The 72,089-nt window shown below is 27.8% G+C and overlaps 2 protein-coding genes and 1 long non-coding RNA gene across 4 annotated transcripts; 2 read left to right on the forward strand and 1 right to left on the reverse strand.

Annotated features, from left to right (window-relative positions):
- Nucleotides 1–19,548: 19,548 nt before the first annotated feature.
- Nucleotides 19,549–20,031, forward strand: LOC136981398 (general transcription factor II-I repeat domain-containing protein 2-like). Its single transcript, XM_067277712.1, has one exon. The coding sequence runs from the start codon at nt 19,549–19,551 to the stop codon at nt 20,029–20,031; it is 483 nt and encodes a 160-aa protein (XP_067133813.1).
- Nucleotides 20,032–34,003: 13,972 nt separating this feature from the next.
- On the reverse strand, nt 34,004–35,075 carry LOC136981399 (ATP-dependent DNA helicase PIF1-like). Its single transcript, XM_067277713.1, has 2 exons — nt 34,177–35,075; nt 34,004–34,070 (listed from the first exon to the last, which is right to left on the reverse strand). Exons 1-2 carry the CDS (start codon nt 35,073–35,075, stop codon nt 34,004–34,006), a joined length of 966 nt encoding a protein of 321 aa, XP_067133814.1.
- A 3,922-nt stretch (nt 35,076–38,997) lies between these two features.
- Nucleotides 38,998–39,918, forward strand: LOC136981375 (uncharacterized). Of its 2 annotated transcripts, XR_010881700.1 has the most exons (3): nt 38,998–39,042; nt 39,126–39,208; nt 39,835–39,918. It is a non-coding gene; the product is annotated as an uncharacterized lncRNA (long non-coding RNA). The 2 variants fall into 2 exon arrangements; XR_010881699.1 differs by lacking the exon at nt 39,835–39,918 and having other exon boundaries at nt 39,126–39,475.
- Nucleotides 39,919–72,089: the final 32,171 nt, after the last annotated feature.

Genomic DNA, 72,089 nt, shown 5'->3' on the forward strand with positions numbered 1-72,089 from the left:
CATGGGAAAACTTTCGTACAGCAATTTAATGAGGAGAGTTGAAGATGATAAATTTACATACAACAAAACATAACTTTATTCTTTAATTTATAGTACATATTAATAAATAATAACTCAAATTAATAATTACTACATATTAGTTTTTACTTTTAAATGATCTAGCGAATCAATCAATAAACACTTGTTTAAACACTTTTATATTTTAAAATAATTTACTATTAAACTATCACAGATTAAAATAATTAATATTAAAAGTAATCTTAAAAATAATCACTTAAATAAATAATACTTCTGTATATTATAAAATAGTAAATTTTAAATTATTCTATAAGCAGGAAATAAATTACGACATAATATAACAATTAAAAGTAAATAACTTCCTGTATTAATAGATTAATAAATTAATTAATTTATTTTTAATGTAGTAAATATATATCCTAAAGAGTACCCCTATATATGTATATCATTAACAAGAGAAGTAAATGCTAGGTTAATTATTATATTTATTTTTTCAACTTTTTAACACGACAGATATTATTTTAATAGTAAACTTATCTGTTTAATTATTTAATTGTTTTATTTTAAAATGTCGTATGTTTATTGTCCAAAACATTTGATTTTACTTCCTGTGAAGAATGTCGTAATTTTGATGATTATGGAAGAACGTTTAATATTATTTTGCAAGTTACTACCAAACGAGGAATTTAATATCCGCCGATAAAATCTTTGTTGTGGTTTTTTTCCGTTTCTTTGCAGAATCGAATATCAACGAATTGTGAAATTACGGTAATTACGTTAAAATTTACAATGAATTACTATTTTTTATTTATTTATTTTTTCATTCAGTTTTTGATCGATTTAATGAATAATATTTTTCTCGCAATTCATTGACTTTCTTTGAATTTATTGCGTCAAACCTTAGGAGATAAATGATCGTTTAATTCATTTCAATTCGATAAACTTTATTGCATTAAAGAAAGAACTTGTTAGAAGTGTCTTTGTTTACCAAGGGAGTGACAAAATTTCTCTATAGAGCAACATTAAAAGATATATCAATTATGTTTTTAGTATTGAACAAATAAATGTAATTCAACTTTTATCTAATTAATGTTTTTTTCTTAAATCTTTTATATAAATATTTTGATATTTATCCAAAATGTGAATTATAGACATAAATTATCCTTTAATAAATAGTTTATGTATAAGAGTTAAACTCTTATATTTAAAAAAAAGGTGGTTTATTTATTAAATATAAGCGTCTAAATTTTTACAGAAAATCTTAAATAAGTGCTGTATATTTTTAAAAATTATATAGTTATTCGTGAAATTTTAGATCCTTAATTCTAAATTATTTATCATACTTTAGTATAATTAATAAAGAATATAAATATAAATTTTTTTATTTCGATTTTCTTATAAATTATGCCGAATTTATTAAATAATAAATTATAATATTGTTAACATTAATATTTAATTTTAAAAAATTTATACCAGGTCAAGTATAGTTAGATGGTCCTTATATTCATTTAAATATTAGATCTGGTTATTAAAAAATAATCGAAAAACTTTATTAATAAAAAATTAAATTTAAAATGTTTCTTCAAGTTCAAAACTTTATCAAAACTATTTATATTTAACACATTTAATCTTCTTCATTTACTTACTTATTTTCATTAAGAACTTCTAAATTTATAAAGGAAATTTGATGAGCTTAAACACTTCTTTTTCGTAAATAAAAAGTATTAAAGGATAACAATTAAAATTTTTGTTAGACTTCTTATAATAGTTTATTTTATGATATTTAATTTAAGATATTAGTAATTAAGCATTAGTATTTTATTAAATAAAAATGACATTTTTTGAATTACAATATATAGTCACGTAACAAAACGACTTTTGCAATCAAATAACATAAAAATATAGTGGAAATTTCTAAACTCAGCTCTTTAAATCATTTACATTAGTAATTAAATCATTACTAATGACATAATTACTTATTATCCAAGAAATAGTCCATGCTTCCAGTCACGATTCATATCTAGTTAAACATCGTAGATTAACTATTTTTCCCAGAAGTCATTAAGGATATGACGCCACGATGTGATGTCACAGTCTGATGTGGGAGTATCCTCTTTTCTCCAATAGAATATCAGATCTTGGTAGATAAATACAACCCATAACATAGACATGCTTCAATTATCAAGCGATATCTTCCAATATTTTCATACTAAGTCACACTGACATTAGTCTGAGATACAAGGTAAGTTCAATTCATGTATTAGTTCAGATCTCACGCTTTCTATCGTCAATAGCATAAATTATTTTCCTAATTCTTTTGTTAATTTTCTATAAATTAGTAAAGTATTTACTTGTTTTTGCTGCAAAGTTAATTAATTTCATAAATTCTGAGAAACTTTATAATCTAAACGTTTAATTTACTAATTATTAAGTGCAATCTTTATAATTACTTGAAAGTGTGGATCTATATTTTTAATTAACTAATTATTAGAGTTTATTAAAAGTTTAAATATATTGTAAAATAAATTATATTTTATTCATTTCTAAATAATTATTTCTATTGTATTAACATATAAATATTTTTATTTCCTGTAGGTAACTATGGCTCGATGTGCACTTTGTTTGTTCTTTATTTTCTGTTGTTTGATCATAATTCAAGGGAGAGAAGTAAAAAGACAGACTAATTTTGTAACATTGGGTTGCATGGGTACTTTCGACAAACATAAATTTAATGTAGTTAGCAGAATATGTGAAGATTGCTTCAAACTATACAGAGAACCGGAAGTATTAAGAGGATGCAAGTAAGTGATAAATCGATACTTTTTTTTATAGAAAATATAACTAGAAAAAGTTTTTCTATGTTTTTTTAATTAAAAATGTAAATACAATTTTTTTAAATGATTTATTTTAAAAAGTTATTTTAAAATTCTTAAATATTAATAAATGCTTATAAAGTATAAGTTAAAAAAAATACATTTAATTAGAAATTTTCCAAGTGATTTTAAACTATATAAATCACGGCAGGAAACTTAATTTAATGTAATTAAGTTTAATATAATGTCATCAGGAAATTTTAATTAATGTTAAAATGATTTAACAGGTCCAACTGTTTCAAGAACTCTTATTTTCCTCGATGTGTTGAGGCCTTATTAAGAACTGAAGAACTCGAAAATCTTCAAATATTCGTAGATCAACTTTATGAATGAAAAGAAACCTAAAATTTTTCCAAATGACATTTGTAATACTTAATGATCAACGTGATTTATTTATTTACAAAACGTTTATTTATTTATTTATTATTTATTTATTTATTCTTCTGTGAACAATAATTAATAAATTTAAAAAATTTGAAACAATATCTGTGGTTTTTTTCCTAAATATTTTAACGTACTGTACATTTTCTGAATTTTATTAATTAAAATTAACATTATTTTACTACTTAAGTGATTTTTTTATTAAGTAATTTATAAATAAATTTTAGTTAATTTTTTATCTTAAATCTTAAAAATTAAAATAAATTTTAACGTGTCGAAAACACGATCTCGCCAATTAATAATAATTAAAAAATGATTAATAAATTGATCTAAATTTCTATAAAAGAAATTATTATTAAAATTCGATTAATTCGCCTTTAATTACAATTCGTGCTTGTACTCTAAGAAAATGAATACGAATAAATGGAGTAAAAACAGATAGAACCTTTACTAGAATATATATATATATATATATTTTTCTTTAATCGGAAATATGTTTGTTTCTATTTTCATTTCAAAATTCAATTTTTTGAGAAAAGAAAACAGCAATTCAGAAGAAAAATGTGTATATAATTCCTAATGTCATTTTAACAGACTAAAATTTCTCTTTTAAACTTTCATTCAACAGAATTGAAAACTAGGAAACTCCATTCTAGCTTTTCGACAATATCTTGAGAGTTCTGTATCTGTGACTTTTTCCCCAGGCTTTCTTAACCATGTCACTCCATTCTGGTCTTCTCCTTAGACACTTTTCGTCTTTTCTTCGCTCAGAAATTCTTTCTGAAACTTTCATCATTCATCCTTTTCAGATGCCAAACCACCATTTTATCGATTCTGTACTGTGTTTTTATTTATAATCATTTATCTTCAATTCTATCTTCATTTAATCAATGCTTCGATTCGTCTCATTTTTACAAGTCTTCTCTCAAATTCTTTTTGTATTACTAGTTTTCTTTTCTGTACATTGCATTAATAAATTAAATTTACTATTATTGAATGATGAAAATTAAATTTCATTAACTTCTAAGAATTTAATGTAATACCACTTATTCAATATTTTGCAAAATTTTTTCATGTTTAATAATAATTTTAATGCATTAGGAATAATTTACATAAACTTTACATTCAAATATTTGCATATTCATTCTTATTTTATAGAACAATGATTATACGCTTTTTATTATAAAGATCCTTCAATTTCTTATTAAATTTCTTCAATTGTTTTTATATTTCAAATTTTTATCATTTTTATTAGAAATACATTAAGCTTATCACTTATCTGTCTAGTTGTGTGAATAAATCAGTTATTCTCGTGTTCATTGTGTAAAATGATAGAAAAATAAAGAACAATTAAATTTATTAATACAACTATTTCATATTTATAATAAAATAAAACGTTTATTCACAAAAAGGAAAGTTTCTCTGTTAAGGGGGTGTTACATTTAATAGGGAAAATTACAAAAAAGGTTGAGCAGTTTACATGTATAAATAATAATCATTATAACATTAATTACAAGTATATTTTTATTGGATAATAACAATCAAGACCTTAAAGTTATTAATACAGATAAAATTACAGTTATTTAGTAGCAATGAACAATGAACTATTAAGTTAGGTTTTTTAACATTTCTGTAATTTTGATAAAGTAATTATATAGTTTATATAAAACGTTTTTATTATCTTTGTTGATACTCATTCTAAGTTCAAGGAGTGATTTACATTGAATTGTTCGTTTGATATCAAGTGAGTCGCGCACATTTGTTAAGCCTTGACAATCCTGTACCAGATGGTAGAGTAGAGATTTTCGGAATTGCACCAAATACAATAATTATTTGCAAAATTAATATAACTGTTGTTGATGTAAATATAATATTTATTAAGGCGTATTTGTGATATTAATCTTTTCACACTTAAATTAATTGATTTAGATATATATGGTTGTGAAGATGGAATATTGAGCAGATTGGTGTACCAAGGATGATATTTACTCTGATTTAAACTTGTTTGGTCTTTGTTAATAGACTGAGATATTGCAGATTCGAGTAGAGTATAGCCATATTTCCAGTCGTGCAAATTATCTTTGAATAGCAGATCAGATACACTGAATGAGTTTAAAATTTTTTGAAACTCAGTTTGCCATAGTTGATTTGAACTTATGTTTTAGCTTTTTTTTGAGAATTTCCTGATGTAGAACAATTAAATTATTATCACTTTTAAATTTTCTACGGTAGTAGAATTTTATTATACGTTTGAGAAAAAAAAGGAATGAGCATATACGGTTGGTTTCATTACGTACAGCATAACCAGGAATAGACCTTTGTAGTTGGAGCAGTTTACGAAGAGAATAAATTTGAAAAGATTCCAGTTTATACAGTATAAGTAATCGAGACCCCAAATTGGACTGGCATAGTATATAATGGGATTAATTATTGAATTACATAACTTCATATGAATATTAAAGTTTGACGTTTTTAGAGTAGAACATAGATACAAGAGATTGTCAATTGTCAGCTTTCCTTTGTTATTAATAGTAGTTAGATGTGCTTTGAAAGTAATATTCCAATCAAATATGTCTCCCAAAAAATTAACTTCTTTAACTATTTGTAGGGGAGTATTATTTAGATACAACTTCGATTCTGTTTGTGAAATTTTACAATTATTACGGAATATTATAATCTTTGTTTTAGCAGGATTTATTGTTAGGTGCAACGAATTGAGATATGAGTTTAATTGATTAATTTTCCTCTGTAAAGAAATTTTAGTAGGTGCAAGTAAAACCAAATCGTCAGCAAATTGAATATAGTGAAAAACTGTGTCAGCGGTCTCAATCCCATCACTGGATTGGAGAAAAAGATGATCTAGATCAGATAAATAAAAGTTGAATAGATACGGTTGAATAGATACCCTGAAGTATACCACGTGATAAATTTAATGATGGAGATATGAAGCTTCCCTGTTTAATTTTTATACAACGATTTGAAAATAATTTAAATACTGTTGTTGAAAATCGGTCACCTGCACCCTTAATTCTTAATTTATGAACCAGTAGAGGAACGTAGACAGAGTCAAAAGCCTTTTTGATATCTATAAATGCTGCGTATACTTTTCTGTTTTATTATTAATTGAAGTTGTATTACAGACAGTAGTAGAAAAATTGCGAATTCGGTTCCTTTATTCTTGATGTAAGCATATTGAAATTTTGCATCAAGATCCGTATATTTGGTCCAGTGACAAAATTTAGAGGCTAGCATTGACGTAAAGCATTTCCTTAATACTGAAAGCAAAGCAATGGGTCTATAATTACTCGGAGAAAGATGGTCGCCTTTTTTATATATCATTGTAATCGTATCTGATTTTCAAAAGTCAGGGTATGTAATTTCTTTGTACATACAATTAAATATTTTTAGTAGTTTTCTGTAAGCCTGATGAGGAAGCATCTTTAGAAAGCTAGTTGGGATGTTGTCGCTACCTGGGGTAGATTTGATTTTGGGTTTTATTAATAGCATCTTCTAAGTCATTAATTGTAAAGTAAGTATCTAATATTTATTCTAATTAGCCTATTAATTACAATTTAATCAAATAAATTATTTTTAAAACTCATCCCAAATAACTCACCTGTTTTGCTGAAATCAATAAACAGTTTTCAATTAAAAAAGTTATTAATATTTCAATAAGCAGGAAAAAATATTAAATTATCATTTATTTATTTAATATTTGTCTTATAATTTTTCAACACCTAAATTATATTAAATAAATTTATTTCATAACATTCAAATAAATATGCTGTTATTCTCTTCATATTCAACATAATATTTATTCAAAAAAATAAATATTTTTATCTTAAAAAACCAAATAATAAAATATATTTGTCTTCAGATTCAGGTTTATATTATATATTTATATACGTTATTAAATTAATTATATATTTAATATTAAGCTTATATTTTTAAAAACTTAATAAAATAATTAATATATTTAATTAGAGGAATAAGTATTTTTAATTAATCATTTACTTTAATATTAAAGCTATTACGTGCTGAAATAAGAATATTAAAATAGTCTATTATTAATGATATAATATATAAAACAATTACAAATAAAATAACTTTCATATTTCAGCCCGAAATATATATTATCTTCATTCTAGTAAATTATTATCGAAATTTATTTCGGATATTCATCATGCGAATAAAATCTTATTAATATCTTCTGACAAAAGAAAAAAAAATTAATAAAATTTTCTAATAAATTATATTGCCTTAGTCATAATAAGGCGTTAATTGAATCTAATTCATTACAATTTTTAATAAATTATTTCCAATTTTGATTGTTGTGATCATTAACTCAAGAAAGACTTGTTCATTAATAAATACTAAATATGAATTTATTTTAATTTTAAATTTCTCTCACAAGAATTTAATGTATTCCAAAATCATTTATTATTTTTATTAGCTAACATCGTGAAAACCTTTTACTTGTTAATAAAATTCGCCGAAGTTAATTGAAAATTAACAATTCCTTTCAAATATCTGACTTTCAAACTTTCTAAATAATGTCATTGATCAATGATTTATGAATGGCTATAAAATTTTAACCTCTGTGATTGCCCACAAATTAAAATATTCACAAATTAAATTAAGTTTTTGAGCAATTTACTTGATTTATGAATAATTTCTACACTTTACTCGGTGATTAATATATTCGATAACATTAAAGTACTATAAATTAAATTTAAATGGTGAAATAAAGTTAATAAACTACTTTTTTTTCATAAATTATTTCAATATTTATATCAAATCTTGTTCTTTATATTAATTCCCTTAATGTTTATCAATCGTGTTTATAAAGTAATACATTTTTCTTTTTATATTAAAACACTTAAATTATATAAAATTTACGGTTAGTTTGCTTATTTGCAAATTTTCTTTAAATACAGAAAGAAGAAAAAGGAATGATTTACTTATCATTTTGTTACATTTGTCGAGATAAAATTTATATATTTTTCATAACATTAAACAAAACTTAATTATTTTCTTTATAAAATTTATTAAATAAAATAGAAAATTTATAAAATTTATTCTATGCAGGAGTTTTAAAAATCACGCAAAACTAGATACACTTATTTGAATATATGGTAAATAAAAAATTTTATAAAAGAAAACTTTATGAAAATATTTACAATAAAATTTCATTTTCAAAAAAAAATAATAATAATAATTTAAGATATTTTCAAATTTTTATTAAAAATTTTTTTCTCAAAAACGTTTTTTTTTATGTATACTTCTTAAAACTTTTCTCAAAGCTGCTTCAGTGTAGTCATTCTAATAAATATTTTTGTTAAGGCTTTGGAATGTCAAGAGAAGTTTTTAAATATCACATGAAATATTATATTAAATTCCTAAAATATAAAACTAATTCTAATTATATAAACTCTAAACTTAAATAAGATAAACATTGAAACAGTTTTAATTTTTCTATGTATTAGATACAGATATAAATTTTGTACAATATAATAATTTTTACTAGAATTATTATCTAAACTAAATAACAATAATAAAAATTATAAAAATATTTAATATTAATTTTATCAATTAAACTTACTTTAAAATATTTATTTAAAGAAAACAAAACTGATTTGTTAAATACAAACAAAATAATTAGAATAAAAATGAAAAGATCTGAAGAATCAAAATATATTTAATTAAAAATTATAAATAAAATGTTTATTTTAAATGATTATGCATTTTTATTGTTATTTTTATTTTTAGAAATTACTGATTACAAACTTAACAATGCCTTTCTAGAAATTCAACCAGCTGCTACATTCTGCTTTGTTACTTAATAAAATAAAGACGTATTAAGAAGATTTTGTTTGTATTAAAGAGAAACTTTACATACAGATTTTAATAAATTAATTTTTCATTCACTATAAACTTACGCTTTATATTTTCATATTTAGTATAAAGAAGGTCAAGAATTTTAATAAACAAAATTAATATCAAATATTTATTATATAAAATGATATTTTTTTTTCTTTAAGAATTAAATTTTAAAAAAATGTTCATTACTTTTAATCTGTAAAGTTCATTATTTATAATTTTGATAAATAATTTTAAAAATTTCTTTAAATAGTTTGTCACGCGATAACATTTGAAAAAAAAAAAAAAACTCGTTATTTAGGAAAAATATTTTTGCTTTGGTAAATAGACTTTAAAAAGATAACATAATATTTGTTTCTAAAATATTAATATTTTATTTCCAATAAAATGGCCAATTAGTCGTTTAGCAATCTAAAAATTAATTTATTTTTACATATTTATAAGGGTACCTAAATATAACTTTTTATCATTTGGACAATAGAAATTTAAGTATAAGACGATATTTTGCAAGTTCATATCGTTATAATTTTGATATCAAAATGTATATTTTTGTAATGTAGTCCAGATATCCGACTGTATGACGTTACACATTACATCTTTCAAGCTCAGTTTAGATTGAAAACATTGTACAGTACGTTATATATTTTTAAATTCAAATTTATAAAGTATTAACACTGAATACATTTAATTCACAAAGAAAGTGTCAGCTACTTAGCTATATGCAAAAAATATATCTAATATTTAGTTTAATACAGTATAGCTAAATATTGGTATGTCATCAACATCAGCAATTAGGTAAATAACCACGGTACCTTTATCTAGTCCGGAAGCTTTATTTCTCTATAAAAACCTTTAAAAATATCCAGGGCTTCCAATTCTCTGAGTTGTTTTGTAGAAATAGCACAATGAGGTGGCAGATGTACCAATAATTGGCATTCTTTATAATTTAGGAATGGTTCACGTAAATTTCATCTAAAAGCACGTTTACAACTTTTCCGTATTCTTCTAAAAAGATTACTTTTCTTTTCAAATATGTTATTTGGCTATTGATATCTGCGGTTAGAGTCTAACCGCAGTTATCAATAGCCAAATAACATATTTGTCTAACCGTTAGACAAATGAATGATTTCGAAAGTTTTCTCAAATAAGCAAACAAGATATGGTAATATCAATCCACCAGCGTTCCTTATCATCTCATATGAATTTAATTAATGATTAATAGAAAAATAATTTGAAGTACACAAGAAAAGATTAAGACTATTACGAATTAGTTTAGTAGATATTTATTTAATCTGTTCAATAAGAAAGTTAAACTTCAATACAACATGTAGTAATTGCAAGTGGGAAGTACTGGTGGGCACGGTCAAACACACGATGATCCTTGAAGAAAGGCTCTTTTAAGGAAGAAAAAGGAAAAAGTCATAAACTCTGTAGGGTTTGGAATCGCTAGGCGAGCGATTTCCGCCCTGTTTTGTTATAACGAACTTTCATAACGGAAAAGTCGTTAGGATCGGCGGTAGAAACGACCGTTAGGAACTTCCGTGGGAAGAACCGTTAAGTTTCAAATCGTCGACCGACGGACGATTGGCCGGCGGGAAGTGACCGTTGGCGGCCGTTGCGGGAACATTCAAATTTGATTGGAGCAGGGTTCGAACGCCGTCGACTATTTAAGTTCGGATCAGATCGGACCAAAGGGATCGTCGTTATCGAAGTGCTAACTAACTCTCTCGTTGGACGTTACGTGGTTTAGTACGGACTTGTTCCTGACTCGGAGGTTTTGTAATTACCGGTCTGTTTGTTCGTAAGGAGTTCTTTCGACGAATTGTACGGGAATAGTCGGTTGTTGTTCAGACTAGTGTTTGTGCATAATTAATTGTAACTCTAATTTGGATTATTTTGTACATTTACTAATATAAAATTTGTGTTTTTCGTCAAACCGACTGAGTGGTTAATTTTGAACATTACTAACTCGTTCTCGGTTTCTTATTATTTACAGTATTTTTAAAAAAATTAACAGAAACGCCCACCAATTGCCATGTAGGCATTTCCGTAAAAATCACTGAACACTGGTAAATTTATCGTGGGCTCGTGTCTCTCCAACGGACTGTCCGCTTGAAGTTTTCTTTCACGTCTGTACGAGTAACACCTAAATAAGGGCCAGTTCCCATAGAAAGTATTTCTGGAAGGCATCGCCCACGTGTTGCGTTGCTTTATACAAACAAAACAAAATTAAATAGAAACATTAAAATATATATATTTTATTAAAAACTTATTGAGTTTTTAGTAATTTACGTTTAATCTTCAATTTTCTAGAGATATTTTTCATACCATTGAATTTTAAATTTCTTACACTTTAGCTTTTAATTTGTACAACAAAAGTTGTAATATTTTACACTTTTCAATTCAATTCGAAAATCTTTATAATCATTATCATGAAAATAATCATTATTTAATGTTAACATATTTTATGTTCACCTTATAGTATACAGTAGAGCGTCGATAAGTGGAACCAATTGGGGACTGGGGTCCTTCCAGTTAATGATTTGTTCCAGTTTCCGACTTTGTATGAAAAAATACATTAACCTGTCCGATGTTCAAATTTTTCTCCGTTGCGTATCGCTTCCTGTTGAATTTTTCTCCGTTGCGTGTCGCTTCGTGTTGAATTTTCGTCGATTTTAAGCCTAACGAAAATTTTTATAATAATCATCGAGGCTATCGTATCGTTAAAAATTATTTCTGCATTTTGTACAAACAAAATAAATATATTAAAGAATATAAAAAACATGAAAATTATACTTTAGAAGTAAATTTAGTATCAAAAACATTCGATTCAGCACGACACAATCCGACTGAAAATCGTTCCACTTTCCGGCCATTCCACTTACCGACGTTCCACTTATCGACGCCATACTGTATTTCCTAATTACTACTAGTTCTACAATGTAAAAATTGTCTACGTATCAAATTAAATTTATATTTTAAATGTAGGTATTGAAAATATACGTAGAATGTTTTATATATAAAAATATACAGATATAGGTGCATATTTATTTATTTATTTATTTATTTATCATACAATTAAGGAAATGTCCGTGGACAGTTGATTTCTACCCCCTTTTAACAATTATACCCATTAAAAATTACACAAACAATTCAACAATAATTATGATAAAACAAAGTGAAATGTATGCAAGATAATAAAAAATAATAATTATATATACATAAATGGTTACAGCTAACATTTTGTTTACTAATATTCATTATATTTTTACAATTAAAGAATAAGAAATACCACACAAAAGAAAACATTTGAGAGAATTAAAATTACATGAATAAAAGTTTAAAAATAAAAGTGATAATAATAAAAAAATTTAAAAAATGGATGAAAGTTATTGATGCTAATGTAAAATAATTAATTATTGATTTGTATATAGTATTTGTTTGCAGATATTTTTAAAAGTAGTGTAATCTGTGTGCAGGTATTGGTTCTATTAGTCTTGAGTTATCGGCTATTCGATAAAACATTGATCTTTGGGAAATGGATAGACGATAATATAATGTACTGTACTGTACATTACAAACATCATTACTGGTTGTTTTATTGGGTATTCTCAGACTAAGCCAATAGTTATCATTATAATTCCACTTCTGATTGACAAGGATTTTACTGTCTTTTGAATGTGTTCCTGAAAAGTTATTTTATCATTAAAAACTATTCCCAGATTACTATAGGTTTTAATGCAACTTAATTTATAGTTTTTGATATTTATGGAAGGAAGATGAGATTTCGAATTAATGAATAGCACATTATAACGGTTTTTGAATATCAATATTTAAATTATGTTTTGTAAAGACTGAAAGTATTGTATTTAAGCCTGTTTGTAGAGATAATGGATCATGATTTTGAATTTTAATATCGTCGACGTATACAATTACGTTTCAAGATATATTGTTAAATAGGTTGTTAATACATGCTGAAAAGAATAAACCGCTAAGTACTTGAGATATTCCACATATATCGGTGTAAAATTAAGGAATTCAAAATCGCCAAGACTTATTTTACATAATCTTGATAAGAAATAATTATTTAACTAACTATGAAACACTAGATTTAAGTCAAAATATTCACGAAGTAAGTTTAACAAGGTTAAGGAAGACGGAAGAAGTTTATATCTAATCTACTTTTAAAAATATTATTGTTACGTGTTAATTTGTGAATTAGTTTACACTGATTTTAAATTCGTGAGGCAGGAATTTAATTCTTACATTATAAACTACGATATTATGCAATTAAAAAGGATATTTGGTTTCCAATTACTTGAATAAAAAGGAACAAAATTATGCTATAAATGTAACAGTAACATGCATTTTCATATTATTAGAAACTAGAATTATCCCACGGGAATTTTAGACTAATTTTCTTTAACTTATATCCATTTCATTGGTTTATTGATTAGTTCCTTGATGGAAATATCATGATTTATGTCAGAAATATTATAATGATTCATTAATATAATAACATCAGATCTTTCAGACTAGCGAACGAATTGCTAAAATTAATATTTGCTTATAAGAAGATAAATATATACGTTATATACATATATGTTTATCATAATAAATCAAGAAGCATAAATCAAGTAAAGAAAACTATAAGATGAATATATTCTAGAAAAACAAATTCTTGACATATGTTTCTGAATCTAATCAATTCAAAGAAAATGCCGCAAGAAAAAAAATATTAAGAAAAAACGTAAAGATTTTAAATTGTAAAAAATTTATCATAAATCAAATATTAAAATTTACGTGAACCGTAATAACAATATAACATACTCTACATTAATATAGCATTTAGATACGGATATAATCTATACACATTAATAAACTTTCATTTAAATAAAATAGATTTTTATTTATATCTATAAAAGATATAAATAGAGATAAAGAGCCGCAGTTTTGATCACCGTGGATTTATACAAATATATTATTGAAAATTATATTAATTACATGAAAATTATTTTATATGTAAATTTTAAATTAAAAGAAAAATCTCTGTAATTTCTTTTAATTTAAAATTTACATATAAAATAATTTTCATGTAATTAATATAATTTTCAATAATATATTTGTATAAATCCACGGTGATCAAAACTGCGGCTCTTCTAGACCCTTAGTGCGACTCCCATATACTCATAAAATCTTTTAAAACTTCTTATATACACATATGCAATACTTTTATAAGTGTTTGACTATTATGTAGCGTGATACACACGGATTACGAGCGTAACTCGAAACTTAACCTCAAACAGGAACTAAAAGTTAACGAATTTTAATCAGTTAGCTTCCCAACTACAAACGTACAAATCTACTAGTAAGTAATGAAAGAGAAACATTAATAACTATGTAGATAAAAAGAAAAACAATTTATAATAAAACTGTTTTCAAAGCTTTCTAGATACTCTTTCTTACGAACTTGTCCAAGCATAAGGATTCTCAACCTGTGATTTAGTATTTTGACTATTTATTATGTATATAAAATATCGTTCCAATATTACATATTTCTGATAGGCGACATATGGCTCCTGTCAATGACAAAGTTTAACCACCTGTTATATAATATATGTTACCGGCAATATCCGAAGGATCGACAATCCTAGGATTGTCTAGGCAAAGTTAAAATTGCCTAAAGAGGTTTGGGAAATCTCCGAATATCGATATATTTGTTCACATGTTGCCAATACGATCTTAAGTTTACCCAACTAAGATCCGATTTGAGCACGTCTCAAGTCTAAAAACAATTTAGGCAACGTTAATATTGCATAAACAGGCCTAGGCAACGTACGAATTTGCTATTTTTTCCTCACGTTGCTTACTTTTCCGAGCTTACTGAAAACATGAACGGCTTATTTTAAGTGTTACTTATTAGCGTAAGAGTTTCAATCATGGCATTGAGAATTACATAATAGCTTTGCCTCTTTATATTTGCATGCATTTCTGTGCTATTTTTTATGCAATGACACTTGACAAAGATTTTAAAAAATGGCGATTGCATGATCGACATCCGGTTCGATATGAACGTATCGACCAAAAAAGTATATGTAAAAACATGAAGATTTGGAATTATAAACATCGAAACTATTATAAGATTAAGAGAGAGCTGCACATGAATACTCTTTGAGAAATTTGGTAAATTAATTTAAAAGTAACGGAATCTTGATGAAAATAGGGTGTAAATGATCAGTTGGCTTCGATTTTATTAAAAATTCCATTTTATTTATGTAGTGAAGCAAATAAAGTTAATATTAAAATATCTCAGAGATAACTTTTGGGGAAATTTGTTTATTTTAAATAAACCTCTCACTAGATATATAAAAATATACATATTTGCAAGTTTTAGCGGTTACTTTTGTACGACGAATGGTAAAGTTAGAGCACACTTCGTGTAAATGCGACAATGCGAGTTTGCGCGTGACATGAGGCCAACTACTTACGTTTCGTGTAAATCGGACTTTACTCTTTGTCAGGGATGTCTTCCACTTTTTAAAAGTTTTCGCGGCATTCTTGGATCTGATTTCTCAAGAAAAGAGAAAAGATTTTTTTCTTTTTGTCCTAACTTTGTAGAAGCCATCATCAGTCGACTCCAGAACCAGTTATAAGATATTTCTAAGTTCCCGTTTTGATCGATCAATACTTGGTGCCAGCATAATTACAGATTTACCCACTTCGATCTTTATTTCGGAAATTTGCGGAAATTTCTTATCAGAAACTGATTTAATATTTTTCTGCCTGTTTTTACGCTGTAAGCTTATTGTTTTGTTGACATTGTATCCGGGAATATAAAAGGGATAAAACTGTTTCTATACTCTTCTTCAAAAGTGCTGGTGGTTTGACTACAAATGACATAAACATTGAGTCTGTAAGTAAAATATTTATGGGTTCCAGTCGATTTCTTCTTGTGGACACAGCAAAAACATTGGCAGATAGGATTGATTCTTCTTCAAGAACGTTGCCGGGAGGGATTGGATCATCTCCTGAAGCGTGTTTTCCTTTTTTCTTTTGGTTCTTCTTGTAAACCGTCACTCATTTCACTAGACGCGTCTTCTAATTCTTTTGTTTTCAGAATCTTTTTGATAGAATCAGAAGAGATTGAATAACAACATGTGCTACCTGTAATAAACGAGAAACATTTGAAATCTCATTAGCTTAGTGGTTAAAATGTTCGCTTTACTTGCTTGGCTAATAAGAACTAATGAATAGTTCTTACCAAATATTGACCCAAGTGGCATTTGACGAATTCCAGATGACAGGGAACAGACCCTGTCATTCTGGAAATTGAAAAACTTTGTAGATCTTCACTCCACTGCTTAGAGCCATTGCCTTATATACAAACGAAAATCATATTCTTCATGTTTTGGTTTGCACGCTCCACATCACCTTAACTTTGTGATGCTGCGGACAACTCCGGCCATACTGTCGTCATATCTTCTATTATGCAATTAGTAAATTCATGATCGTTCTCAGACTGAAGAACAGGTGTTCCAATGAGACAAAAAATATCCATGAAGTAGTACATGCAACCTCATCGTCAGTCTTCTTTTCTAAAAGTCGCAATAAAACGAACTTAATGCTCTTGGTAATTTAAAATATATGAAATCCCTAACACTGCAGGTCTGCATATCAACTAAATGGACCTGTCCCCTCAAATTAATTTCTTTGAAGATAAGAGATTTGTCAGTCGGTCCTTTTTTAGATGTTTTTCTTCTTATGATACACTTTATAAAGTGCAAATACAATTTGCCTCTACCTCCGTGCCAAATTCACGATGAGAATTATGAATGACAGCAAAAAGTTCTTCCTTAGTTATGTAATATTTCCCATTTGTTGATTCTTGGGTTGAGTTAATTTTTCGCCATTCCCAACTCAAATGCTGTCATGCCTTTTAAGCCGTCGATACTACAAACTTGTTCTATGTTGTCGGAGGACGGCGATTGTGAGATTCACTTGTTGGACGGCAGAAACGGCCGGTTTTCGTTTCTGCGAAGCATCTCACGACGAATTGTTATTTATATTACGGAAGGCAACAGTTTTCAAAATTACACACGTAGATGAATACTCTTGATGTCATTTTATGGTAACTCTTCGAGCCACCGAGGCAAAGTGGAGTGTATTGCAAATGGTTCTGAAAGTAGAAGACAAAACTTTAAACATTATACAGTTAGAAGTATTTCATCTGCCGAGAGAAATGACGAAAAAATTCAATATATGATGCGTTACGACAATACGGGAACATTAAGCAGTTTGCCGCGATGGGATATCCGAGAACTCCGATAATTCACCCGAAAGTTAATCAAGTTATTTGGTATGCCAAAAGCTATACTAAACTCGTTGCAGATTAGCGGTGCGATCAACTATCGCAGTGTTCAAGGGTAATCTATCGTCGTCATTGCCCGGCAGTCACGTGTTTTCTCAATGGAAAGGAAGGGCATAAGAAAAGAGATTGTTCTGAAAGTAGCCTAAAGTGGAGAGAGGTCGCTTGGGATAGGGTGATACGAGGAGTGGAAGATTATGGAAACACGCACGAACGAGTAATCATTCAACCTTGAAAATCGAGTCGAGGCTACAGAAAAGAGAGTAGTAGATGAGCGCCAACCTCAAACGAGAAAGAGAGGTATAACTCGTGAGAACGGCACTCAAATAAAGAAACTAAGAGCTCGGGGCCAAAAGCAAAATCGAGAGGAGACCGTCGGTATTATGGATGATATTGAGATGGCAGAGAACTTAGAACAACTGGGAACGGAAAACGGCAGGAGATGGGACAGCGATCAGACTTTTGTCGACCTATTCCAGGATTACCAGCGGCTCGGATAGCAGATGACAAGTCGCAAGAGGAGAGTGATTAATTAAGACAGCAAAATGAAGGAGGTTACACATATTTGGACGGAGAGAATGGAGGAAACGCATCGGCGCGACAGAGACTGTGAAGAACGAGCTTGAACGGCGGAACAGAGGAGGAAAATCCTCGATGACACAACAGATATAACAGATTAATCTAAGGAAGAACGGCAGTTGCTGCGAGATTAATAAGATATAACGAGATTAATCTAAGGAAGAACGGCAGTTTCTGCGGAAATCCTTGAGGAAATTAACTGGAAGACCGAATAAATCCCTGTTGTTTTTCATTAACTTCGTAATAGAATGAATCACTTCCGGGTTCTCTGACACTCAACTTCCTCCTCCGTTTGCTTAACTTCCTAGTTTCCCATATGCGACTGCTCGCGCTAAAACGGAATTTTCCGTATTCCTTATAAAATACAGGTGGTGTCAGTCCTGACCCGGGGCGCTGCAGTCGACCTTTCATACCAAGGTCTATATAAATAAGTCTGTACACAATCCCATAATCCTTTGTGGCAGCGGCCATTTTGGGACTTATCGATAGAGTAGGCCAGGCATGGCCAACATACGGCCCGCTTAATGAATTTATACGGCCCGCGATTAACCTTTCGATAATAGCTATTTAACTTCCAATCGTGTCTTAACCAACGGTCCTTATTTAACTTCCAATCGGTCGAATGGATTCGCGATACTTCTTTATTAAAAAAAAATTCCATTCTATTAGAGATTTACAACTTTTGTGCTCGTCTGTGCGATAGTGCCAGAATAAAAAAAGAAATGATAAATTTAAAATATTAATATTTATCATAAAATAATGTATGTTAGACAGTAATTCAAGATATACAGGTGATACTCAATTTAACTTTCGTGTGCTTTGCTAGAAACATAATACTAATATATTTAAACATATATATATATATATTTAATTTTTAATTTTTAAAGATATAGTGGTTAATAATTATTTTAAAGATTTAATTATATTATTATTTTAAAAAATTACAATTATTTCAAGATTCACAATCATTTTAAATTTAAAGTAGGCCTAATGTTAATAAACGCCTAATTTTATAAACCATAAAAATTATTATTATTCAAAAACATCCCACAACATCTTTAGTCGATATGAACTGTTTGACGTTTAGCGGCAATGTGAAACAGTATATTTAATGATGAATGGCAGTGGAAATATTTTTTTTATTATGTACAATAATAAAGCGGTTTGTCTTATTTTCAATTCGAGTGTAGCCGTTTTAAAAGAATACAACTTGAGAAGACATTTTAAAACGAAACATGTAACTTACGCACAAAATTTAAATGAAGAAAGCCGAAAAAAACAAGCTGTAGATCTCGTAGTAAAATTCACTCGGTAGCAAAATGTATTCACACAGCAAAATCGACTATAAGAATCTGCTACTAAAGCAAGTTTGCTAGTATCGAAACGGATTGCTCAATGTGGAAAACCTTTTGCTGAAGGAGAATTTGAAAAAAAAGTGATGTTTGTGATGTAATGTGTCCAGATGCTAAACATATATTTGAAAATATGTCTCGGCAAATTATTGCCCGAAGAATAGAAGATATGAATGCTAATTTAAATGTGCAGTTACTGAATAATTTAGAATCGGCTCATTTTTATGCAATAGCTCTTGACGAAAGTTGCGATGTAAAGGATACAACTCAGTTATTAATTTTTATCAGAGTTATCACTGAAGATTTTCAAATTTCGGAAGAACTTTTGTCAATTGTTCCTATGGAAGACACAACAAAGGGAGAAGATTTTTTCCGAGAGGTTGAAAAGTGTATTTTGAAATACAATATTGACAGGAAGAAATTGGTGAATGTAACAACAGATGGATCACCAAATATGATTGGAAAAAATATTGGTCTCATAAAACGAATTGAAGACAAAATTTCTGAAATTGATCCAAATCATAAAATTATACCCATACACTGTATGGGTATAATTTACACGCATTATGCAAAAATGTTTTAAAAATCTATCATGTTATAAACGTAGTTGCGAAATTAGTGAATTTCCTTCGATCTAAAGGATTAAAACACAAGCAACTTATTGCACTCATTGAAGAACTAAATACCAGTCATTTAGATATACTATATTACAATAAAATCCGTTGGTTAAGCTTGGGAAAAGTTTTAAGACGTGTGTGGGATCTTCAAGAGGAAATAAAAATATTTTTAACGCTTGAGGATTTTCCAGAATTATCAGACCCAAATTGGATTTGTGATTTAGCATTTTCTTTGGATATTTTCACACATTTTAACGAATTTAACATATGTTTACAGGGAAAAAATTTATATGCTCATGATTTAATACAAAGGTTAAAATCTTTTCAAATGAAGCTTAGCCTCTTTTCTAGAAACCTGGTTAAATGCAAATTTGATCATTTTCCAACGTTAGAGACCGTATCTTTAAATATTTCAAGAGAAAAGGTTAAAGAATTTAATAACAGTATCCTTGCACTAATGACAGATTTCGAGCAGCGATTCGTTCGATTGCTTTAAGAAAATTGATAAAATTTTATCTATTATCCGAAATCCAGTTTGTATACATGTAGATGACGTTCCTGTTGATGTACAATTAGAAATAATTAATTTACAATGTGATGAATTATTACATGAGAAATATCGAGAAGAGCAAGAAAATTTGTGCAATTTTTATAAGCAATTGAATTATGGAAAATACTGAAATTTTAAAAAACTTGCCGAGAAATATTTAGTAATCTTCAGTTCAACTTATATTCGTGAACAAACTTTTTCTTTTCTTTCTAAACAAAAGTACAAGATCAAGATTGAATGATTTACATTTGGAGGCTGTGTTAAGAATAGCTACTACAAGTATAAAGCCAGATATTAAGAAAATAATAGGCGATGCAAAGCGCCTCAACATGTCACATTAGTTTTTTTTTTTTTTTTTTTTTTAATTTGTTGTACTAAATCACTTACATTTATTCATTAACAAATTCCGTAATAAAAGTTTGTTTACTTAAATGAATCGTTTTTGTATTTAACATTTTTTAATTTTAATATTTCGTTCGGCCCGTGAATAAAGTTTTCTCTCCAATTCGGCCCGGGGGCAAAAACTGTTGGCCACGCCTGGAGTAGGCTATACCCTACATGAGTTCCTGTGTGAGTTGTCTATATTTTTACTCTCAAAAAGTAAAAGAATGGGATTTAACAGAGCCGTAAAGCATGCCACATGAGCAAAAAAGTCAAAAGAACCATACCTCTACATGTGACCGTTCGCAAGATAAAGCCTCCGAAATCAGCCGAATGCGATCGGGAGTCGCGACGCACACAGCGCGCTCCGCTAAGCTTATCGCGTTTAACCATTTAGTCCATGCGACTACGCCGGCTTTGAGTAGTCCATTTGACTGTTTATGGAGCACTTGATGAAATAGTTTTTGGGATGTGGGGGGTCGCCCCCATGCGGGAGCTGAGGTGAGAACGACAGCTTCGCGTCGGTCAAGGCTCGTTATCGCCTGCTTTAACTGAAGCGAAGCGTGAAGAATAGGCAGTAGTACTGGTTCAAGGTTCAAGTATTACTTTTGGTCAGGAGACGTTAATGTATTTATTTGTTACAGGCGCTAATCATCGTGCCTATCTATAACTTAACTTGCTTGTGAGCATGACGTCTGCAAGCAAGATGGCGACCGGAACTGTTGCCGTTGGGTTTTCACATTTGGAGACGAATATCTGGCAAAGGGTCTCATGTCGGACTTTTCTTTATTCTTTACCAATAAATATCGTTAACTTGTCTGATTACTGTGCTAGTCTATCTGATAAACACGCGATAGGCCTAGCGGAGCACGCAGCGTGACTCCATATAGCGCATCCGTATATGCTATAATCTGATTTCGAGGGACTATATCTGGCGAAGTGTCACATATAGAGGTATGGTTCCTTTGACTTTTCTTTAATATTATTAAGCCACTTTAGGAAATGCCTACGTAGGTGATAAAACTAATGCAACTATTAATTTGATTAGTTTCAATCAAGGGAGCAAATGATAAGAATGATCTTTATTTTAAATCATTTTGATCAAGTTACATAAAATTACGATTGCATAATCATCCGAAATTATTATTAGACTGGAATCTCACTAGTTTTATATAATTTTAGTTTAATATCTTTATCTTGTAGGAGAGTTAGTTTAGTAAACTAACTCTCCTACAAGTTTATTTAAAACCTGCACGATTCAAAAACGTCTGCTCCATAAGTAAGATAACGGTCGTGTCCAGATGTATTTATGTAGACCTTGTTTCATACTATTTTTAACAATATGATCACTCATTTTTATTATAAAGGAAACAATTAAAAAACCGCTAAACTGAAAACGACATGATGCACTTGACGTTTAAATGATTACGAACTACAATCGTAGTTGCCAGATTGTTGTAAAAACATCTGGTAATAATAATCCATAATAATAATCCATTAGTCACGAAAACAATAAAATTATATTTAATTTCAGTTATAAAAAGGGGTCCATTTAAGCAATCAGCATCAAAATATTTTGAAATATAGCGATGTCCCAGAATAGCACAACAAATAGGATGATTTTACTTTTTCTGTCCTGTAAACACTAAAACGGCCTATTCTCAAGCTGATCATGAGTTAGGCCAAGCCTATAATGGGGCTACTGGCGAGGGATGGAACTCGACGTATCTGGAACAGATCATTTCCAAAAAATTCTTGGGTTTTCGACCTCCCGGATTAGATGTCTGATGTCCTGGAACGATAGGCTAACTCCTCAACCACCTCAGCCATTCTAACGGCAAATTTTACATTTATATTTAACAATACACGTGATTTTTTAGCAAAAATTGTTAAGAATCATTTGTTTTTTTAATGTGTTCTATCATTCATATTCTTTTGTAAGTTAATCTCTGTAATAAAGTCCAATTTAGTACAAAAAATGAGTTTGCAAAAATATTTCTAAAAATTAATATTTTTAGCTTCTGTTTCTCTAATCTCGAAATTTGAAACCATCATATTATCAATTCAGACATAGCTCTTAAACTGTAATTTACTATCCAAATTGAATAAATTCGAATTCGGATAATATGAAACTTTGGGAAGTGGGTAACGTGTTAGTGAACATGTTTCCGCTCAGAGAGTACTTAGAGGTCAACGCTTTGAAAAACAATAAATAAGCAAAAATTAAATTTATTTGTTTAAACTAGATTAATATTGAAAAATTTCTTTATTTTTATTTTATGTATTTTATGCAAAATTTTGATATATCTTCTTTAAGACGATGTCTTATATAATCACCCAATAATCTATGGCAACAAACAATGAGATATAATGGTCAAATTAATACTGATACAATAAACGTTCGCGCAAAAAATTATTTGTTTATTTTATAAAAATAATTGAACATAACTAAATAAATTCTATAAAAATAAGACTTTGAGAGTGCGATAATTTAACCTCCTGCATATTTAAATTTATAAAATATAACAACAATAAAAAATAATATTTTTAATTACAGGTATACCTCGAGTTACGTCGTTCTCGATTATACGTCGTTTGTCAAAAAAGTATATGGAAAAATAAAAATCAAGTTTAAGTCATTTTATTCGACTTTACATCCGTCCGCCACAAATATTGAAGTCGTAATATCACTAGAAAAGCGTTAAAAGCACATAAAATCATATTAAAATATGTACATTTACAGTAAATGTTAATTTAATTATCATAAATTCTAGAGAACGAAACATGAAAACTGTGTTTCTGTATTGTCGTCTTATTTAGCGGTCTTTAATTGCTCATTACTGGCGTTTTCCACCGTAGTTTCGACTTATGTCGTAACTACACAAGTAAATTCGACTTGCATCGCCTCTCCTGGAACCAATTACCGACGTAAGGCGAGGTGTACCTTATGAGTAAATATGATTGATAACACTTAAGATTATTAAGGAATTCAAAAATATCTGAAACGAGTGCTTGAAACCCAGATGTGTTTACATATATAATCAATTTCTCCTTTATTAACAATTTCAATCGTAATGCTATGAATAGTTAATGAATAATTGCAATGATAGTTTAATTATATATATAATAATAAACAACTTGGCGATAAATATAACGGATGCAATAAACTATTATTATTATTTTACACAAATCATAAAATTATTGTATTTATTAATAAGTTTATCATTAAGCTGTATTAATAATTTTTATAAAATTAATATAGGTAAATATATACTTATATGTACAGTATATTTATATTAAATTAGTTCTTCAATTTAAATTTTTATTTTAAGTACGTTTCTTGAATTGAAACAAGATTAAGGAAACAACAATAAGTGATCTTTTCAAAATATCAAAAAGTTGTTAGGGCTAGATTTTTAGAACATTGTAAATTATCTAGATATTTAATGAATATAAACTAATTCACAAGTGATTTATCATTTTTTGAATATATTATAGTGGAAAAAATGTTGTAATGAGTTTGCAACCAACAAACTGTGGCAATTAGCCCCGTATCTAGGTGTTAGACGTGTGAAGAATACAGCTTGGTGAGACTTGAAACCACAAACAACTGTTCAGTGATTTTATCCACTTTTCTTGATTGTATAAATGAAGAAATTTGCATGTAATGTCATCTGAAATTCAAGTGCCATTCAATTGAAGTGTAGTCTTGTGATTACGTAATTCAATTACTTAAATATTTTTTATTATATCTTTATGTAGAATTAATTACTCATGTACAACAATAAGCAATAAAAGAAAAATAATATCCGACAATGTGAAATTAATTACATTTCGTCAGGATAATGACAGACAAATATATGCGAGTTATGGACTTTAATTAACATATGTATTGGTAATATCTATAAAAAAATTTTTAAATATCAAATGGTATATTTTTCTTAATTTTCATTCCTAAATGAAGAATTTGATAAATGCTAATAAGATCATTTGAATTGAGTAATAACTGTATTGAAGGCATTTCTCTACGATCTACATGTTGTAATTCATTTATTTTTAATCAACTATAATTTGCTCATAATTCGTTATTTAACTATTTATTTAATGGATTAGATATTTATAGCTCTATATAATAATAAATGATATATATTTTAATAATGTATAATAATAAATTATATATTTCATTATTACGTTATATATATTAGCCTATAATTTTGATTTGCATAATGAAAACTTATAATATTCAGACGTATTAAATATAAATCTTCATAATGATTATTTAATGTAAAATTTATTTTGATAAACATATAGTTAACGTTGACATATTGTATTCAAGATTTTAAAAAATATTTTAGAATAATTACGTCAGAAATCATTTTCTAAAAATTGTAAATATAGTGAAGCTTGGACAAAGCACCGAAAAAGAAATTCGACAAAATATACTGAAAAACTGAAATCTTTATTTTATGTAATGAAAAAAATTAATTCATAGAAAGAATTATCGAAAGTTATTTGATATAAAAATATCTCTTCCTACAAACACTATATAAATTATATAATAATATTTATTCTCTTAATATTGAAACGTTTTTGTCGTAGCATTTCATGTTACTTTATAAAAGTAACTCTTGATTTTTATTGTGATTAAATCAGTTTCTTACTTTTTCTAAATTCAATATTGGTGTTGGATTAAAAAAAGAACTTTTTCAGTATATTGCTTGCTTTTGTAACGTCGAATCAAATAACTTGTTCGACAAAAGAGGAGTATAAAGTTTGAATTGCATATCCTTTACAAATTATAGTAAATAAACCTGCTTTTTCCATCAAAAAGAAGTGTTCCTGTGTGATTTATTTTCAATAGCATCTTTCTGCTAATTCTGAAGGATATTGAACAAATCTCATTTATTGTATGTAGTTCAAATCACTGGAATTGAAAAGAGTTTCATTTATAATAATTAGAATTGCGTGATTTAATCTACAAATGAAAACACGCTATTTTACACTTATCTAGTTTTAATTAGATTCGCAATTTGCGATAGATAGTCATTTTCGACTTTTGGTCGAAATGCCGCTTTTAATCGATTAACATATAATGTTCAATACTCTAAATATATAATCTTCTAGTGTTATGCAAATTAAATGCCGTAATATAACTATAATTTTTTCGAAAATGTCTAACTTTGTAAGTGGTAAACCACTTGTATGCATTTTATATAAAAACGAACAATTATATCGATGATATAACTGTTTGCTTATAAGAAGTGCTCGTCGTGATAAATCATAAAAAAAGCCTTTTTTAGTGCCCTATCATGGATTTTACCAGGTCCACAACGAAAGCAAATGGATGATGAAAAATAAGGCTTAGCATATCGGATAGATTTACCTGTAAACATTTCTGAGCTGACAATCGAACTTGGTTCCCCAAATCATAGATTGATATTTTTACCGAATTGGTAAAGGTATAATCCACCGCCGCTCCGTAATACTGTTCAATTCTAAAAGATTTTCTATCTTCATAAAAGAAAATCAGATTTGGATATTCATAGACAGTTTAAATTTAGAATTATGTAATTTGGCATTGTGTAATATACCATCGTGTTAGCCGATGCATTCAAATCTTATTTATTAAATCTTATTTATAATAAACAAAATTGTGGCTTATCAAATAGTCCATATATAATCATACAATGTCCATTTAAAAGATCATTACTTTAGTACATGGCTATTTATATATACACTATATATAAAGGAATAAGTATGAAATAATGTCACATTAAGAATCAGAGATTCGTGTTTGTCACGCGATGTATATTCTGCCAATCAAACAAGTCTAACATCGCACTCAAGAAAACCGGAAGTGCCTCCATTATCTCTCACGTTTCGAAGATTTAATCGAGATTTTATTAACCCTATTTACCTCACATGTTGATAAAAATTCGTTGTAGTGTGCATATATTTTGATATTGGTTATATATTTATTAAATACTCCTAATAGCAATTACTTTCGTGTTTATAGTTGCTTGAGATGAAAATAATTCCTATACCGGACAATAATAATGACGGTTTCGTTATAATGAGATTTTAATTTACATTTTATAATTTTTTTAAATCTAAATATCCGTCTCATGCATAGCAAATCAATGCGATTAATCTAAAACATTTCTTTGTTTTATTAAATTTGTTTTTATTATTTATAAATACCCTTACAAATATTTAATTGTATGAAAACAAAAGCAAAACAAATTTTTTGTTCTTGTACTCTTTTCACCCGGTGAGCACAAAGAATTTTATCAAACCATCCAGTGACCATCTACTCGAAAAATTCCCGGAAATTTTCGACCCGCTCAGATTCTGTCCCAGGTCCCAAGAGCGGAAGACTAACACTTTAACCATTCGGCCATCTGGCCTTCGTACAATCCACATTATAACAAAAGAAATTTAATATGGACAATATCATGTAGCCTATATATTAGCGATGTGATTGCGCCGCTTGCTTTCAATTATTGATACCTATAAATGATAATCTAAATGTCTCTTGGTTGCGAATCTTTTCGGTCAACTTTAAAGGATACTTTCAACCGGCAACAAGTAACAAGAAAGCGGAACAATGGTCCCGAATTACTAAAAATATAATCTTCATCACCAGATCTTTTCAATAGTTTTGATCTTCAGATTTACAGAAAGTCTCTGTCAGAGTTTTCTAATTACATGATAACCTTCTCAATTTCTGGTCTACTCTCCGATCAATTTCTTCTGTCTCTTACAACTTGGTTGGACTTTATTTTTGCATATAGATCGCCAATAATCCTTTCAACTATCCGCTTGTTTCCGGAAACAAGTCGGTAGTTGGCGGACTTGTCGGCTTGATAACGTCACGATTCACCGTGAACTATAGCATTATCAAGCCGATAAGCCGCTCTTTAATATGTTACATCCGAAGTGAAAAATAATGAAAATATTCTGAACGGTATCATTGTCAAGGTGATGATGCCTTCCCATCTTGACAATGATACTATTCAGAATATTTTCATTATTTTTCACTTTTTCTTCCTAATTTAGTATTAGCTGTTTTCATCTACCGGCATCATTATTCGTCTTATTTTTTTTATCTTAAAAATTCAAAGTATTACAGTCTTTTTCAGAATAAGAATAGAGACGATTTACAATCTCTATATACTCGAAAGAATAACTTTCCTTCCGTGTATATAAAGATTGTAAATTAAGAATATCGACTCCATTCTTGTTCTGAGATAGTTTGCACCATAAAATTACTATATTTTAATTTAATATCTCAAATATTAACATTAATTTATAATTGTATACTGTTTTAAGTCCTGTTATTCCTATTATCTTTTCTTGTGACATGGCAATTATCCATTCGAATATTTCATAAATAATATACATGCCGACGAACTGTCATAAGTTTTTATGCACGATGTAAGTTCTTTTGAGATTAATATCTACGACGATTTATTTTGTCACTGCCGAATAAAAATAGATATTTAAAACTTTTGTTGTTGTATATCCAAGCCAGAGAAGTTTATTCCAAAATAGGAAAGAGATCTTAGGTTGTTGGTCTTACTTGGTAGAACAAGCTCTTTCGATATCGGATGTTATTTATTGGAATTATTTGGAGAGACAAATGGTTCTGTTATAGAAATATTTCTTCTTTTTAAATTATTGTTGTTCTCGTATGATAACTCCTGTCAAGCGAATTTTGCCTGCAAATGATTGAAATTTGACGAATTGTTTATTTTGAGGCCAAGTAAAAGTTGAAATTTTATTTTCTAATTTATTTCATGGTAGAGGAAAAAGTTATTATTTAGATGAGAACGACAGATTATATAAAATTTTAAACTTGAAAAACGCATATAGTTTTAAAACGCTTTAAATTTATCTTCAGTAATTTATTGCAAAATAAACAAAACGGATTTTAAAAATAAACATTAAAATTAAAATTATACAAAGTAGATGTATTCGTAATTTCGTATTAAGTCCACCGGATGGCTGAAACGGTTAAGGCGTCAATCTACTGCTCCAGGCGATCCGAAATCGAATCCTGGTAGGTCAAAAACCCCAAGAATTTTTCGGGGATGTCTTGAATATATGAGCTCCGTTTCTCGCCACCCCTCCTCTCCACTACGGGTTTATCCAACCCCCAATAGGTTTCAAAAAGGCCCTCTTACTAAAGGACAGAATTTTTTTTTAATTGCAGTAGCATAACGTTGATTTAAAAAGTATAAAAATAATTCTAATATAAATAAAATATATTCATTTAATAATTTATACCTTTCATTTTTCATTAAACAATTTAAATCAATTAAGACAAAAGAAGATATATTAGTTATTATATATTTTCATTTGTTTGATCATTTTTATATTATAACAGTTAAACACTTATCAAAAAAATAATTTATATGTGTTTACTTTATCGGGCAACTTCAGTTACATTAAACTTGTAAATAACAACATAATTTTTACAAATAAAAACATCAAAACTATTAAAACCAGAAGAAGACAATATGCCAGAGGAAGAAAAGGAAATGAGAAATGTACTTTAAAACAAAAATAAACGAAGATGTACTTGGTTCATCTGGCATGTCAACTGAAGTGTTTTCCAAGTCCGGATGTAGCTCGCGGGCTGTACATTGTCGATTCCTAGTTTTCCGAAATAGTTCCCGAGTGCTTCACGCCCTAACAGAAATCGATGCAAGTTAAATGCAAATGCAATATAATTTCCAATCTTTCCACACTGAGTTTCGCTTAGAGAATTTATGCGACACGGACATTTTACACACGTTTAGAATACATTATAAGATTGAGTAATTTATAATGTGCGCTATAAATAAGTTAATTGAGAATTATCTTAAATGTATTTACTAAAATTTAAAGCCAAATAATTAAAACTACTCAAAATAGCTATCGATTAAAAATATCTTTTCTCGATAAAAGCAATAACAAAATAGACGAGTTTCTTAAAATTAACAAATGAAAGAAAAATACATTTGATAAAAATTTAAGTTTAAAGAACTGTATATAAAACTTTCTATGCATTGATATTCTTCAGAATTATAAACTAAAAATATTATTTTCAATATTTTTATTAATGATTTTTCAACTAATTACTCAATATGTATTGAATTGGACAACATGAAAATCTTTACATATCATTTACTCTTCAAATGCGAAATTTTTAAATTTTAATAATATAATTTATTATTATTAAATTGTAGGAATATGTATATCTATATACAGTATATCGATTATTTTATACTAATCTGTTAATACATAACTTATACATATGCTAACTGATATACTCGGTGTCACACAAGCTAAAAATAACCAAACTTTTAATATGATTTTAATTTTAATTATTTTTTTTCCACCAGCAACACCGGACAACTTTACCAGTTACCTCCGTTGTAGCACTCTAGATGATATAATAAGCATTAATTCTAATTTTTGGCCACCAGAAACACCACTCTCCTGACTTTCAACGAAACTATTAGACCGCTTTTAAAAAGTTACCTCTGACAGAGTCTTATAGATCGAGAACCGATGGACAAAAAGATAAAGATATCAGCCAGCATTCTGAAAGACCCACGTTCGTTTACGGGAACCTCGGGAATTTTTCGAAGATAAGTTAACCCGGATACGTCAAACCCGCCTCTCATCACTCGGCCATCCTATTGTGTGTCTGATTGAACTCTAGTTGAGCCCATGATGTCATGAGGAAAGAACGTTCGATAAGCGTAAGATGGTATGATAAGGATTCAAAACTAGAAGGAGACTCTTTCAAGATCTCTGCAGTTTTTTTCTTAATTTTTATAGTGGACAAACTTATAAACTATTTCATATTTAACATATTTGTATACACCACATCATAATAATCACGAATATATTTTTAATATAAAACAAGTGTTAGTAATCAATTATTATATTTTTTTAATAAGTTGTTTGATATCAATATTTTCACAAAAATTGTTAAAATTATGTTTATATTTTGAATAAATTAAATTAATATTTTAGTTCAATTCTAACTTAGGAATAATTTATAAAAGAAATAATTCTAAGCCAATAATGGTACATAAATCATTCATTCGATTAATTTAATTTTGTATATTATGATTATATTCATTTCTATTCAGCACATATGCTATTTAGTTTTTCGTATGTCATGCATGTATAAAAACAGAATAAAATTAAGGATGTAATTATTAAATATTTTATTTGATATTTATAATCAGTAATTATTTCTATATGAGATGAAACTAAAATACTATGATAATTATGTATAACATTTAATTAAATTTAAATATTATACATATTTAGAAATTTTAATATGAGAATATAATTCGGTTTTAGATTTTATTATAAACTATAATGCTTTATTTCTTAAGAGATTATACCGAAGATACTGGTGAGAAATTGTGTAAACATGAATTTCCATACAAACTTAGCTGATAAATATTTAATTATTCTAATTAATAAGCCAATAATTTATTTTCATTGTAAAATATAGCTTCTTAACGCATAATCATAATAAAAATATTAATTACTATTGTAATTGGTGTTTCACCAATTGTTCACCATTTCCAGTAGTGCATTAAATTCGAGATTTTTTTAAAGAACAATGTATTATAGTTCTTAAACTTAAGGATCTAAATAGTTTAGTAATAATTTAAGACAAATTTTAAAACAAGAAATACAAAAGCATTACATTATTTTATTAATTATTATTTTAAAAATCTGCGGCTTTACGTTTGCTGATAAATGTATTATTAACAAGAAAATGATTCAACACAAATATCAAAATTATTAATTTTCGAATTCATTAATAAAAGAGAATCCCCCAGAGGAAAATGGAGAATTCTTTTCTTATTGTACACATAAGAGTAAAATCGATCTTTATCTGTTTCGAAATAAAATTCATTATGCGAAAAATTAGGATGTAAACATAAATAATTAATGCTTATTTGTTAATTAAACGTATTCAAAATATAATTATAATGCATTTTAATTATAAATAATCACTCAGTTATTAAGAAACTCTAATTATTAAAATTTCTTATTATTAAATTTATCTCACAGCTAACTAATTTATTAAATATTGCCCGTGGCATTCTAAATTGCATAGTAAATGGCTTAATTTTAAAATCTTTCGGATATTTATTCTGAAAAGAAAAATAACCATCTAAAGCAGCCCTTCTCGACTAATTTCAAAATACAGTATTACAAAGTTCTAAGGAATTGTAATCAATAATTAAAACGAATAATGAGTGTCTATGATTAATGCATAGAGATTAACTTGTTAATATTTATCAGGGTTAATATTATCTAAGTTAATTCTTATATTAACGCTTATGGAAAAATAATTAATTCTTATCAAGTCAATTAATCAAGTGATTGAGTTAATATGTTCTAAAAGCCACTTTATTATAAATTTTGAGAACTTTCTTACAAGAAACGATCAAATGTTTATTAATATTTATAAATTTTAAATAAAGAGAAAATGAATAAAAGTAATACCTGTAGAAATTAATATTTAATATTGTGATATTAAGGTTAATTTAAACTTCAAAACCAAAATTTCATGTATGAAATTCTTAATACAGCCAGGCTAAGCTATAATTAACATTGTTAAATTTACAAAGTGGATATTTAAATTACTTGAAATAAGCATAAAACTTAATTAATTAAAAATTATATTTTACATATTATATAAAAACTTGAATTAAAAATTAATGCCTTGTTGATTGGATGTAATTTATTAAATTATTTTGGTAAATATTGAAATATCATGTAAAAGTAATTTATATTCGTCTAAATTTATCTGAATTTTTATCTTTATAATTATTTATATCATTTAATATGCAGTATTTATTTTTATTGAAATATCTGCAGAGAGTAACGTGAGTGAATTTTCTATTTAGTTTTTAAATTATTTTTATTTTTATTACTCATTGTTTTTATTTGTTATTTAAGTTTTAATCGCTAAACCGTTCTGGTATAATTAATTTATTAACCTCGTGTGAGAATGAAAATTATAAATTTTACCATATCTATAATAGAATTAATGTAGATAATTTGAAATTGATTATTTTAGCTTATATTTTGTTCAATGAAATTGGATGTCTCTTAATGATTTTGTGAAAATTACTTTAATAAATATGAAATTTTAATCTAAAAATATATACGATATAAAGATTTTATGTGAATTTTTTCTGATATAAAATGCTATAAGTTGAGTGATTTTATGTTATTTTTATCTCTAGATTCTATTTAATTGACTCTGAAATACGTCGGAGAATTTTCATTCTTACATATTTCTGATTGCAACTAGAAATTTTAGCTTTATATATAATCATTACTTCAATCTTCTTCGATATTTTTGTATCTTTCGCTTATGTTTGCTTTTTATTAATTCTTTACTTCTATCATAATGTTGTTAAGTGGCATAGATTCTTCAAATAGTATTGAAGTATAGAATTTTCGAGTTATAAAAAACTATTAGAAAACCCACATAACTTAATAAAAATGTTAGTATTGAATTATGGCTTCATCATTATTTCACTTATGTAATTGTACAATGTCATTAAAAATAATCTATTATTAATTTATTATATGATCACTGATATGAAACTTTAAATTAAATAATTGTATATAACAATATATATATATATATATTATAAAATTGAAGAAAGTTTATGAATTTTAAACTTCAATTAGGATATAAATATCTTCATGTAGCTTGTCTCTTCGCAATTTCATATAATAAATAACAAAAATAAAATCAAAAAGATATCAAAAACGAAATCTTTAAAATAAAAAGTAGCCATTGTATATTTTACATACAGATAAACAAGACAGACAATATGTCAAGCTTGTAAATGAATGTAATTTATAAAATTAAATTTAAAAAAAAATATAACATACTAGCTATATAACACACAATCTAGCACATACTAGATTGTGTGTTATATATAAATATAACACACAATCTCATATCAACACCCTGCTTCGCTCAGGGTGTTGATATGAGATTGTGTGGTAGTTGGAATAAAAGGATAAACTCTAAAATATAAGAAGTAAAAAATTTTATTGAAAACATATTCTAACTATTTACAATACTTGTTTATAAACAACATTTTTCATTTTGTTATCCGGGGTATATACGTACAGATTTTTCGAATTTCCTACTCGAGAGCAAGCTACGTATAGTTGACCGTGAGAGAAGCAGGAGTCTTTGAGGTTGATGCCGCAATGTTTTAAAGTGTGTCCTTGCCCTTTGTTAATCGTAAAACTATGGGCTAATTTGATTGGAAATTGCAGTCTTTTAAATTGGAATGGCAATTCAGTAGAGATCAATGGTATTCTGGGGATAAATGATATGTGTCCTTTGTCCTTTCCAGTCATAAGTTCGGCTTCGATGATGTTATTCGATAGCTGTTTGACGATCATCCTTGTTCCATTACATAGTTTTGGTGAGTTCAGATTTCTGAGTAGTATGATCGGAGATCCAATTTTCGATCGAAAGCAGTGTAATGGCATTCCTGGTACTTGCAAACAGTTTAGAAATTCTGTAGGGAAGTTGACACTTTCTTCAACGTTTACCATCGTGTCGATCGATTTGTATGTTCTCTCCTCACCGGGAATTTTCTTTTGAATATTAGAGTTGATATCGTCGACAATATTATTTTTAGTTGCCAAAATTGCCCTTTGAAATAGCCACTCAGGATTGGTATAGTTGTGAACAATGTTTGAATAAATTTGGTCGATGAGTTCGTTTTCAGTAGTGGCTATGTTGCGAAAATCACTGTTGAGTTCAATGAGGCCGGTCGTATGGTTAGTGGGATATGTGCCTTCGCCTATTTGTAAAAGTTTTTGAGCAAAATGTGCTGTTGTTTCGTCTTTCGAAAGTTCAACTCTCATATTTTTTGTTAGTTGCGGTATTTGTATGTGTGGCCAGAGATGTGATTTTTTAAAGCATGCATTGATCTCGTCTGCTGGTGTTGAATTGGGGATAACTGGAAGTGTTTGTCGAAAATCTCCTGAGAGTATGAGTAGAGCTCCTCCCATCACTTCAGAGTTTCCTCGCAAGTCTTATAATGTTCTGTCCGTGGCTTCGAGTGATTTTTTATGTGCCATTGTGCATTCGTCCCATAAGATAATTTTAGCTTGTTTTAGAAGTTCACTCCGTCCAGATCCTCTTGAGATTTTACATACCGGGAATTGTTCTTCGGCTATATTCAACGGTAGTTGTAGGGCCGAATGGGCAGTTCGTTCTCCTTCCTTAAGTGTGGCTGCAATGCCAGATGATGCCAGTGCAAGTGCGATGTGTTGTTTAGCACGTATTTCCACCAGCAATAGATTTATTAGAAACGTTTTCCCGGTGCCGCCTGGTGCGTCCAAGTAAATAATTCTGCCAGTGTTGTTATTTATCCGGTCCGTGATAACGTAGTAAATTTTTTTTTTTTTTTGATTGTCATTGAGGAGTGGTTTGTTGTGAGCAATGTATTGAAGTAGTTCGTTGATGTTGTAGCTTTTTTCCTTTGTAATTTCGAAGTTTAGCACACTGAAAGCATCTTTTCGTGGTGCTGGCATCCCAAGTTGTACTAAGGTCTGGTTTTTTATTGCTAAACATTTATCTTCCTAGGCGAATGAGTGTTTCATTGAAGATGTCGTCGTTGAATTCGATGGCCAGTTCTGGATGAGCTTGTCGGATTTGGTACAGTATGTCATCACTCATACTCTCTTTGAAGGAGTCCCATAGCTGTTTTGAATTCGATGGGTTACATGTTGTTAGAATTATGGTGAATAAGTCTCTGATTTGTTCAGCTGAAGCTGTGATTGAGAGCTTCTTGTAGTGTTAATTCCCAGTTTTCCAGTAGTCCTAAGCGTTGGCATGCTTCCCAATGCTTAGGACTACTGGAAAACTGGTCAGTGGGAAATCTTCAACAGCACGCTCTTCAGGTAAAAACGAGAACCTTCTTCATGGATGGGGGATAGAGGGCTACCACACCATATTCTTTATTATTATTAGAAAGGCCTGGTACGAAAGGTCCCTTGATCGTACCGGGACTCGTTTTTGAGTTTTAGCGGCACGCACATTGAAACTTACTTTTATAACATATATATTGATTACATTAGATCAATAATATATCATATTGTTGTTAGTGTCAAGCCACAGTATACTATCACCAGATGTCTATCTTTGAAAGTATTTCCACTGCAAATAGTAAACTTTGCCTTTTACTTATCTACACACTTTATTCATTTTGACAGCAAAGCCTATTTAGAAAAAAATGCAATCACAAAGAATTATTTATGAAATTCGACATTTTCACTATTATTGTAAACATTATAATTAAATCATAAGTTTTACTTATAACAGTTATTTCTTATATTTAGCAAATATCAAAGGAAGAATATGTGAACTAGATCGAATATATATATATATATATTCGATCTATTCAATATATATATATTTAAAATCATCATTGGAAATACTGTGTAAAAAAAAATTGTCATAATATCAAATAAATTAAATACTTTATACTAATTTTGATATATTCTATATTGAATGTTTTTACATTATACTATATTCCATTTTTATTAATGAAACAGTAAATCGTTATGTGCTCTCAGAAATTTATGTTAAGAATAAATGTCTCAAAATAATATAAATATTTAAATTTCTAATTTATTTTTTATTACTACAAAATTAGAATAAATAGTAATTTCGGTGTTTATAAAGATAATTCACTTAATCGTATTTTATTAAATATTACTTTATTATATTAAATATTATTTTATTAAATATTAAATAAACGGAATATTTAATTTTATATTATTATATCCGAATGTAAACATTGTATAGTCTCTCAGATTGTCTGTTCGCATATTACAAAAATAACATAATTATAAAGATATTTTTATTTATATTCGGATTAACTGAATATAAAAAGTATATTACGATATTTCGAATATTCTAAAATTCTTAAAAACTTTTCATAATAATACTTTACACGTTTCATTTAATTCCATTGTTAATCACCACAGTTTAATACAGTAATTTTATGCTTACCTATCTAATAAAAACAATGCAATTTTTGATACGATTTTATACTTTTTATGAATAATAAGTACCTGATAAAATTAAAAAAACCATATTAATATTGTTTTCTAATCGTTACATACATACAAACTAATAACAACCATCTTTACTCCTGCGGAAAAAAATAAACTGAAATTTACAAAATAAATGCTAAAGCAATAATCATTCATTATCAAATTCTATCCTCAAGATCTTCGAAATGTTTTGAATTCATTAAATAAAATGCTTATAAATTTATTTATAATTAAACCAAATGAAATGCTCTGATGAGTTTTCAATCCTAAATAAAAAAACAGCTTTATTTATAATAAACATTTAAAACAAGTTTTAGCTTTTTTTTAATTACTGTTTTTACGGCATATAAGACACACCCCCATTTCAGAACAAGCTATTTAGGAAAAGTATTTAGTATATTTAAGCCATCTCTGCTCCAAATTTTTTCACTATTCTGTCTAATAAAAAGAATGTGCACTTTTATTTATTAGGAAATACGAGCCGTTTAAAATAAGTCATTTACAATTAAAATATTATAGATTAATACATGAAAAAGTTGCTTAGGGAAAAAAGTTTACAATTAAAACACACGGTAACCATGAATACTGCTACATTACATGCAATTTGGGGAATTTATTAGCCTACGAGAGATCATAACTTCGCATATAAGATGCAAAGCGAATTTTTGAGCCCCTTTTTTACAAAAGTTGCGTCTTATACGTCATGTTAATTATTCAGAAATTTGTTAAAACTTCTGGATAATTAATAAAAATTTTCACTAGTTTAAAACTGTATTACATTTGAAAAAATTCAGAACGAGTAGCATAACTTTCTTGACAAAAAATTTTGTGTGGCGTCATTTTTAAAATAAAATTTCATATTATTAATTATTATAAAATGGCAAAAATTTTAATTTTGAAATTAGAAATGAATTTTATAAAAAAAATTGTAAATGCTAATAACGAGTAAAATCTTTATTAAGTCCGACCCAACTCGAGATATCACACATGATCCCCTCTATCTCCCCATTCTTTTGACTTTTGACACCAAAATTTAATACAGTAGCATCAATCTCCCGAATACACAAACCTTCCCGCAAAATTTCGGAAATTTTCAACAAAAAGCATAAGAGTTTATTAAGCTTTAAAGTGGGTGAACAAAATTGTGCCTTCCAAACACAAACATGCATACATACAAAACACCACAACATTTTTTGCATTTCTCGATGTTTCAAGGTTCCTGAGTCCAAAAACATATAAATGTTGAAGGGGTCATTTTTGAGCAATTGCTATACTTTCCGGTATAAGTAAAAACTGTGTTAGGGCTGTTTCACACTGTGACCGACTGCTCCGACCGGTTCGACTCCAAGTCGTGTTGCTATGGCAACAGCAGTCGACCTACCGACTGGTCGTTCCAGTCGGACAGATTTAAAAAGTTAAATATTTGTAGTCGGGTCGGAGCAGTCGGTGAGCTACAGCCAATGAGAGCTTCGAAGCTATATCCAATCAGAGTTTAGATTTATCCAATCTACGTCGAAGTTAGAAAATGGCGGAAGGTACGGATTTCTCCGAAGTTTTAATAAATGAAGTCAGAAAATATCCGTGGCTTTACGATATTCGGCGAGCCGATTATAAAGATAACATAAAAAATAATAATTCTTGGACGGAGATTTCCAAGAAACTAAACGGTGAAGGTAAGTGATTGACAATATCTAATAAGTTATCACATTATAAATGGTCAACACATATTTCAGATTGTAAATGTAAAATATTTTTCAGAATCATTAGTGAAGAAAAGGTGGCAGAATATTCGCGACCAATATAGACGAAAATGTAAAGAGGAGAATCTTCCTAGTGGTTCTGGAGGTCGCAAGAGACAGCAATGGACATATTTTAATATGCTGTCGTTTCTGCAACTAGGCGTTGAACAAATAAAGTAAGTTATCTGATTATTTATACAATAATTATCTATCTATTCAATTTTTATAATAAAAAATACTTTATCAAATATTTATTAAGCACAATAAGTAATTTTGTCGAGGAAAAGGACTCTTCCCAAAATTACATAAATCTGGGAGAAGCAAACACAGGAAATAATTCAGGTTTGTTTTAAATATATCCTCTTATTTGACAATATTAAGAAATTAATGTTTGATTCTATAGTTTTAGTAATTAAAAATTTAATAATCCCACAATAGATGATATCATACAGAGTATGGTAAAAATTAGTTTTATGAAATAAATGTATACATAGACAAATGATGTAAAATTAACTTTGACTCTAAGCTTAATTACTGCTTATAAGAAAGATATCAGATTTTTTTTATTATTTTTATAAAACTAGAATTTATCAATTATATATTAACTTATATTAAATTTTTTTCTGTGTATCTGCTAATTAAAACAGTAAAGCACATTTATTAATAGAATAGATAAATGTCATCATTGAAACATTTATATATGAAATAACATTCTTCATATCCTGTCCATTTATGCAGAGAATAACTTGTTCACTGTTTTTTTTTTTTATTATTTATTTGGGAGGAAAAATTAATATAACAAAAATTTACAGAGTTTATTTGATTAGATAGCGTTACTCAGTATGACTTCTATAAGCATTTAAAACGATAAATATATATTGATATATTTGCTATACTATTTGCATAATACATGTTCACAGCATTTATCTTAAAATTTTTAAATGTATATTTTACTTTAAATTTTATAGAAGACTCAAATAAAGAATTTGAAAATGTACAGTTAAGCACATTCGAAATGCCCTGCCCAGAAACCATATTAACCGTAGAAAACAATGACATAAATGACTGCTTAAAGGCTTGCAGTTCAACCTCAAGTTCAAGTGGCTCAAGTAAGTAAATATAATTTAATCTTATCATTTTTTACATTATAAGTTTTCTTTTTCTATAAATGATAATTTGTAATTTCAGCTGGATGTAACAAAAAGAAGAGAAAAAATGATTGGGAGAAAGAATTGTTTGACCTTCTTAAAACTACAAATACTCCCATAGTGGAAACTAAACATGATAGTGATTACTATTACTTCATGTCACTATCAGAACGTTTCCGTGAAATAAAATGTAAAAAAAAAAAAAAATAATTTACGGAAAAATATTGAAGAAGCCTTTGCAGAAGCAGAGGAATCGGAATAAAAAAGTTTATTTTTATATGTAAATAAAATTTTATATTTTTACAGTTTTTTACTTGAATAATTTATTTACACAATTCTGGAGTTGATCCTCTTGTTACAACTTCAGTCTGCCAAGGAAGTTGACCTTGTTCACTCATAAAAAAGTCTTGATATAATTCACGAACTTTTTTAGCGTCACTACCGCTATTTTTAAAATAGCATGTAGTAGTGTCTGTCATTGCTTCATTTGTTTCGGTTTCCTTACGCCACTGACCTGGATTTATTACGCCATTAAATCCTTCGGAATCCACATAATTGCTCGTGCAATAAGCTCCTTCCTGGGACAGACATCTTATGTCACATGTCCTGAGATAATTATGTAGGCATACTGTTGCCTGTACAAATTTTACAACATTTTCAGGATTAGCATTTATAATATTTTTATATATGCGCCACCTGGCTGCTAATATCCCAAATGTATTTTCGATAATGCGTCTTGCACGAGACAAACGATAATTAAAGACTGCCCGTCCAAGTGGTAGATTCTTACCAGGGTAAGGACGTAATAAATTTGGAAGGAGAGGAAAGGCCTCATCCCCCACAAAACAATACGGAACCTTAATATCTGTCCCTGCCAATTTCTCATCTGCAGGAAGATCCAATTTTTTTTGTTCGATTAATTTTCCAAATACAGAATTACTGAACACTCCTCCATCACTGCAGATTCCGGGTGCACCTATGTCAACAATCGTAAATCTATATTCAGCATCACAAGCAGCCATCAAAATGATACTATCTGTACCCTTGTAATTATGATAGACGGTTCCAGAATGTTTTGGTTGCTGAATAACAAGATGTTTACCGTCTATTGCTCCTAAGCATTGGGGGTAGTTGCAATAGACATTAAACTTTTTGCTGATTTCAATAAAAGTTTTTTTATCAGGAATCTGAAATAATAACATTGTTAAATTTGAAATGATATATTCTTTAAAAATTCATAAAAAGTATAATGTTTACCTTCAAATATTCACCAGAAAGCACAGTCCATATTGCATCGCATACTCGTTTCACTATGTTATGTGTTGTTGAAACACCAATGCGATAATTTAATGCACATATTTGTTGCTCTCCTCCATGTGCAAGAAATCTGTTTTGTTAACCAAGAAAAAAATGAATTAATAAAAAGTTACAAAAGGTAAACTACTACTCTACTTTCACTCAGACTCTATTAAACTGTAATACAAACAACACCTTAATGCTGAGAACCTTTAATTTTAATGATAAACAAACGTTTTCGGCTCATTCCATGAGCCATCGTCAGGCTAACTACATTCGAATACTATTTCGAACAAGCAGTTTGTTTATCATTAAAATTAAAGGTTCTCAGCATTAAGGTGTTGTTTGTATTACGGTAAACTACTATTTAAAATTAATATGCAGTTCAGTCAACCTGAAGAATTTATGATGATAATGTCCATAAAAAAAATCCGAGATACTATTTTCCTTACAGGCAACATTATCTAGATTCTTAAAGATTAAGATTTTTCAGATTAACTGGTTAGTGCAATTGTAATTATTTGCAATGTAATATAGAAAAATTGCACTAACCAGTATTATTTATAAGATCTAATCCACTTGACTTTTATTTTTTAAGCATGTTAAATAAGAATTATAGAAATATATTACAATTTATTTTGCTGAAATAAATATAACATATACAAATACTTTGTTTTGGAATTATATAGATATTGAAACTTGATTGTAAAGCCTCCTAAATGATACAAACCTTAATGTCAGTGCGAGTTGTTCAGCAGGTGATATGCTTTTCCTATAGGTTGTGTTTTTACAAGTAATTAGTGGGCCAATTTTACTCAACAATTCATCAAATCTAAAAATACAAATAAATATTATTGAAAGTCATTCATAAGTTCAATTTTCATCTGTTATGTAATTTTGACATTACAGAAATTTAATTTTTTTGTGAAAATTTTTAAATATTCATCTGAAAGAGAATAAGAATTTCTATAGTTTTTTCATTAGTAATGGAAACTTTATCTGGCTTGCATGAAATGTGTTTTAATTAAATACATTATAATAGTTTATTATATATTTGTCAACTTGGACATTAATCATTAATACGACAATTATACTGGTGTTAAGCATTTACACAAAAATGAGGAAATTTTTCAGAGAACACAGACTTTCTTTATTAAGCTACCTGTACTTATACTCACAGGTAAGCTTAATGTTGGTAATTTTATTTGTTCTTTTTTACAAGTTCTCAGATACTTCTCTTGATTCTTTCTATTTCCTTTGACAATCTCTTACCCTGCATTTTCTCACTCACCAGAATATCGGCTGCTGAATTATTAAAATAAAGGTAGATTAATAAAGAAAGTCTGTTTTCTCGGAAAAATTTCCTCATTTTTGTGTAAAAGCTTAACACCAGTATAATTGTCCTGTTAATGATTAATGTCCAAGTTGACAAATATATAATAAATTGAATCAGGATGGTATAGCAGTAATAATTAACATTATAATAGTGTTTCTCAATTTTGAAGTGGATTGTTTTGGAATATAAATTATTTTAGGAGTGCAATGCAGAAAAAACAAATTTTAACATTAGAAAAACATTATTCAATAGTTTATGCAAATGAACTAACATTATAAAAATGCTATATTATAGAACTAACTAAATCATTTAGCAAAATATTCTGAGTTAGCAGAATTATTCAATCTTTACATTTGAGTAGTTTGTATATAAACTCGTATCTCAGATCATACACTAACGATTTATTAGATTAAAATAAGATTGAAATAAATAATAAATAAAACATGGAATGCAAAAGTGTCAAAACTTACCTTTCCGGGCTCATCCTGAAATACATATAATATCCCGATTTATCACATATCCGCATTTGCTGCACAAGGCTTCTATATTCGCCCTTTTCCTCTCGCTCCAATAAAATAGGACGAACCCAACACTTTCTTTTTATGCTGAACTTCTTATATGTCAGCAAAATTGTTGCACTTCTCTTTATTTCTGTAATAAAGTGTTTAACACCCTCGACATTGTTATTAATGATACACTTGTTTAAGCTTATTAAAAGCGTTATGTACTTTTTTCTCGCAAATTTTAAACATTTGCTATCAAAACGTTTATCAAAGAGGTTCGTTGACTGTCTATAACCTCTGTGCTGTTTATAAAATATTCCAATAGATATTTTTGCCAAAGTTATGGCCTGACGATAAATTGTAGCATATTCAGGACTACAATTTCTGGAAACAAATGAAATGTGCTTTAAAACAATTTGAAATGCGCGATCGCTTTCCATGACGGCCATGTTTTCTGTCTAAATTAAAAAACTTACCATGATTCGCTAGTGTTTTGACCTGTAACACGCGTTCCGATTGGTCCTTACGAGTCGGCCACACACATATAATCGTATTCAGTGTAAAATGCTTTACTACTGGTCGGTCCGATTATAGGATCGGTCGGGTCGAACCGGTCGGACCAGTCGGTTATAGTGTGAAACAGCCCTTACCCGGTATAGTAGTTTGTTTCAATCCTCATTGGTGATAATTTTCAATAGAGAGCCTCATGAAGTGCTGCAGTATCCTGCAATTTTTTGGAATATGCTTTTTTTCAAGCATATTCCAAAAAAAACTGCAACAAAACTTTTTGCACATTTAAAGCTTCTGAAAAAGACAGGATTTTCCATATCTTCTGGTTTACATTCTTCTACATCTTCACAATCTGACAAATCTGTATTGGGGTCAGAATCTATTTCTTCAACAATACATTCTTCCTCAATGTCTAAATATTCATTTTCACTTACTGGCTCTGATTATTTAAGTTTGTTAATACATTTTTGAAGACTAATAGAACAGATTAGTCTTCGAGAATTAGTGTTTGTTAGTCTAACCAGAATTCGACTACGTTTTTCATAAGTGTGGTATGACTCCAGCAATTAATAATTATTTTTCAGAATTTTTTTCCAAGAATCCGCAACCGAAGAAATTGCATGCAATGAAATTACTTCTGTTTTGGCTGTAGGATCTCCTTCAATTTCCTTCGATATGAATTTCATTTAATATTAAATTTCATTCTCATCTTATTTTAATTACGTATAATACTGCACTGTGTTTCTTAATATGCAAATACAGTACTGTCCCGTATACATACGTCCTCGTATGAAACCTAGTCAGTTAGACTGCACAAAGCAATGTGCTGCAGCATATACAGTAACTGCCTTTAGTGCAGTGTTTTCCAAAGTGATAGAATGTTGGGTAAACAGGATTCTTTGAAAATGAATAATTTGTGCTGTTTCTCTATACTTATCGAATACTGTTTACTGAATAAACAAAAATTTTTAAGCCACACTCTGTCCAGATTAGAGAACAGAACATGAGTTCAGAATTGTCAGTTTTTATACAGCCCACAGATGAGTCGAGCATTATGATCAGATTAGAGCGTGTCAGATTTTAGAGGCTCAAATTAGAGAGTTTTGACTAATTTTTAATAATAATGTTGAATGTATATTTAATTCTTGATACATAGAATATGAAGATTTGAATTAACATATTTAGTATATTTACATTAACATGTTAGAATCAATATTTATTACTTTAATTTCACAAACATTCAGAAGTCTTAATTACAATTTTGTCTGAGTAAGCATGAATATGATTAGTATTAATATTAATTTAATAGGCTATTGCTATTTATTTACTACGAATAAAATACAATGAAAATACAAGAACTAAATTTAATATTTTATGTTTAGTTTAATAGTATTAATTTTTGCGTATATATAAATTTAAACTGAATATTTTAATTGTGAAAAAAAATAATGTCCGATAAAAACTATAAAGAAAATTCTCTAATCAAAATCTTTATAGATAAAAATTATTTAAAGAAAATAAACATAAAATATTTTAAATATATAACTCTGAAAAATTTTGTCATTAACAAATAACGAAATATAAAAATTAACTTTAACTTCAAAATGATTATCATAAAAGTTGAAAGATATTGATGTATGTAAAATATAAATTCATTGAGTGTTCAGATCTGGGTTTTCCCCATTATTGTTATAGAGTTATCGAATATCTCAAGTTATTTCATTTGTGTATAAACATCGAAACCAAAGGAGTGGTAACAATATAAGCAAGGTATTTATAATTTTTTTGTTTTAAAAATTAAATTTTAAATACTGTAAAAACATTTATTTAGAAAACAAACACTACATAGTCTACATATATTATTATTATTATAACAGTTAAAATATTATATTCTTAAATAAAGAGAATTGTGAAGGCCAACTCTAGAAATCTCAAAATTTCCTTTGTGGTGTGATACATACATTATACAATATGCATACAATGATGGTGTATATACCATACCGTACCGTAAAGGAAAGTTTTAGATCATATAATGAAAAATATATTTTGTTAAGTATAAAAAAATACAAGCTTATTTTATTATATATAACTGACGTAAATAAGCTTGTAAGTAAGCATTTGTTAACATATTATTAATCGTAAGCTAATAATTCTGAAATAAGTAGCATTTAAGAAATTATTCGCTAATTTTAAAAAAATTGTGAATTTGATTAGAATAATAAAAAAAAATATTTAAAAAATTTGTACAGGAATTATTTAATAAACAAGAAATTTTGTATAAAATTTATTCTATTTTTACAAATAAAAATCATCATCCTTATTTTAAATAGCTAATTATTTTTTCTTAATCATGCATACATCAATTTCTTTCATTTTCTTCCTGTTGTTATATAATTCATAAAACTATATTACTGTATTATTTTTTGGATATAACATTTTAATTCTTTAAGTCTTATATTCGTAATTTTCTATATGCTAATAGACTGTTATATAATTATTTGGAATTCACAACATTCATATTTTTATTTGAATAGAAAAGTCAAAACTTAGTACATAAAGAAAAACATTTTCTATATTATTTATCAATAAATGTTTTATATTTATTTTTACTTAGTAACATGAAATATTATTATTTATTGATGTTATAAATCGTTTAAAAATTATTACTATCGGGATATTGTTATTCCGGAATAAACTGACGGGAGAAATAGTGAATGCCTTCCTCACCAGAGATTATTTTAATACGCTTGTATATAAGTTTATATATATTGTATATATACTGTATATAAACTACTTCTTTATAATTTGAAAACAAAGAATGGCACGTTCTCTTTATTGATACTAGTTTTAACCCAGGTAATGTTCGGACAGTATGATGGGTTATGATAGACGGCAATACTTGTTTTAAAAAAGTGGAACACCTGAATGAAAAGGGATCGCTCTATCGCGAGATTGGGGGAGTGAGAGAAAAAAATGAGCTAGAGAATAAAAAGCCGATCCAGTCAATTTGGAGACGAGAACCTTAAGACGATCAGCTCCGCCCTTGACACTTTTCGAGACGGAGATTCCGAGAAGAACGTCGAAGATGAGAAGGAAAGATATCATCGTGGAAGTGGTATCCCCAACGAACAGATAAAACTGATATGAAGCTCTCGTTCTATAAAATCTTTAAATATGAACTGTCCAGTTTACGACGACAGCAGTCAATACACACGACGTTTTTAAAAATAGACTGAACGCTTGTGCATCACTATTACAATAAAAGAGAACCAAACATTAATATTTAAACTCTAAGTTCAATTTAATTTTTATTATACATAAGACTAGAAGATAAATAACGCGTCAAATTATAATAGATCAAACATTTCACACATTTAATAATTGAGATGGATTTTTAATATATGATAAAATATACAGAATCAGAAAAACATTAATAATGTCTATTAAATTAGAATTCAAAATGTACAATTTTGCGTTATATATTCAAGCAGCAATGTTGTTAATTTGTTACACTGAATCAACAAAACTGTATAAAGTAATAGGCCTGTATAAATACGATTTTAGAATGTTCTATAATATAAAACTGTTTCTAATTTTTAAATTTATAATTTTGTAGATTCTTGAAAGTCGATGTTGGCAGATAATATAAAACATAAAATGTAATCACAAATACAAGAAAATAATAAAATAATCATTTAATATGTTTATTAAATTACGAATTATAGAAGAATTACTAATTATAAAATAAAACACTATAACTAGAAATTTTTCAGTTTTAAAAGTGATGTAAAAAAATTCATTGCATATATAAAATATAATAAATAGGAACCATCTGAACGCGTGATATATTTCAAGTTTCGAAATAATAATCATTTTTCGAAAAGGTATAGTTCAAATAACGGTTGAAATTTTTAGCTCGATAGTGCTGTAATTTAGATGATTACATTTTATAATAATATATTATAAACGTTATTGATTTCTTAAATTGCTGCATCCGAATACATTCAAATACTCATTTCAAGTATCCGTATCCAATTCAAATAACAAATGATACTGAAGATGGTTCGAGCTCTCCGATGATTCCTATCAAAATAAAAAATATTATTAAGAAAGATTACATAAATAAATCAACCAAAATTAGCCTAATCTTCATCGATTTGTTGTGGTTTATGAACCAGTTTAAATACGTTTATTAATCATTTATCTTTTAGAAAAACAAATTGTTGCATTCTTGCAAAAAGTTTAAATATTTAAAATATTTAATCGTTAATTTATCTATTTAATAATTAATTTCATGATAATAAAAGAATCGCGATAGCGCTTTAAAGTTACGCAAAAGTTAATTTATAATATTAATTATTAATAGAAGAAAACTGACCTAATATATTATGAAAAAATACGTTTTTAGAAGAAGAAAAAAATTAGTTTTGAGCGCAGAAATTTAAATGAGTTTAACTTTAAATTTTCTTTGATAATTAAGACTATCGCACAATATCGTATATAATATTTTCAGTATAAAAAATGCATAATAAATGATAAATTTGAATATAAGTTTATCATCCGGAGAGGATAGAAATTACCTATTGATCTATACAATACATAAATTCTATTCTGTTTGAATATCCTAATCTATAAAAATGATAAATTAGATATTAAAATATGATTGATATGATTTTTTGAATTATATATATATTTTAAATATTTCAATATAAATCGATATAAAGTTTGAAAATATACAAAAAAAATTTAATAAAATATTATTGAATTAAAACGTTTTTTGAAATTAATAAGTCTGCAATTAATTGTTTTTATAAATTATAAATAATGAACAAATTACATTTCAAATAGCTTATAAATCTTATGCGTAATAAATAAATACATAAAAATAGTTCAAGCATAAAGTCAGAATACAACCTTTAATGTCCTTGGGGAAAATATACGAGCACTCCACCATTCTTCAGATACAAAAAACGAAAATAAAATGTGTCATCTTTAAAACAGAAACATAAAGAAATAGTTCTAAGCACAAAAATAAATAAATATATTATAGTAATGAAAGTGGATAAAGGACTTGACTGTAAAAAGCTGAAGTTAGTATAATGAATTTTAAAAAGATTAAATAGAATAAACATCTGGAGACACTGAAAAACGATAAATAATGCTATTAAAGAGATACAGACATTACTGAGTTGTTTACACAGCAAATTTAAAATGGTTTGGATCTACGTAGAGAATATATAAAAACAATCTAAACATCCTTTGAGTGTTAAGATCAAAGAGAAAAAAAAGATAGAGGAAAGCTTAAAGGAAGATGGATGCTGATATTAGAAAAGCATTGACACTAACGGATTGAAGATGGAAAGAAATCTGCTAGATTGGCTAGAAATAGGTCAATCTGAAAACGACTTATAAATAGAGAATCCCATACTGAAAAGTTAATTCGAAGATACAGTACTCATATCTGGATATTAAAAGACAAACTAGTGATCGTAATGTTAAACTACAAATTTAACCTAACAGTAACAATATCGAATTTTTGTGAATATGCGATCCTATGTATAATAAATCTGTATTAGTAACACTAGTAGTAATTCGTCCAAATTTAATATCTTAAAAAGTTTTTATCACATTAATAATTGTTATGTTTTGATATGTACGAATTATCTACACTTACGTCTGCAATTAAACTAGATTTTCATTAAAATAATCTTATCTTATGAATACGAAATTGGATTATAATGAAGGCAGAAAATAAAATAAATTGTATTAAGATGAAATCTTGAAAGTGGTGCTGCCAAAAGACAAAGTTGAATAGAAAAGAAACGAAGAAATCCTAAATTTGACAGATATAAAGATAATAGTAGAAGAAGAATTAATAATATAAGACTTATGTGGTATGGACATAGAGACATTTACGAAGAATGACGAAGGAGAGATAAACAACAAAGATATAGAAATGGAACTACTGAGAAAAACGAAAAGGGAAAAGCTGAAGGTAGATGGATGGAGAAAAAGAAATAATGAATGAGAGAAGCCTTAGAGATGAGGATAAGGAGGAGAGAAAAAGTGACAAAAACCAGTATTTAGATTTATGAATGGGAAATGTTTGAACAACACAAATCATATATCTTATTTCAGTAATCTAAATAATGAAATAAAGCAAAACAAAAATCAAATTCATTCAAATAGCCTATTTAGCAGATTAATTGAATGCGTTTCGTTACTTTAAAAGTGCAACATTATTTTCATATTGTATCTTTGATTCAAAAGCTTGAATAAGAAATCAAAATAAAATATACAAAATTAAAATCTTGGAAACAGGCAAGCAACTTGGAGAAAAATAAGATCTTCAGAAAAAAATTATAAGCATCGTTTGTTATATTAAACAAGTTTCTTTATATTTTTATGTAAATTTAATTTAAACCGTTCAAAAATTCATAATAATTTAAGAAATTTTTAATAATTTACTATGTAAGTTTTCATATATTTTCAAGTTATATTTAGCTATAATGAAAAAAACTTTCACAAGCTGAATTGGTAAATGGTAACAACAAACAAACTAAAATTGTATAAATGTTAATTTAAAAAATAAAATAAAAATAATAACTCTTCTTTAGTGCAAACTAAAAATCTAACTTATTAATATAAAAAATACAATAAAAATTATTCATGACATTAGTAGTACAGTATATAAAATCATTACTCCAGACTAGCCTGGCATAATGATTTTATGTACTACAGTACACATTATATATTGTAAAATAGTCTATTATAAATTAACAATTTAGTTACACTTCGCGATAAGCTTGCAGCAACTTTACTAGAATAATAAAGAAAAATAAAAACAAATGTAAATAAAACAATTGTAAACAAATCATCAAAAAGAATAAAGACGATGTATAACATTCAGGATTATTTGCTGGATGAATAAAAAAATAAAGATGTCATTGTTGTTCGCAAAAGGAATTACAAATTGACTTTATTCTTTTTTCTATGAAAAGAATAAAGCCAATGCTTTATTCTCAAAAAACTTGTAATGCTCCTTAGTAAGAAATAGTCTGTTTATCTTTCATGTGTACTTTACTATAATAAATAAAAAATATCAAATAAAGTTTTAAAACTATTCTTTACCCGCACTTTACTTTATTTTAAAATACATATATCTCATTAAATCATATATATATATATATATATACTGTATATATTTACTTATTTATTCATTTCTTTATCATGTATTTACACTATTATTTGATTAAAATAGTAATAACTAACTATTAAATACATTATTAAATTGTGTATATAATTTATAATAAATATTTATTTATTTATTAAAAATTATATACACAAGACGGACTAATGCTATTATAATAATTTTATGACATTTTATTATCTTGAATGCATTCACGTGTAAATATGTTTTCGTTTAGAATTTCATTCTTCGTTATTACTAATAAAGTGAGAGCATTATTACAGAAAATTTTACTTAGTATTTATGTAAAGCTTTATGAATTATGAAACGCGAATAACCAATCCTTTCAAATTCGAGTCCAGTCGTCCAGAACAATAGGTATTCAAAAATCGCAGTCTGGAAAATCAAATTATTACTAGTGAGAAAATAACGAAGAATAAAAGTACATTACTTAAAATTATCCATGAAAACCTTTGAGAGATTCTAATCTAGATTCTTCGTGAAGATAAAAGAATCTTTATTAGAAGGCAAATCTTCATTAAAATTATTTCGTTATTGAGAGACTATCCGGAAGACAACTTCATATTGAAATTACTCTGTTATTTATAGATTTTGCCATCATTTTTATGAAATAAAATATAATTTTATCTGCGAATGTGGTAAAGGATCTATAGAGTGATGAAACATTTGCAATGTACTTTTTACAATAGTAATTGTAAACAGTAATGGATCTTCTCACAAGTGGCAATAAAGAAGACATTACATAAAACGCGTATTATTACTCTCATTAAGTTTCTTTTATTCGGGTTTGTGAAATTTTATCTCTTTCTTGTTTTAATAAGATTGAAATATATTTTTTAGAGCTTTATGTGAGTACAAGTTTAAAAGACTCATCCTTATTTCCTACTCTCACTTGTTAAATATCTTTCTGTTTTAATTTTTTTACTTCAAAACATTTCTTATCTATCCAGGGCTTTTTGAATCTATTACTTATTTTATTAATTGTTATTGATATACAATAAGATTGTATGTCTTCTATCATTTTGTAATAACGTTTCATGGAGTTTTTAACAAAATAAGTTTTGTTGTCATTAAACTTCTTTAATAATTTTGTTGAGATTGTATTTAACCTTTTGTCACCATATAGTTTGTTTTTCCAATTCTAATGGTATAATATCATTACGAATTTCATTTTTGAAGCTAGAATTATAGAATTGTGGTCGGATGAATCAAACTGTAATTTTTTTTTATATTGACACGTATGGGCAATGTTAGTTGTACTGTACATAGAATAAACTCAATTGAATAACTACAGATAATCCGCTATTAACAAGTAAGTATGATTAATTTATTTCGTATGACGAAGGAAAATAGTGCTCTATCGTTTTTATTAGTTACTTAATCTGTAATTTTAATGTTTGAATTATCATCTTGATAAGGAAAATCCATTTCTTCATCAATATTGGAATTAAAATCCTCTATCAATATCCAGACGTCAGTAAAATGATTTCATTTTTCTATTAATGATTCAGTTTCTTTGAAAAAAAGGTTTCGGTTATTTTTTCTTCGGGAATATTTATCACTATGATAGCTATTCTGGAATCATTCCATCCAATTAGCATTGGATTAACATCTAATAACACAAAAACTAGCGATGAGCTTGAAAAAGAGTAAATAAAAGAACCAAAATGTTTTTAATGAGCAACAAAATACCTTTAGATCTACATACTTTAGACTTTGAAGGGAAAGGACCAATCACCACAAATGATCTAAATAAAATTTCTTATTCCAATATGAGTCTATTAATCTACGTTTCTGTTATGCCAAGAATGTCGGGATTATCTAATAGTGGGATATAAAATTATTCAGCAATTTTTTATTTGAGCACTTGACAATTACACGTAGTAGCCAATCAGTGGGTATTTCTTAAAATTTTATTTCAGTTATCCATTGAATCCGCTCTTTTTTTAAAAATTGTACATTAAGTATTTTATTTAGACTGAAGGAGAAGATATATTTCTTATTGTCAAACATGAAATAATCTGAGCGTAGACTAATGGGTAGGCCTACTTCCTTTTTCACGAACTGCTTAGTACAAGAATAAAAGTTTTTCTTACATTGATGTCAGAGTAAAGTTAAATCCGCTCTCAAATACACCTTACTGTACATCTTGAGTCAGGGAACTTGTGTTTGTATTCTAGCATAGCTTTTCGAAATGTAGATCTAAGATTAGAACTTTCAAAAAGTAATTTGATTATTTTGCCATAAGAATCAATACTTATGGTTGAGGATTGATTGCTGGAAATCGTGATGATTTTTAATTCTTTTATCATAAAATTATTCATTATTTCATCCTTGACAATGAATTTATCATTCAAAGAAAAAAAACCAAATAAGTATTTCATTAATTTCGTATTGGTTCATTTGGTTTTTAAGGGTAATAAATTCAACCTCCTCTTTCTTTAAGATCTTTTATTTTTCTCTCTACATTACCTACTCTATGTTACTTTTAGTTGCGATGTTATCGTATCAATTTCACTCCCTACACCGATTATTTTGGATTTCAATTTTTTGTGATGTTAATGATTGATGTGGTAAATTGATTTTGGAAACCATTTCCTCCATAGCATTATCTAAGGTCAAGTTGTCATCGCCATAATTCAGGATAGTCTGTTGTGGTAAGCTTTGTGATAAGGTATTTTCAAAATTACTTACAGGTTCTTCTTCCAGTATTGTACTTAAATCAATATTTTCATCGAGATTCTCGTCTTTGTCCAGATAAGGCAATATGTTCGACGCCATGATTAATTCTTTTTCCCTTGTAACTTAGTCATTCCTTTAGATCTGACCTTTTTCCCTATAATTTCTAGGTTCTGAGCCTAGATTTGGTTCTACTCCGGAGATCCATAATTGGAAAAGAAAAATATGAAAATATTTTCTAGTTTAAATATAAACATTAAAGAAAAACTAGTAAAAAATTTCGCGCAAATTCAAGCAGCAAACGAAGTGCCTTCCCTATTTGTAATATATTTAAATTTATTCTAAATCTTTCATTTCTCTAAATTCGAAATAATACTTTTGTTTTTATATTTTAGTTGTTGAATTCCTGTTTTCAGTATTTCCATTTTATTAATTTATAACAATTTATATTTTTACTAATCATGCATAAATGCAATAATAATTTGGAGTATTTAAATCTATCAATTAAAAATTATCATGGTTGAAAAATTTAGCAAATATAACTTATTTAAATCTAATATTAAATAAATGTAATGTTTATATTCTGCAATCAGAAGCTCATTTATTAGCTTGTAAATTCAAACAAATTCACTCTTTCAGAATAAAGATAATATTGGAAAATTTAAAACTAAAAAAGTGAATTAATAGAGAATTTCAAAGTAATTATAGAATTGAAAATAAAAATATAGATAAAAATACTATATTTGATATTTTTCTCCTATATAGTTTATAGTTTTCTTTCGAGAGCCATATAATAAAATATTTTATATTATATAATACATAAAAAAATTTATTTTTCGATTAAAGTTATTCATTACTTAATTGAATTAAATATAGTTATAACTCTAATTATATTAAAATAAAATAAAAATTTTTCTTTTTAAATTAAAAATTAAAAAATTTTATTGTAAGATAATATTTTATGTCAGAATACTGATTATATAATGCAAACGAAATTTTAATTTTCTATTAGATATAACAATTAATAAAAGTACAGTATTTTAAAGGTTAAAATTCAATAATTAAGGCTTTTATTTTTTAGGATTTTCCTTTATAAAATGTTTCTTTAAAAATATTAGTATTTTTCATATATTAATAAAAGCATTTTAGTGATTCCTTTTACTTTATATTATCAAATTTTGAATGATCAAACTCCTAATTTATTAATTTGTACATAAAAGAAAAAAAATTAATATTTTAATAATAATAAATTTATCTTTATATAAAAAATAATATATTTTTTTTTAAATTTAAGCTACCTTTTTATGCTAAACTGTAGTTCTTCCCAGAATAAGAATGATGCTGATGTTCATAAGTCTACATATAGGAAAGAAAATAGTTTTGTTTATTAAGAAGTAGAACATAAGTTATATATATAACATATATTAAAAAGTTATGTTTAAGTTGCTGAAATTTATTTAAAATTTCCAATATTTTCACAAGAAATTTAAGATTATAAAAAAAAAGCATGTCACACGACGTCGTATGATGCGATGTTTGAATTTTTGAAGATTTTATTCTATTCGCCACCGTAACTTGTTTGCTTAGATACGTTGTCGGAGTGATGCAAATTTGAGATCCAGCACATCGGTTTCATTTTTATGCTGAGAAATACTATATAGCAACTATATTTGACAGTATTCTACATTATTCCTTTGAAGTTACGCAGGTCTGAAATAACAACTTATAAGACATTTCTGATTACAATATTCTGAAAGCGAATACCATTTTTTCATTCTTATGATTGCTTGGCAGAAAAATAAACAATAGTCAACATATTCGAAACTTGTGATAACATACTATTGATAAATTTCCCTCCTTGTTATAATATAAAAATTTATATATTTTGGTCATATTTAGCCACCGTGTAAGCTTTATTTTTGACAATGATGCCTATTCCTAAATGTTTTGCAATTGAAAAGTTTGATCCTGGCTTTCAACTAAACGTTTCTCCATTTTTAGAGTTGATTTCCAGTTTAGATGTTTAATCTTTCAGGGTATTTTAGAATATTTTTAAAAAGGTTCTTTCAACTTCCAATTGGAAGACTAGATAACAATTAAGTTAAAGGACATTTTTCCCCAATTAACATTTCAAGAACCATCTTTATACTGTTTAAATGAGAGGAGAAATCATTTTTTATAATTTCATTTTCAATCCTAAATGTATAAAAATTACAATTAAGCAAATTTCTTTCTTTAAATGATAATTTTAATGATTTTCTTGTGTAAAGTATATTATACCTTACTTAGACATTTTACCCATATAAGTGTATTTAATCTTTGTTTATCGCATTTAGACATGAGCTAAACAATGATGTGAATTAAAGATTTCTCTAGCATTTCTAGCTATCGAATTTCTCCAGTTCTTCTATCAGGCAGAGCTGTTGTAATATTCAGTCCCTAATGAAAATAGAGAAACATTATCACTTATAAAATTGTAGCACATGAAAAATACGTACTATTATTTTTTAGTCCATTTCGAAATATCAAATGGAATTCTGTAACAGGCTGTCACAAGTAAATGCTTCACTGCAGAACGTAAAAAGAGTAGTAGGGCACCACTGCATAGCACGACTGTAATTGGGATGGTTGAATGTGCGGTTAGATTTAAATAACAATAATAAGGATATGCAAATGAGCTCATTTAACAGAAAATATCAAAAAATTAAAAACACTTGAAAGCTACGTATTTTCAACATTGTATGTAATCATTATAACTGCAACTGATGTAATAATTAGAATAAAATAAAACATAAAATGTACTTGACTTTGATATATTACTATATATTACTTTGTATTGCAACATTTTATGCAAATCACAATCGCTGCAGGGGTTTGACTTCTGTGCTATCCGAAAGAAAATAGGTCTATGACCCACTATCCTAAACTACTTTTACAATAGAAAAAAAAAACTGCTACGGGACTGCATCAAAGCATGTATACATAAAACCAACTATCAGTTATGTTCACGTTCTTTACTTTTTTACTAAATTTATACTAAAGCAATGGCTCAGTTTCTTGGTTGAGTCGTTGCAACTGGTAGACGTCAACTAAGTCGCCACTATTGTCTTCCGGTGCAGGGTGTAGTGTTCTGCCCTTTATCTTCCTGTGCTTGGTACTCCCGCAATCACTTCGGTAGCTGATGCATACCGCCTATTCTTCTCGATTCTTTGATTATTCTGCTAATTTGTTTCCTCTTACACACTCTGGACTCTTCTTCCGACCTATTTGGATTTCAGAACCAATACCACTTGGTGAATAATGGGTTCACTCTACTTCTTCTCGCTTCCTTTTCCCTGTATTAGTACTGTCCTAAAGTATTTTCATATTTTATTACTTTCCATGTTATTTTATTTTATATATTTAATCTATTATTTTTTGTTTGCTCCTCTGTCTCTACACTTCGCTATTAATCGATGTCTTCTCTACTTCCGGACGTGTCACCAGGCATCGTAGTTTCTATTAGCCGTAAGTGCATTGTTCTGGCATTTTCCAGGCAGGAATGATCAACTAGATGGGTCTCTCGGTGCCATGCCTTGTCTTTTTTCTTCTCGGATAATGGCTTTATGCCTATATTATGAGGTAAAGTACTTATCCGCTTCTCGGATAAGTACTTTACCTCATAATATAGGCTGTTTCCTGAGACGATCAGCAGCAGTGGTCGTGCTCTCAGGTTGCCGACAGCAGTCATCAACGAGTTTTTCCATCTGTACCCGATGGCTTTCATCCACCTGTAAGCGCCCAGGGCGCCATGCATCTGAAAGGGCATGGCAGCCTTCTATCTAACCACAGCATTCCGCTTGCCCGTCCCAGAGACCCAGCCAGATCCAAACCACCAATCTTTTTAGATTGGCGGGTGGAATATTTCGGAAGATTTTTTCCATAGTCCCTCCACCACACACCACATAATTGACATTATATATATGGTATTTTGTTGAACCTGCTTGAAAGTCCTTTCGTTCAGGAAGTCACATTCAAGCATTAGATATTTATTTAATTAGAGATATACGTTTTGGGACAATTAAGCCTTTTAGTCTCTTATTTTATAAATTTCATCTATAGCCTTATCTACTTTAAAATCATCTTATAAAATTCTATAGATCTCATCTATAAAATAAGTGACGGATAGTAAGCCCGAATATCCGTAGTTAGATAAATATCTGTTGTTGAATGCAGCTTTCTGAATGAAAGAACAGATTACAGGACTTACAGATTATCGTTATCAATGTAAAAAACTAAATATCGGATATATTTGGAGAAGTATTATTTATTAATCTTGAATTTTTAAATTAATAAATATTCGTAGATTTATTATAGAAAATTATAATTATAATAAATATTAAAATTAAAAGACAAACCATAATTAAAGTGTCATTTTCAAATTCAAAAATAAATCCACGCGCAAGTATATAATTGCGTTAATTACAGATAGATTAAACTATCTATAATATAGGTAGGAAGAAATCTTTCTGTCAATAAATACACTAAAATATTAATTTGTATAATTTGATTAATTAAACATTATTAAATTTAGTATAAAATCATTCTACCAATCAGTTATCATGATTGTTTTAGGCTAATTCTTGAGCTACACTTTATAATATAATGCAAAATTCCTAATTGGTCCTATTATAATAATGATAATGATATTTAAGGTTATAGACCTATTATGAGATAAGCTATTTAAAGCACTGTATTTAAATATATTTAACAAGTCTTGTACAACAGATTTAGTAGATTAAAAGATTTGGTATAATCTCTTAAATATAGCCTAATCAGACAATTTCCAGTTTATATTAAAGCACAATGAATCGCTTTAAATATATAAATCTGTATGAATTCAATAAATTAATAAAATATACTTGATTTTTTATACAAATTAACAAATCTTGTTACGAAAAATTTATTTTTTTATAACTTTTTTTCTGAAAAGGGCAATTAAGTAGAGTAAATTATATTTTAAAAAGTACATTTACTTTTATATGAATAAGATTTCGATAATATCGTTATTGACTTCATCTTGAATAAATAGAGAAACAAAATTATACATTTGGAATTAATCTCATTCCAATTTTTAAAATTAAATATAATTCATTTTCTATTATGTTTTCTAATTATTCTTTATACTCCTGTATAAACAATTCTATTCTTATTTTTTAATTAAATATAATTTCATTTTATTAATTATTTCGTTGTTTTAATACATTAAATTATATGTCCTACAATGTCTATCAGATTTAAATACACAGAAAAATATATGTTCCGAATGCACAAGACGACAATTAGGCGTTTGCATTAAGCAGAAAGTGAACTATATCAAATTTAAGAGTATATTTCTCAACCGTAAATTAATTACAACACGTAAAAGGAATTTTTGTCATAATTTTATAAACATTTCCTTCTTGTAATATCAAAAATTCCACTTGAAAACAGAATCATAATTAAGTGAATATCTAAAATCCTAAATCGATAGATAATTTTGAAATTCGAAACTTCTTTGAATTCGCTTTAATGTTTTCGTGTAAAAGTCTAATTCTTTATATCAAAATTTTCATAATAAAAAGAATATATTTATTATAATTGAATAATATATCAAATTCTAGCGTATGGTTTTCATAATATTTAAAATCATATAGAAGATTTTATCCATATATTTTATACACCTATACGAAATTTTAATTAGAGTTTTCGACATTTTTTTTTTTTTGGTAAAACTTTCATTTTACGTCGTAAAATTTAATTGCATTATACTGTTCTCATTTTTCTGGGATAATTAAGAAATATAAGTAGATTAGATTAATTTACAAACTATTTTATAGTTTACTTAACTTGCACTAATATTCTATAATGACAATACGCTTGTTTTTTCCTGTATTTACTATAAAAACTCAAATTATTTTTAATGGTATAATATAGAAATAAAATAACTTCTTAAATATTTGTCAAGAATCGCCTTAAAATGTTTGTTGGCTCAGTTTTATTACATAATTCTTAAAATATTTAATATTTATCATTTTCTTTATGATTCATATTTAATGAATATTCTTACTTGTAATATACTATATCATATAACTTATATACATTTTTTCAAGTTTTTTTCAATACTTATAAATTATTCAGTACGTTAATATTTACACAACTCACAGTAAATATGAAAAAATATTATTTTCTTGAAAAATCAGTTACTAAATTTCATTTGAAACAAGTTTAAAATATCTTAAACATGTTATCATTAAAGTGATGATGGCTAAGTTAATTAATAAATAATTCATAAGCAAAAAAAACCAAATTAATAAACGTAAATTATTTCCACATTAAATATTAATTAGATTCATGTAATGATATTTAGATACTACTGTAATTGGTTTTGATATCACTTGACTTTCAGAATGGACCAATATCGAAAAAGAATTTATCCAATTTTGTATGTTTTTTTTCTAATATATTACATTCTTTCGTGTTTATATATTTTGCTTTTTGTAATTTTTTAAAATAATTCTAATATCTAAAATTATCTCAAATATAGCCTACTTATCATCATTCCCATATGTTTTCAATTAAATTTATTTAAATAGAGAATTGAATATGCTTATTTATTTAAATTGGATTTAATTAACGATAATATGAATTAAATAATTATCGATTAACACTAGTTAAATACAGGAAATAAAAAAAGAAATAAAATATTCACATACGTGAAATTATTTTATTGTGACATCGTCACAATGCCGGGCTGCAATTTTCAATCATATTCTTAATTTATTTAATTTAAAATATATGCTTTCCACCTCAAATTAGTAGTGGCTTGCCCCTGTACATCATACTTTTCTTTTAACAATAGAGTCGTGCCGGTCATCTATCTAACATTTTTCAGAGAAAATTTTTTGAATTGAAATCACGTCACTTCCGGTTTGCATCGGAAGTTTTTGTATAGTTAATCGAGAACTTCCTGTCCCTAAAGTTTCCATTTTTGATCTCGGATTTTTATCTATCTAATTCCGTTCTTGAGATTAAGGAAAGACAGACGTACAGACAGACGGCAGTGGAATTTATAGATCTAGGTTTTTCAAATTTCAACCCAACAAAAGATTTAAAAAGTAGCAATTTGTTTCATAGTGCAATAAAATTACATCGAAATCATTATATTATTTTTTATAAATTTTCATGACCAACAATTTTATATATTTTCAAAAAATATACAAATATGTATGTTTATTATGTTATTTTTTGCAAATTTGCGTGACCAACTATTTTATATTTTAAAATTATGTAAATAAAACGTAACTTTAAAGCAAATACGTGGGTACAGTACGTCTCCTGTCTTGGTGTTTTGAAGTAGTCTATAAATGGAGGTCAGAAGTGTATTATGATTGCTATGCTGTTAAATCGGTCGTCTATGGTTGTTTTCTATGAAGTAGAATGTTATTTTTTATAGATTTTTTTAAATATTGTATGAACTAACAAACTCAAAGCTGTCCCAATAATAGAAGCACAAATCACTGAAAAATAAATACCTACTCCCAATATACTTAGTCCTCTAGATAGCTTTCTTTCTGAAACAAAATCTTTATTTTTTATACATTTTTAAAATGTCGCACGATCGACAATTTTATTTTATTCACACTCGATAGAACCATATTCGCCTTCAAATGATTTACAAAATTACAAAATAAAAGAAATTTAGATATATTTTGGAGAAAGTTGTGTCAAACTTTCTCCCAACAATGTCCATAATTTGTATAACTTAAACTCATGTAACAATATTTTGTATGTATTAAGCTTATTATTTCATTATATTAATCATTTTTAAGTAATCTTATCAATCTTTAATTTGTTACTTTTTTAAGATTCTACATAAATCTAATATCAGTTTTTACTCTTTATTAAATAACTCGATTTATTTTCCTTATATACCTGTATTCTTTGAGAATATAAATGGTAATAAAATATAAGAAATACCAGATTATATGCACTAATATGACGATTATATTTGAAATAATCATAAAATATCTATAATAAAGTTTAATTTATATAATTTACAATTTAAAATTAAAAAAGTATATTTTTACCTATTCGTTGTGAATCGAATAATTAATAGAAATAATGTTCGTGCATATTGATATTTTAAATTAAAGCAATTTATTGTATAAATAGAAATTATAAATACGTTATTTATAAAGTTTTGATATAATTGATAAAGAATTTTTAATTAGTTAAATAAAACTATTCTAATATCAACCCCCTCTCATTTAAGAATCATCCCACTCTAAACTTTTAAAGTTTATAATTAGATCTACATTATCGACAGGATGATCACATAATTAATTTATGGAATCTAGTCACGATCTTCATTTCTATTAGTGGATATTATTTTGTCCAGAATTTATGTATTAATAGAAATGACGACAAGGCGTGATGTCACGAAAGGTGTTTCCTTTATCCGCCAATAGAAATCTGATCTTCTTATATAAATAGAGGGAAAGATACAAACAAGTTACATCGTCATTGAACCATCTCTATCTTCTTTGATTAAACATAAAGTTTATATAAGAAGGTGAGAGAACCACATATTATTAAATAAAGTTTGTCGTTTCTGTATGATTCATCGATATCATTTTTAAATAAATTATTAATATTTATCTAAAGCATAACTATATATTTCTGTTTTTCATAGATGGTTCGATTCACTGTGTTCTTGGTCTTTTCTTTCTGTTTAATCACGATTCAAGGAATACAAATAAAAAGGCAAACTAATTATATTACATTGGGATGTATGGGAAAAAACGATCCAGTAAAGTTCGATGCAGTTAGTAGAGTATGCGAGGATTGCTTCGAATTGTATAGACAACCAGAAATTATTAGAGGATGCAAGTAAGTAGCTACAATGAGAAAACTTATCAAGTTTTTACTCATTAATATTATGATATAATACTCTTATATAATTACATAAATTTTATATGCTCATGAGATAATAATTTTACTATATTCTAATTTTTATTAAGTGCTTTTTATTTATTTAAAAATCCATAAACCATAATTCTTCCTAAAACAGTTTTAAAATGAAAAACTTTATTTAATTTTATCGAGTAAAATTTTATTATTATTACAAGAACTGTTTAGAAAGATTTATTAATTCATGTATTTTTTATTTAATAGGTCCAACTGTTTCAAAAATTCGTATTTCAGCAAATGTGTGGAAGCGTTGTTGAGATCTGATGAACTGGACGAACTTTTAGAAATGGTAGAAGAATTGCACTCTTAAAGACATTTGCTGTAGAACAAAAATTGATTATATACAGGATGTATATTATTGTTTGTTACTAAGTTATTTGATTTAATGGATAATTAAAGCAGGATTACGTTCAAATGGTTTATAGGATATTAACTTATTTTATTTTTGAACGTATCTCGGATTTTGAGAAATTCACAATTAAACAAAATATTTACCGTATTATTTTACCGTGTGATCAAAGAAAAATTAGATTCATAATTAAGACGGATATAAGATTTTAATATAATTGCAAAGTAAATGTTATTTTTAATTACTTAAAATAACTATCGTATAAATCATGAAAATAATCGAAAATTTCTTATTATTGAATCTATATTATTGATTTTATCAAAGGCATAATCAATTTGATAAAAGATCAGAGAAAAATATTAGAATAGATTTTTTAATTTATTCAAAATTTTTTAAAAATTATGTAATTTCTGAAGAGGAAAACTACGAGAATGAAATTTCAAAATGACGATTATTTTAGACTCTTATTAATATTACTTTTCTTTATAACTTTAGAATAAGTTTAGAATACTGCTTTTTGATAACTTTAAAATATTTTCTTTGACTCCTTCTTAGTTTATACTTTCTCCAATTACAATTTAAAAAAGAAAAATAAAAAGGCAAATTACTATTATTACAATTAGGACTTATAGAAAATTTTGAGGCAGAAAATATTCGATACAGTTTGCAAAACATGCGAGGATTATTTCAAAGTGAATTAGAGAATCCAATAAATACCCTGTAGCTACAACAAAAAAACTTCATTAAAATCAGGCGCAAAGACTTCATTTCAATTTCTTAGAAGTGATTTCATTAAGAAATTTGTAAATATTTAACTTATCATATAAAAAGGTTTTTCTGTCGAAAGGTAATAATAATAAAATAAAATATTTATTTTTAAAAAATAATAATTATTATTTCGGTTATATCCGACGTAGTTCGGCATAAATAATCCTATAATAACGCATGTTTGATTCATACGAAAGAATAAGGATGCGGTTCGAATTTTATCAAAGCTTGTTTTCGAAGTATATGCGATTTATATTCAGTTTTCGTAAATATTAAATCAATAAATATAAACATTGACTTATTCATAAAAACTGTTTTTAAAAAATTCAAAAACAATATTTAATAAAAGTTTTTCTTATCTTCTTAACGTATTTTTATAAGCCGTAATCGATTTATATCATTTTTATATTTTGTTGTAATTTAAATTCATTAAAATTAAGGATAAAAATACTTATTATCACATTTAAAGTTATTTCACAGTTTAAATAAAATTAACCTAACAGCTTTATTATTCTGAAGTCATTTATTAAATCAAAATATATTCATAATTTTTTCTATATCGCATTCATTAGAAAACGGTGGAGTTTCTTTTCTTATATTATACACAAAAATATCAACAAAAGATTTATATTCGAGGTAAACTATTAACATAAAAATATGTAAATTAAATGCAAAAGAAAATGGTTATTATTATTTATTGTAATTTTTGTTGAATTTCATCAAAGAAGGAAACTAAATATAAATTTAAAAGCAGTATTTTATAATAGAATACAATTCCATGGCATATTTTAGAATGAATTTAGCTATCGATGTTTGTCTTATTCTTTCGCTAATATTGCTTTAAACTTTTCTAAAGGTGGAAATTTTCATCCGAAATCTTCCACTTCACATATATAAAATTGTATTAGAAATGTAGTTGTTGAAATGGAGAAGTTTGCAGAAGTAAACAGTTTGTAATTTATTTAGAAAGGAAAGTTTGTCAATGGTACCGGTTTTAGAGAAGTAAAGTGCTATGCTTTTTGCTTCAAACTAGAATCGAAAAGTTTTCAAGTTTCATAGATTTAGAATTTTTGTACATGCCTATTGGCTAAAATACAGGAAGGTCTTATAACATAAGAATAGTAAATTTATCATTACCAAACTCTTGTTAAACATGTTTAATTTCTTTTCTGTGCTATCTAGACGTATGATTTATTCCAATTTAAATATTTAAACTTATTGATATTGACTTCAATGCAATATCTTTAATCCACAATTTTCTATCAATTTTAATAAGAGTTTATATGTTGGAAAAACAAACCTGAAAGATAAAATAAAATAAGAGAGATGTAACAGATGTTTTGACATGGAGTTTATCTTTCTTATAACATTCATAAAAACAATAAAAACATCTTCGGTGAGGTTATAGTCTTTTAAACCCTTGAAAACAAACAAGAACATATATGTAGGATAAAGAATATGGCAAATATTTATGGATAATTATTATACAATACTCAAATAATTTGCAATAACTAAATTTTTTTAACATTGAAAAAAAAAATTTAATCGAAAATAGTTTTCAGTTGGATAAACAAGAAAACTTTTTATCAAATTGTAGAACATGTCTTGACATAATTACTAAAATTGAAAACATGATCTCTATAACTAATGTCTAACATCGCATGACCTTTTGTTGATATTAGTTTTATTTTGTAATGAGTAAAAATGAAGTTTCTATCACGCAACAACTGGTAATCGTCAAACATCCACTAAACTCCTCAAAACTTTACTAAAAAAATTAAATCTCAAAGATATCTTAAAAGTTAGATGTTTTTCCCTTATTGTTTTAAATCTAATTTCACAAAAATTTCAATAAAAAAATAAAACTGTAGTGAATAGTTCAATATATTTCGGTGTTTTTTACTATTTTTAGTTTTTAGCTTAAGCTGTAGTTTAAGCTCGAGAAAAATAATAAGAAATAAAAACTAGACATGTGATTAATTGATAAATTAACGCTAAATGCCAACACATTATATAGACTATATGGTCGTTCATAATTTCTCATTACTGACAAACGTAGCCCTTAACAAAAGACATCTTGATCTCAAAAAAACATAAATGATATACGGGGAACGAAGCTTTGATCTGTACCGCTCATGAAAAATTATGAAAGTCTGAAGTGAATATGAAATCGGATCCTTTTAAGTAAACTAAAAATCGCGGTTATGGGAGCAGAAAATCAGGAATTTCCCGTTGGGCCGTTTGCTCTGTGGCCATTCACGTAATATAAGCCTACAAACGGCAGTGAGCTATGAAAAATGTAATAATGGGATCGCTCTTTTTTCTGATATAAACGAAAAGTCGAATGGTAATAAAATGTTCTAATTTGGTGTATTACAAGAAACTCTATTAAAAAATTAGGCTACATTAATAAAGATTTTATACGAAAATATCAATAATATTCTACCTAATATAGGAACAAAATTTATTGTTAAATAAAAACAAAACATCACAAAGATAACGTCAAAAAAATAATGTTTGATTATCAGAACACGTTATTCTAAAAGCTGCCACACAGTATTTCCTTCCTTTTTCGTATTTTCTGGTCTTCTAGGAGGATCCCTAGCCAAGCGATGATTTTTCAGAAAAGATTTAACATAAGTATTAGAATTAATGATCCTGATACTTATGTTAACTCTTTTTCTGAAAATTTATATTAAATTGGTTCAAATGTTTCCTATTTAAACAGATTGTCGTCAAATTAAAGTTCTTTTCGTAGTAACGATGTTGTTCATCGAACTAAAAGCTCGCTCAGCTTCAACACTGGTAACCAAGATTGTTTCTGTAATGATCATGGCTTTTTCACGCTGCTGGAAATTTCGTTTCGTAACTTTCCAGTCAAAGCCAACTTCACTAAATCTCTAAAATTGTTGATTAGTTTATATTTCATGTTTCAAAATAAAATTTAAAGTTCTTATTCTCTTTTTTCCTTCTTGCCAGGGAGACATAACTTTTTCTATATTTCACGTTTCGGTGTAAAATATTAAAATGTCGTTTAGTTCCTCGTCTTCCAGGTCTTCACAATTTTTAAATTTAAAATCCTTTGCCGCATTAACCTACCTATAACATTATGGATATCACGACACAGTTCAATAAATATACGACAGATTTTTAAATTTTCGACGTCAATTTCTTTAGCGGTCCTGTTTAATTCTTCGTTGACTTTTTAGTGACCAATGACAAAATGCGTATATTTTACCTATAAACATTTAAAATTTATTTATTTCTTTAATAATTTTATCGAATTTATATCTGTGTAAAATACTAATTATAGTAGCATGTACGCATTCAGCGGTAATATTTTCTAGCTTCATAAGATCTATTGATAGAAAATCTTACATGGTGAAGCAAGCTTAATTTGTACATAAACAATTCAAACACTTTTGAATGATGTAAGTTAATTTTGAGTCTGGAAACCTTCAAAAGTTCTTCTTATATAAATTAATGGTAATTGCATTTTTGCTCTACGCCATTTCGGTTTAGGAAAGATTTCAAAGGAATGCTCTACTTTCAGATAGCAAAGAAAACTTGTTTTTGGAGAAAGTAAATAAGTATACAAAATATACAATATATATATATATGCATAAAGACAATGGTAAACTATAGTAACGAGTCTTTTGTTCAAATTTTGTTTACTCAGTTATTTTCTCCAAAAACAAATTTGGTATATATTTTCCGAGCCGAAATTTGTCGCCGGTCCAACGCTGTACGGGAAATCTGGTTTCGAATTCTTTATCATATAGTTGCGGCTTCAGCGCAAAATTTAAATCGTGAAGTCAAGCGAATCGCTTGAGATATCAAGTGGTCCGAGAACGTAATAAATTTCAAGTTTCCACATTAAGAGAATTTCAACTTAACCGCGGTTCATTATTATACAGATATGAATTTTGACAAAAAAATTTTCAAATGTCGTCGGAACTAACATCATTCTTAAATTAAATTATCATATTGTGTAAATTATAGTTTGATACTGAATAATTTATTTATAAGATGTTTGTCTCTGCATCATAAACTGTTGAAAACTCATTGAATTTGTTTGTGAATTCCTAATTTGCATGACAAGAAAGATCCGTAATATAAAGCTAATTAGTGCACTAAGCATGCAGCTTGAATATAATTATCTATGTTTACAATCTGAATGGAATTTTGAAATAAAGAAAGAAATTAGAAACCACTACAGAGTTACAGGTTGAAGTTTCAGGTGTATATGCTGACTGAACCATATACAACCATATAGGTGACCAATCAGCGATCCTGCTTTCGAAACCAACGGTCGTTTCTCCAACGTCGACCGTTGCTCGTTTGAAAATAGAGAAAAGGCGGGAATCGTACGTTCAGACGATTCTAATCTCGACAGACATATATTAAAATACTTTCAGTGTAATTATTAACAATATGTAACTGCAACGATTGGACAAATAAGTATAGAATGGAAGATGATTTTAACATATTCCAATTTTCTGCTTTTAGGAAAGAATCACAAACTATAAAATTTAAAAACTAGTACTGTAACAGTACTTGTACTTATACAGTTATAATTAGTACTGTAGTGATAACCTTTCAAAACGAGAAATTTAAATGTAAAAGAGACAACACAGCAGCCTATCGTCTTTTACAGTATTTGGACAATTTAAAAATAGTTCACTTTCAGACATCAGTGTGTCTTGTATGTAGTAATTATTTTATTTAAATAATGGCATTCCAAATGCAGTTTTACATTTAAGAACTTGAAGATTTTCATTGTACGAGTAATTTATTATTTTAAAAAATTTGAAAGTTACTTTCCAAAATAATTGTGAGAATTAAAACTTGGTTTTTAATGAAATACGAAGGTATATCATCAACAGATATATTCAGTTTATGTTTAACATCTATATTTAACTATAACAACTTCTGCTTCACTTTTAATAAAATAGTTATAAATAACAATTGTTGAATTCTTATCTTTCTTAAAAAGGAAAACACTCAACGCAAATACTATCGTTTTATAACCTGTAAAATAAAATTAAAAAAATTGTTCGAATATGTTTCATTTAATAATTGTTTGAATACCAGTTGGGGGGAGTTGGCAGGTAGTCGGCGCTGTTGGTGACTTTTTGTCAGAGCTCAGTAGTACAGTTCGAGTGTTTCAATGCTTAAGATTAAAACGATGATTTTTCAGATAATTTTGATAAACACGAATAGACTTTGTATTAGGCTAATTAGATGTTTGTTGATTATCGCTGGGATAGAACCCAATCCAGGCCCCTTGACTAGATCACCTCAAGCTACAGAGTGCGAAGATATGCAAAAACAAGGGCGTGGAAGACCCCGAAAAGGTAATATGAGTAATACTGATAAGAGCAATTTAATGGAATTTGTGGTAGAAGATCAAGATGTAGCATCCTTTTCGAAAGAAATAACCGGGACAATAAGGGACGCGAATATCCAGGACTATTTTGTGAAGACTTCGGAAGTGGAAGAGCATGAAGCGGATGAGTCGAAGTATACCATTAAAGCGGTTTACGACTTGATACAGGAAAAGTTTAACCAGCTAAACTCTGATTTGTGTACAATTAAAGCCGAAGTAATATCATTGAAGAAGGAAAATAATGACTTGAAGGAGGAGTTGAATAGGGTTTTTCGAAGAATGGATACACTAGAACAAGATATCAGGACGGGCAAACAACTGAGAGGTATGTTAGAATTTCAGATTGATAAGTCTATTAATGAAAGAAAGTTAAACAACATTATAATTATGAATTACCCGTTCGAGACAAATGAGCTGGCCGATGAGATCTCCCATTTTATTAAGAATGAGTTAGATCTGACAGATTGTTCCGTGGAAAGTTTAGTTAAAATTTCAAGATCTGATAATAAATCAATAGTCAAAATTACGCTTAATTCTATAATTGAGAGAAATTCAATTTTACGAGAATTTTGGAAAGCAAAGTCAAATAGACTTAAGAAGTTGAATGGGAATTTGGTGTTTACTGCCGATTTATGTAAACGGTCTAGGATTAGGAGGAAAAAACTAATACCCATTATATCCCAAGAAAAATCTAAGGGATGCAAAATTACTGTTAGAGACGACTATTATATAAAAGAGGGTAACGTGTTTACCTACGACATCAACTCGAATGAAGTTATCCTGGTAGATCATTTTTTATAAAGAAACAATCTTCTGGCAACTTTGGTCTTGTATTAGATGAGGAAGATAATGTTGAAAACTTTGAATCGACCATTAATAATAATAGGATTGTTGAGGCGAAACTTCCATGCCCTCGCACTAGTAGTACCTGCACAGGATTTTATAAAATAAGTGTAAGTTTCTGGAACATTTAGGGCATTTTCAAAAAAACGAATGATTATTCCTTATATCAATATCTATCGTTACACGAAGTTGTTGGATTTACAGAGACATGGATGGCCAATATTACTAAATTGGAAAATTTGGAGCTGGAAGAAGAATGCTGGGTTTTATGTAGCGAGGCACTTAGGACTCAGAAGTTTGGTCGACCAACAGGCGGGTTGTTGTTACTAATTAAGAAATCATTTGGTTATATAATACATTCTCAAGTTATGCCATGGTATATTTTGGCTTTGGTAGATTTGGATTCAAGACTTCAAGCTTTATGGGGAGCAACAAGGCTAGGGATATTATTAATATATATTCAATCTTCCACAAATAGTTCCAAATATTATAATGAATTACAAACAGTGATCGTCCAGTGGAATAACTACGTAGACTTATGGTTGCTGGGAGGCGATTTTAATAGCCTCATTGGAGAGAGATTGGATTCGGCCAACAAAGACGACAGGGTAAAACTTGATAATAAAAGATTGTCTAAAGACAAAGTGATAAACGCATCGGGCGAACACCTACTAAAGTTTGTTCAGGATAATAACTTCTTTATACTAAACGGTAGGGTAGCTGGAGATATCCCAGCTGAATATACATTCATAAGTCATGTTGGTAAATCAGTAATAGATTACTTCATTTGCTCAGAAGAATTGCTTCGATTACAAGTTAAGATGACAGTTCTTGATCTGGAGATGTCAGACCATTTCCCAGTTCAGCTGGCTCTACTGGGTTATGGGGAGAATAACAATACGTCACAATTTAACACAAAGAAATACAATGTGTCCAGCTTAATAAGGAGCAAAAGATTTAATACACGTAGACTATCAGAAGAAATTCCTAATATGTTGAATGAAATATTATATCAGGAGAGAGAAGTTGGTCCGTTAAGAAATTATGAAAAATTAATTGTGATGTTAGAAACTTGTCGTGTCAATTATTGCCCTGACAATTTACGGCAGAGATACAAACAGTCATGGTATGACAACAGATGTTATTATTATAAGATTAGGAAACAGAGGAGTTTATCACGTTTTAGGAAAACTAATCTTTAATCAGATTGGAAAAGATATGTAGAAAATAAAAGAATCTATAGAAGTTTTTTGAAAGCCAAAAAGAGAAGATTTTTTTCTGATTTAAACAACAGTCTGATAGATACAAAGGATCCGAAAAAGTTTTGGGGTATAATAAATAGGTTCCGCCAACCGGTTACCCAGAGGAGGAGGCCTGTGTATATATCAGATAGCATATGGCAGAAGTATTTTGAACGGTTTTCTGCAGAGTATCGGCCTAAGGAAAATCGAAATATTATGGATAATTCACATGTTGATATAAGTCTCATGGAAAAGGTGTTTAATGTTCAAGAAATACAACGCTGCATAGGGAAGCTCAAAAACAGAACTGCAACCGGAAGTGACGACATCCCTAATGTAGTGATCAAAAAGTTAACATTACCAATACTTGATTACCTGGCCAGACAATTCAATGGTTTTTATAATAACGGAGTAGTTCCTGTTGAATGGAATAAGTGATATTTCATATGTTATATAAAAAAGGAGATAGATCGGACCCCGGAAATTATCGTCCTATCGCCTTACTATTAGCGTTCCGAAAACTTTTTACAACAGTGCTGGTGACAAAATTTAACGAGTGGATAGATCAAGGAAATTTGAAGAACCCAACCCAATTTGCCTTTATTAAGAAAGGTGGTACGCAGTTGGCCTTATTTATATTGTTGTCAATTGTTCAAATACAGCTATATAGGAAAAGACACAAAGTATTTGCATTATTTCTAGACCTAGAGAAAGCCTACGACTCAGTAAGTATCAGAGACTTACAAAATAAAATGTCTCGAGATCAAGCAGATTGTTCAATGGTGAAAATAGTTGGTTTACTATTCGGACAATACGAAGCAATCATTAGACAGGATAATAAACAATGGAAACCTTTCAAGATAGAACGTGGTTTGTTACAGGGAGACCCCTGGTCTCCACATCTTTTTAATTTTTATACCTTTGATCTAAACAATAGTTTTACTAATGAGGATGATGGAT

This window comes from Centruroides vittatus, unplaced genomic scaffold, assembly GCF_030686945.1.
Source record: "Centruroides vittatus isolate TY-2023 unplaced genomic scaffold, ASM3068694v2 contig_754, whole genome shotgun sequence".
Classification (NCBI taxonomy): domain Eukaryota; kingdom Metazoa; phylum Arthropoda; class Arachnida; order Scorpiones; family Buthidae; genus Centruroides; species Centruroides vittatus.

What these genes read in the sequence shown, in the direction of transcription:
- LOC136981398 (XM_067277712.1), top strand. Translation starts at nt 19,549, where the DNA reads ATGTGTCCAGATGCTAAACATATATTTGAAAATATGTCTCGGCAAATT.
- LOC136981399 (XM_067277713.1), bottom strand. Translation starts at nt 35,075, where the DNA reads ATGGGAGGAGCTCTACTCATACTCTCAGGAGATTTTCGACAAACACTT. An exon ending in GTAGGAAATTCGAAAAATCT is followed by an intron (nt 34,071 to 34,176) that starts GTACGTATATAC and finishes CTTATATTTTAG; the next exon opens with AGTTTATCCTTTTATTCCAA.